General features: G+C 39.7%; 1 protein-coding gene across 3 annotated transcripts; it reads left to right on the forward strand.

The window, feature by feature from the left end:
* The first annotated feature begins 4,095 nt into the window (after window positions 1-4,095).
* On the forward strand, window positions 4,096-29,622 carry UBXN8 (UBX domain protein 8). Of its 3 annotated transcripts, XM_025886255.2 has the most exons (7): window positions 4,096-4,332; window positions 8,158-8,280; window positions 12,119-12,189; window positions 18,308-18,430; window positions 22,276-22,317; window positions 24,598-24,672; window positions 27,884-29,622. In XM_025886255.2, exons 1-7 carry the CDS (start codon window positions 4,245-4,247, stop codon window positions 28,049-28,051), a joined length of 690 nt encoding a protein of 229 aa, XP_025742040.1. In that variant the 5' UTR covers window positions 4,096-4,244; the 3' UTR covers window positions 28,052-29,622. The 3 variants fall into 3 exon arrangements, with proteins under 3 accessions (XP_025742040.1, XP_073758516.1, XP_025742042.1); XM_073902415.1 differs by lacking the exon at window positions 24,598-24,672; XM_025886257.2 differs by lacking the exon at window positions 8,158-8,280.
* Window positions 29,623-51,512: the final 21,890 nt, after the last annotated feature.

Consider the following 51,512-nt stretch of genomic DNA (forward strand, 5'->3'; position numbering starts at 1 on the left):
CAAAATTAATCCAAGATAGAAAAAAAATAAAACAATGGTTATTTTCTGGGCAAAGTTGTCTTGATAGAGATACTGGTGGCACTGGTGTATGCTACTATAAAGAAGACAACAGGCCCCACCCATATGGAGTCACTTGTGCTAAGCACCCCCATCACCAAACTGAGTTTGGCTTTCCCAGAAATGGACTTGCCTGTTCAGCACTCCTGCACTCCTTAGGTAATCTGCTGGATAGACTTTTGTCATCCCCTAAAAGAAAGTAACCTGACAATAACCAACCCATTTTTTTTTTTTTTTTTTTTTTTTTGCCTAGAATAACTTCCTTGTTCCCTCTCCCTCTGGCTATAAAAGTCTTTCATTTTGTATAGCAACTCAGAGCTCCTTTGTATCTGCTGGATTGGATGCTGCCCAATTCAAATAGATTTTCGCTCAAACACTTAAAATTTTCAATATGCCTCAGTTTCTCTCTTAACAATGTTCATATTGGAACTCAAGGAATGATACAGTTTAGATATTTACGTTTCTTTGTAGTTAATGATAGGCATGCCAAAGTATGCATACTACATGAAGTATACATATTCATATGACATAATGATATGCACACAAGTATTTTGGGGGAGGTGTACTAATGTCTGCAATTTTTTTTTGTTTTTTAGATTTTATTATTTTAGAGAGAAAGAGAGCACAAGATGGGGGAAGGGCAGAGTGAGATGCAGACTCCCCACTAAGTAGGGGGAGTAACCCTACCCAGGGTTCGAACCCAGGACCTCAGGATCATGACATGAGCCAAAGACGGACGCTTAACCAACCAAGCCACCCAGGTGCCCACTGTTTATGTTTTAATGTTTAAGTAGATTCCACACCCAGCATGGAGCCCAATGTGGGGCTTGAACTCACGATCCTGAGATCAAACCTGAGCTGAGATCAATGGTCAGAGATTTAACCCACTGAGCCACCAGGAGCCCTTAATGTCTGCAACTTTGAAATGCACCAAAAAAGACAGGTTAAAAAAAAAAAAAGACAGGTTGATAGCTATACTCACTAAATTTTTTTCAACTTTTTTTCTGAAAAATTTCTTTTTTTTTTAAAGTTTTATTGAGTAATCTCTACACCCCACGACCCTGGGGTCAAGAGTCACATGCTCTTCTGACTGAACCAGCCAGGCACCCCTTGTCTGAAAAATTTCTTAATAAAATATTGAAAAAATTAACTAGTTGATTTTTTAATAGTTTTTTTTTTTTAATAATCTCTATACCCCATGTGGGGCTCAAACTCACAACCCCAAGATCAAGAGTTGCATGCTCCACCAACTGAGCCAGGCAGGCACCCCAACTAGTTGATGTTTTTAGTGCAAAATTTCCAACATTAAGTCACAAAAGCAGTTTGGATACACTTAATGTATATAATTCAGGCTACATTATAATAAACATTAGTCTCCTTACCAAATATGATTATATATAATTTTTAAATGTTGACAGTTCTACTTTTTTATACATGAACAGTTTGCATCACTTGTTAAGAGAAATGTGAATTTTGTGTTTTAAGAATGTTAATGGTTTAGGGGCACCTGGGTGGCTCAGTTGGTTAAGTTTCTGCCTTCGGCTCAAGTCACGATCCTGGAGTCGGGGATCAAGCCCCATGTCGGGTTCCCTGCTCAGCGGGGAGTCTGCTTCTCCCTCTCCCTCTACCCCACCTAGTGTTCTCTCTCCCACTTTCTCTCTCTCACAAATAAATAAAATCTTTAAAAAAAATGTTAAGGGTCTAATACAAACTATCTAGATTTTAAAATCCCTTTCTCTTATACTATACTCAAGAATGTTCATAAGATTGTATTGTGGGAACTGAGACATCTGTAGCCCTCAATCACCATAATGACTCTACTGTTTGTTTCAGGAAATTCTTGCCCACAGGTAGGCTGTCAATTAGTACATAGCTTAATTGTTAGCTTTAAATTTTCCTGAAAATCCATTTATTTGAAGAATAGGTTGCTCATCTGGGTAAAAACTTCTCTCTCAGGTACTGAGAAGTTGAACTGATGACTCAACTGGCAAATCACCTTCCTTACCAAAAAACGAAACTAATCGGTTATCAAGTCCCTCATTTTGCTCAGCCCACCAGTCCTTAACTATTATACCAGGCACTATGTCCATTCCCAGGGAGGTATCCACAAAAGAATTGAAAAGGCCACCTTAAACCTCTACAGCCTAAACTCCAAAACCCTATAAAAATCACCCTTGACCTTCTCTCTGAGACACTAATAAGATTTTTGTCAAAATAGTAATCTCCCTTAATGCAGTAAGTGAGAAATTTGGTTTTACTCAAACAGGTTATTTTGGTGGTCTTTTTTCGAGGAGTTAGCAGTAGACAATCACAGTGAAGAGACTTCACCATCGACAAAGTTTGGGAAACGTGTATGACCCCAAGCAAATCTGGAATACTCGCAAGCCTCCACTTTGTCTTGACAGGAATTCACTGGTGCCATCAACAGATGAAATTCGGAATATAGAAAGCCAGGGAATAAAAAAAAAAAACCTAAAGGAGGAAATGATACCAAAATGAAGATGGTAAGAGCTGTAGAACCTTCTTTCCTGTCTTCATGCAGACAACCAATGAGAATCTCTGAATGAGTCAATATATTTAATTATTTAATTGGTATGCCATGTTATAATTTATATTACTTCATCTGGATTGATTTTGAGATTGTGCCCTCCTATTTTGCACTTTCACTTTCTGGGCAAAGTTCTTAGCCTATATAAAAAGCAGAGTGCCCTGTGGGCCTAGCTCCAACCTACCTATACACCTCCATTCAAACTTTAAATTGCAATCTTTTAAACTACTAAATATTTAATATTTAAACTATTTAAACCATTGTATATTTAAACTGGTACTTCCTCTGCATTCAGTTTCCTAAATTTGAAATCCCACTCTTCCTTTGGTGCTCACTGCCCCCCTCAATTCCTGACATTTACAACACAATTTGAAGGCTTTCTCCCAAGCCCTCAGGGTAGGGTTCGCCAGCACCCTGTGTGTATCCCTATCACAGCACTCAGGTGCTGGTTTACGGGGCTAGTACACTGAGTTTCTTGAGGCCAGATTTAGTAACTTACAGTATTTGAATCTCCCGTAGTTCTACAGTACCAGGCAAACTCGAGGTCTAAATAAATGTGTTGGAATCCATCGAAGGGTGAGGTGGGAGGATTGATGCATGGGTCAGAAAACGAAATTTCAAAGCATTAAACTGCGTAAATTGTGGGGACCACCATAGCTTAACTGCGTTGCAGGTGGGCAGAAGCGCCATAGAGGTGAGTCATGGGATGGCAATGAGGTCATAGAACTGTGAGGCCAAGGTAAGTCATTAACAGTTAAGTAAGTCATTTGCCAGCATTTGCTGGCAAAACTGAGGCGCAGAGCAAGGAGTAGCAGGACTCCAGGGTCTCCAGGACCTGGAATTTGGTCCAGGCCCCACTTTTCAAGCATCAACCCGCCCGCCGTAACAAGAGGCTGCAGAAGGGGCCAAGAACCGTTAGGGAGATAAGGAAGGTGTTTCAGAATAGTGCTTAGCGGCTCCGACCCAAAAGCCCACAGTCACCCGCTATGGACACAGGGCTGATCACGAGGCACGAGGCTGCCTCCTGACAGCGTCAACTGCCCCTACACTTTCTCGTCCAGCACATTTTACTCTCGAGAGTTCTTTTCCACAGCTCCCAGAGTCCAACGGCCGAAGAGACGAGCGCTGCAGGCCTTGCCTCCGGGGGAGCTGCCGCTAGCGCCCAAGCTTTGCTTTCACAGGATTTGGCTAGGCGGGCTGCCGGACAGGCCATCTCTCCTGGACATCATGTGACGTGGGGAGTGACCTGCATTTCTTCTGATATAAGGCTACAGATTATGAGTTCAAAAACAGGGGCTATATCGGGCGCCTGGGTGGCTCAGATGGTTAAGCATCTGCCTTCGGCTCAGGTCATGATCCCAGGGTCCTGGGATCGAGTCCCGCATCAGGCTCCCTGCTCGAAAAGGGGTCCGCTTCTTCCTCTCCTTCTGCTGTGCTCTTTCGCTCTCTCTGTCAAATAAATAAATAAAATCTTTAAAAAAAAAAAAAACAGGGGCTATATCAGTCGAACCAACGACCCGGCTTCTGGGCCTCGCTGTCCCCGAAAATCCCACCCTTAGAAAGGGCTCCACACCACGCCGCGAAGGAAGGCGCAACCGGAAGGGGCGGGGGTCCACCCGGACGCGGAGCCTCCAAAACCATGGCTTCCCGTGGGATCGTCGGCCTTTTCCTCCTCTCTGCTCTCCCCCTCTTGTGTCTGGAGCTCCGGCGTGGGATCCCCGACCTAGGTAAGTGTTGGCTTTTTCCTTCTGGCACTCACATCCGCGTAACTTTCCCATGAACGTTGCGTCGAATTCCTGTCTTGCGGCCGCCTCCCCTCTGGGCGGCTTGGACTACAATTCCCAGTCTGTATCGCGCCCGCCTTTCTCTTCCGGCGCCGGGTCCCCCGGGAGCGAGACTCCCGCTGCTTTGGGGGAGGCCGACCGCTTTTGGCGGAGAAGGTGACCCTCCGGTTTTGCGGGCAAGGCGAGAGGCTGGCGGAGAGCACAGGAATAAACATAGACACTACTCCCAGATTGTTTGAACGCTCACAAGGAAATAGGGTGGTGTGATGTAGGCCTTCCGAGGAATTTAAGGAAATGAAACGGAGCCAGAGTCAAAAACATTTCCAGACAAAAGGAATTGTGACATGTTGGAGGAAAAGGATGAAGACCACTGTTGATGGATCAGGGAGACTTAGGGGCAGAGTGGCTCGAGATAACGTTCACGGAGCACCAGTTATAAGCCTAACTCTAAGTGCTGTTATCTCATGCACTCTGTATTATAACTTTGGGGGTGGGTACTATTATAATCCCCATCTTACACTTGAGGAAACTGACGCGGAGGTTAAGCGGGTCCCTGAGGTTTTAGGAGTCACTGGAGGAGCGCCAGGCTAGCTCAGTCAGTGGAGCATGCAACTCCTGATCTCAGGTCGGAGGGATTCCTAGATAGATAGATAGTCAGTCCCTGGATTCTGTGGAGAATGTTTTGGAAGGAGGCTGTAGTGGAAGCAGTGAAGCAAGTGAGGCTCTTGAAGTAGGCAAGTAGTGATGATGGCCTGGACTGGGATGATAACATGAAATGTGCACAGATTTGGAATATTTACAAAGTAGAATCAACAGGATTTGTGGATGGATTAATGGAAAGGAGGGATTCAAGAATCACTCCTACATGTGAAGTTGAACAACCCTGAGTAGTTGATAGGCCAGTGATGAAGGGAAAACTGAGAGGAAAATGGTGGACTTGCGGAGAATCAGTCCATTTTGGGATATGTTAGTCATGGGTTTACATGCATGTCTCCCTCATGTTCACTTTTAAAGTTAGCGACCATGATGAAACCTAGCTTTGTATATTTCCTCTCTCTCTCCCCACCCCCAAGAAGTCAGGTACCTAGAAATGTTGCTGGAAATAAGAACTTAAAATAAAATGCTTTCTAAAAAAAATCTGCAAAGTCCCTCTAGAAACCTCCTACTCACTCAGGCTGTATTGGAATCTAACAAGACCTTTATCCAGATGACATAAGGAAATGTTAAATTCACACTTACCTATTCCAGAATTTACCTGTTCCCTTGCCTTTACAGTATCCACTGTAATTTAGATTCTCTTCTACTTTGCACTAATGTTTGAGTCACTAGTCAATGAGAAAGTGGTTGCAGAGGGTTGGGGGGAATTCTGCTCACATAATAAGCTCTGTCAGGAAAATAACAGTTCTTGAAGGCAGAGCCTACATCTATTTTGTTTTTGTGTTCCCATCACTTATCACAATGTCTAATTTATTTAATCATTTATTTTAATTGTTTTTTTAAGTAGGCTCCACGCCTGGTGTGGGGCTTGAACTCATGACCCTGAGATCAAGAGTCAAATGCTCTACTGACTAAGCCAGCCAGGTGCCCCCAGAGTGCCTCATTTAATAAAGCAGGGCAAAAATTCTAGAAAATGCAGCTGGGCTTCTGGTAGCATCTCCGTCTAGTTGTTGAGTTTTTTCACTTAGTTAACTCCTTTCTCCTAGAAACCTCTGTCAGTTGTGAACTGATGGTTGTTTACTTTGGTTTCTTTTTCTTTTTCTTTAAGTAATCTCTACACCCAGTGTCGTGCTCAAACTACCAGTCTCATGCTCCACCCACTGAGCCAGCCAGGCGCTCCTACTTTGTTTTCTTGATATTCATTCTCCAGATATCCAGTAAGAGTAGTTAAGTCTATTTTACAAATCATATGTCCCAGTGCAATGGCTGCAGGGCTAGTTACATGTGGAACAGTACTTACAGATACTAATACTCTTAGCCAGAGCTGCTAATTGAATTCCTAGTTGGGAAATTAGAAATCCCAGACCTTTTCATTCCCCTGGGTTGTATTTTTGGACAAACACTGAAAAATAATTCCTATCTTTTTCTACTGTGTAAAAGCCTTCATTGCCATTTTTACTTCTACTTACAGCCAAATATATTAATGCAGCTTCCTCACATTTATTATTCTTTGAAATGCCTTGCACATGGGCTCTTAAGTATCAAAAAAATTAATTTAATAAAAAAATTTTTTACTTGAAAGATGTACACACAAATCTAGTTCTTTTATATTCCCATATGACATTTGCAAATTGCTTGCTTGTTAGAACAAAAAGCAATATAATGGAACATAAATCCCATAACTCACTGGTTTCTCTAAATACCAATACCGTAGGTATTAAATTACTTTTGTAATACCCTAGATTTAGTTAGGTGTTGTTTTGAACAACACTTGAATCAACAGCTAATGCTGGCAAAAGTTGGAGGACTTTTGGAAGTTGGAAGACAAGTATTTCTTTCTTTCTTTCTTTTTTTTTTTTTTAAAAGATTTTATTTATTTGAGAGAGAGCGGAGAGCACACCAACAGGGGAAGGGGCAGAGGGAGAGGGAGAAGCAGACTGTCCACTGAGGAAGGAGCCTGATGCAAGACTTAGTCCCAGGACCCTGGGATCATGACCTGAGCCAAAGGCAGATGCTTAACTGACTGAGCTACCCAGGTGCCCCCAAACAAGTATTTCTTTAAACAACTTTAAATTGCTGTTTTTTAAAAGGATAACATATATATCGGTTTTCAGTTAAAAATGAAATATTTATGGGGCATTTGGCTGGCTCAGTCAGAAGAACGTGTCGCTCTTGATCTTGGGGTTATGAGTTTGAGGCCCACACTGAGTATAGAGATTATTTAAATAAAATTTTTTAAAAAATAAATAATTAAAATAAATACAATATCACAAGTATAGTCAATTATACTTCAAGAAAGAAAGTTTATATATATATATATATATATATATATTCTTTCTTTAATCTTTAATTGACTAATTACCAGCCCTGAATGTGATGATTCCTCTATACCTCTGCCTGGTAACTTTTGAGAACTACAAAACTAAAAACTCCTATGGGGTAGAAAGCATTTTTAACCCAACTTTGTATTTGCTTCCTCACCATTTAGCAAATTGTATTACACAAAGTATAGGTACTTGTTACATTTTTGCTCATTTAATTTTCATCTTTATTCCTAAAATAAGACGAAATACTGAGTTTTTACTTTTTTCTAGGTTAAACATGTATGTATATAGTAATTTTATTTGCAAATGACGGAATAAATATTCAAAAATAGAGAAGTACACAGTTCCTTAATTTAACTATGAGAGATATGAATTTCATGTGTCAGAATGACTGTTTTTAAATAGAATGAGAATTTGACAAGATGAGACTGTCACAATTTAATTCCCAGTGGGATAATTTTATTTCCTTCTCTGGGTAGAGGGAAACCAGAATTTATTCATTTTTGATAGTCATAATGTTTATAATATAGCCAGTCACTTGAATTATACCTATATTTCTGAGACAGAAGCTATTCTAAAATTGTTTTCTGAAAACTTGTTCTGGTAATGACAACCATGATGGTTTTAGCTCACAGAGGAGATTGTATGAAAAAAATCATAATCCAGTTGCATAAATTAACTTTTACTGTACCACTAAATAATCTTAATGCCTTACTATTTATTATTAGTATCAAGAAAAGTGTTTTGAATTTTAAATGTAATTTTTTTTTTTTTTAACCTTTATAAGGAGTTAAAGATCTAATTCTGCTGTGTGGTCGGATTTTCTTACTGCTTGCTCTTCTTACTTTAATTATTTCTGTGACTACCTCATGGCTTAATTCATTTAAATCGTCCCAAGTGTATCTGAAAGGTAAGTTTATTATTTATCCTACCCTTTTATAATTTCTACTCAAATTCCTTTCCTTTATTGATTCTAGAACTTTTCATAATAAGAACCATTTCCTGTTATTGGTGATGTACAATTACAACTTTTAACTTGATTTTTAATGGACTATAAATCTCCCAATTTTTTTTAAAGATTGATTTATTTATTTTTAGCGAGAGAGAGAAAGAGAGCACTGCCCGTGTGCATATGCGCGCACATGAGTGGGAGGGGCAGAGGGAAAAAGAGAATCTCAAGCGGACTCCTCCCTGAGCGTGGAGCTCTGCTGGGCTGGATCCCACCACCCCGAGATCACTACCTGAACTGAAACCGAGTCTGACACTCAACCCACCACACCACCCAGGTGCCCCTAAACCCGACATTTTTATGTGAAATTGTACATTATCCTTATATATGCATTTGAAATGATACCATTTCTATGTTGATACATTGCAAATTATCTAATTTTAAATTGTGCAGTTTATTTTTTAATTATTTTATTTTTATTTATTTTTTTAAAGATTTTATTTATTTGTGAGAGAGCGAGAGAGAGAGCACAAGCAAGGGGAGTGGCAGGCAGAGGGAGAAGCAGGCTCCCCACTGAGCAAGGAGCCCGATGCCGGACTCGATCCCAGGACCCAGAGCCGAAGACAGATGCTCAGCCAACTGAGCCACCAAGGCGTCCCACAGTTTATTTGTTTAAAGTTTTTCTTTATGTATTTGAGAGAGAGAGAGAGAGAGAGCACAAGTCGGCGGGGAGGGGCAGAAGGAGAGGGAGAACCAGACAGGGAGTCCAGACTCGAGGCTTAATTCCAGGACCCTGGCTGGGGTCATGACCTGAGCCAAAGGCAGATGTTTAACTGACTGCGCCAGCCAGGCGCCCCTAAATCGTGCAGATTAATTGTTCTTTGGTGTTTTCAGTTTATAAACTATTCAACAAATGGTAATCATCTCTACCATTACTTTGTAAAGGCTTTTCAACCTAATTTATCTTTCATTTTATTTTGGCAGTTTTTCTTTACACACTGCTTACTCTTAACTTTAGGAAACCATGATTGTTCTTACTTTTGATAAGTAAAAAGTTTTACTTTTAATTGTTAAAAGCCCTTAACAGTGTAAAAAGTGTTGGGGCGCCTGGGTGGCTCAGTCATTAACCGTCTGCCTTCGGCTCAGGTCCTGGGATCAAGCCCCGCATTGGCCTCCCTGCTCCGTGGGAAGCCTGTTTCTCCCTCTCCCACTCCCCCTGCTTATGTTCCCTCTCTCACTGTGTCTCTCTCTGTCAAATAAATAAATAAATATTAAAACAAAACAAAAAAACAATGTAAAAAGTGTTAGAAGCCGGGCACCCGGGTGGCTCAGTTAAGTGTCTGTCTTCAGCTCAGGTCATGATCTTGGGGTCCTGGGATCGAGTCCCACATCGGGCTCCCTGCTCCCTGGAAAGCCTGCTTCTCCCTCTCCCCGCTGCTTGTGCTCTCTCTCTTGCTATCTCTCTCTCTCTCTCTCTCAAATAAATAAATAAAATCTTATATATAAAGTGCTTGTCAGATTTTCTTCAAATGAGTAAAAAATCAGCTTGTTTATACACTTTGTCTTCCCTAGTGTCATCAAATACTGAGATTCAAGACTTCAGATTCATCTGCAATTTGAATCCTCCATGTTTTTAAAGATTTGCATGATCAAATGTATCAAAAGCTCAGAAGTAGTCAGTTCTCAGTGACTTTAAGGTTTAAAGTCCCCTTGGGCTCCTGGCCGCTCAGTCAGTAGAGCATGTGAATCTTGATCTTAAGGTCATGAGTTCAAGCCCCACGTTGGGTGTGGAGCCTACTTAAAAAAAAAAGGATTAAAGCCCCTTAATCACCTGTTATTGATTTATTTAGAAGCTATACTCTTTGATTCAGAGTCAGGAGGGAGTCTTAAGATCACCAAGTCTGACTCATCACATAGCAAATTAGTGGCCATACTGGGCCTTCTGATTTCCTGTGTGTTTTGCTGCTGCCCTAATCTTTCCTTAATATAATTTGAGGAAATATTTTTTGCCAGGAGAGAAAGTAGTTGACAGAAAGGAATGTTCCTATTTAAGGAGCCAGGCAGGTTAAGGGATATATTTTCCAAAAAGATGGATAATTCCTCAAGGAAATACGGTTAAATGAAATTAATTTAAATGAAACTTAGTGGGAGCGCCTCGGTGGCTCAGTCGGTTAAGCGGTTAAGCGTTGACTCTTGATATCAGCTCAGGTCTTGATCTCAGGGTTGTGAATTCAAGCCTGTGTTGAGCTCCACACTGGGTGTGGTGGAGCCTACTTAAAATAACTAACTAATTTAACATATCCAGAATGAAAAAGGTCATACAACAGCAAAAATCCTTTCTCTTGCCATTCATTGGCTAATAACCTAATATTGGTTCAATCATGGGAGTTGCCAAACATACCCCAGCTCTGGGGTCTAGGCGTGGTTGCATTTATTTTTTTTTTAATGATTTTATGGGGCACCTGGGTGGCTCAGTCAGTTAAGCATCTGCCTTTGGCTCAGGTCATGATCCCAGGGTCCTGGGATCGAACCCCATGTTGGGCTCCCTGCTCAGTGGGAAGTCTGCTTCTCCCTCTCTGCATACTTGTGCTCTCTCTGTCAAGTAAATAAATAAAATCTTAAAAAAAAATAAAATAAATGATTTTATGATTTTATGTTTTTATTTTTAAGCAATCTCTACATCCAACATGGGGCTCGAACTCACAATCTGGAGATCAAGAGTCACATGCTCCACTCACTGAGACAGCCAGGTGCGCTCAGGCATGTTGCTTTTATTTATGGTCATGTCCAAGGGTGACCAAATGGTACTCATGTCTGCAGTGCAGCGTTCCACACTCAAGTGCAATAATGAGCTTCCATGCCATGTCTTGGAGCTGCTGAAGCCCTACCAAGGGCCTACACTTAAAGCACTTAAAATCCAACTTTTTTAAAATTTAATTTAATTTTATTTTTTTAACTTTTTTTTTTTTGAAGATTTTATCTATTCATTCAAGACACAGAGATAATAGAGAGAGAGAGAGAGTACAAGCAGGGGGAGAGGCAGAGGAGAAGCAGGCTCCCCTCTGAGCCAGGAGCCGAACGTGGGGCTTGATCCCAGGACCCTGGGATCATGACCCGAGCCGAAGGCAGATGCCCAACCATCTGAGCCACCCAGGCGCCCCTAATCCAACTTTTTTTTTTTTTAAGTAAGGTGTGGAACCCAGTGCAGGGCTTGAACTCATAGCCCTGAGATCAAGACCTGAGCCAAGATCAGGAGTTAGATGCTTAACCAACTGAGCCACCCAGGCACTCCCCAACATAATCATTCTAGTATTTTCTTTTTTATAGCAAGATTTTAATTTATTTATTTGACAGAGTGAGAGAGCATGAGGTGGGGAGGGGCAGAGAGAGAGGGGGAGAAGCAGACTCACTGCTGAGTGGGGAGCCCGATGTGGGACTCAATCCCAGGACCCTGAGATCATGACCTGAGCCAAAAGCAGACGCTTAACTGACTGAGCCACCCAGCTGCCCCCCATAATCATTCTTGAAGCCTCCTCTCCAAAACTATAACATACAATATTAGTACATGTCAGAGAACTTTTGTTTCAGAACAGACCTTTTCTTTATAGATTTTACTTGTAGATTTCTTTGTTTGAACTGTCTGCATATATCTCATTTTCATTATTTCAAAAATTATAGTCTGTTTTTTGAAGGCTTGTCTCTCCCAAAATGTTTTATCTGCAGACTATTTTCAGAGAAAAGAGCATTCAGTTTATCATAGTTGGGAATTAAAAAGCACTTTTATGTTTTGCTGTCTTAGAAGAAGAAGAGAACAATGAGAAAAGGCAAAAACTTGTCAGAAAAAAACAACAAGAGGCACAGAGTGAAAAGGTAAAGTATAATTTTTAGAGAGTATATATAGAGAGAGTACAGAATATTTGGAGCATTTAAAATTGAGGTCTATTGCTTTCTGTGTTTGTCCTCAGACTTTTTAATTATTGAGGTCAAGTTCTTTTGGTATATACATAGGAGTGGAATTGCTGGGTCATATAGTAATTCTGTGTTTAACTTTTTGAGGAACCACCAGACTATTTTCTACACCAGCTATACCATTTTATATTCTCACCAGCAATATCTGAGCAGCCCAGTTTCTCCATATCCTCACTGATATTTATTATTCCCATCCCCATCCTTTTAAATACCCATTGTAATGAGTATGAAATGGTATCACATTGTGGTTTGATCTGCATTTCCCTGATGACTAATGATGTTGAGCATCTTTTCATGTGCTTGTTGGAGAAATGTCTACCCTTACATCTTCTCTGCAGAAGTGTCTGTTCAAGTTCTTTGCCCATTTTTGGATTGGGTTGTTTCTTTTTGTTTTTTTATAGGAGTTTTTATGTATTCTGAAAACTAGACTCTTATCAGATACATAATCTCCAAGTATTTTCTCCCATTGTGCAGGTTGCCTTTTCACTCTTTTGATAGTGTCCTTTGATGCACAAAAGTTTTGGTGAAATCCAGTTATTTACTTCTTTCGTTGCTCCTGCTTTCGATGTCCTATTTAAGAATCCATTGTCAGATAGAAAGTCATGAAGATTTACTACTATATATTTTCTTCCAAGAGTTGTAGAGTTTTAGCTTTTATATTTAGGTTGTTAACCCACTTTGAGTTAAGTTTTGTATATGGTGTGAGGTGGAGGTTCAGTTTCTTTTTTTTCAATATTGTTTTGGCTATTTGGGGCTTTTTGCAATTTCATATGAATTTGAGTTGGCTCTTCCATTTCTGCAAAAAAAGCCTTTGGGATTTTGGGAAGGATTACATTGAAATCCATAGATTGCTTTGGGTAGTATTGACAGTTTATAATATTAAGTCTTCCTTGCTTTGCCTAGTATTGACATCTTAATGATACTGTCTTTCAATCCATAAACCTATAATGTCTTTCCATTTATTTATATCTTTAATTTCTTCCAGCAATATTTTATAGTTTTCAGTGCATATAGTTTTCACCCCTTTGGCTAAGTTTATTTCTGCATATTTTATTTTGGATGCTGTTTCAAATGTAATTGTTGTTTTCTTAATTTCCTTTTTTGATTTTTCATTGCTCAGTGTACAGAAATAAAAATGCCTTTTGTGTGTTGATTTTGTACCCTGTCCTTTGTTCATTGTTTATTAGCCCTAGTGGTTGCTGTGTGTGGATTCTTCGGATTTCCTATATACAGGCAAATCTTGTTTTAAACAAGATTTAATTGTGCTTCGTGGATACTTTTTTTTTTTTTTTTTACAAATTGAAGGTTTATGGCAACTCTACATTGAGCAAGTCTCTTGGTTCCATTTTTCCAACAGCATTTGCTAAGTTTGTGTCTCTGTCACATTTCAGTAATTCTTGCAATATTTCAAACTTTTTCATTATTATTATGTTTGTTGTGATGATCTGTGATCCGTGATTACAACTCACTGAAAGCTCAGATAATGGTTAGCATTTTTTAACAATAAGGTATTTTTTTTAAAGATTTTATTTATTTGAGAGAGAGAGCACAAGCAGGGGAAAGGGACAGAGGGAGAAGCAGACTCCCCACTGAGCAGGGAGCCCAGTGCAATGGGGGGCTGGATCCCAGGACCCTAGGATCATGACCTGAGCCCAAGGCAGACACTTAACCGACTGAGCCACCCAGACATCCCAACAATAAAGTATTTTTAGATTAAGGTATGTACTTTTTTGTAGATGTAATGCTATTGCACATTTGGTAGAGTACAGTATAGTATAAATATAACTTTTAAATGCAGTGGGAAACCAGAAAATTAATTTGACTTGCTTTATTATTTACTTTATTGCAAACTGAACCTGCAATATCTCTGATGTATGCCTACATAAGATCATGTCATCTGAGAATAGGGATAGTTTTACTTCTTTCTTTCCAAAATTGGTACTGTTTATTTCTTTTTTTCTTGCCTGTTGCTCTAGCTAAAATTTCTAAACAGTGTTGAGTAGCGGTGGTGAAAGCAGGCATCCTTGTCTTGTTCCTGGTTTTAGAAAGCTTTTAGTCTTCCACCATTGAATGTAATGTTAGCTACGGATTTTTTTCTAGACACTCGTCATGTTGAGCAAGTTCCTTCCTATTCCTAGTTTCTGAGTATTTTTATCATAAAGAGTGTTGAATTTTATCAAATGTTTTTTCTTTATCAATTGAGACGATCATGTGGTTTTATGTTTGTTTTATTAATATGTATTTGTTTTATTAATATGTATTATATTGATTGATTTTCTTTTGTTGAAACATCTTGCATTCTTGGGGTAAGTCACACTTAGCTGGCATATAATCCTTTTAAAATGCTGTTGGATTCAGTTTGCTAAAATTTGTTGAGGATATTTGCATTTGTATTTATAAGGGATTTATATTTTCTTGTAGTGTCTTTGCCTGTCTTTGGTGTCAGGATAATGATGACTTCGCAGAATTAATTAGGAATTGTTCTCGCCTCTTTTATTTTTTTGGAATTTCAACAGGATCAGTGTTAACCCTTTAAAGGTTTGATAGAATTCACCTGTGAACCCATCTGGTCCTACTCTTCTTTATTGGGAGGTTTTTAATTACTGACGCAATATGTTGTTAGGTCTGTTGAGATTTCCTGTTTCTTCTTGAATCAGTTTAGGCAATTTCTAGGAATTTGTCTACTTCATCTTGGTTTTCTGATTTGATGGTCTACAATCGTTCTAAAATTCTTTTTCTAATCCTTTTTATTTCTGTAAGGCTGGTAGTAATATCCTCACATTTCTGATTTTAGTTATTTGTCTTCTCTTTTTCTTCATCAAGTTAAAGGTTTGTCAGTTTTGTTGATCTTTTCAAAGAACCGATTTTGGTTCTGATTGTTTTCCTGTTCTATTTTCTGTTTAGTTTGTGTTTTTTATAGTTTTTTAAGTTGTAAAGTTAACTTACTGATTTAAGATCATTCTTCTTTAATTAGATGTTTACAGCTATAACTTTCCCTCTGAGCATTGCTTTTGCTGTATCTGATTCAAGATTTTGTTTGATAGCTAGGAATTACATTTCCTGTGGATGATTTTCCAACACTTACTTCTTAACGTTGAACTGTCAGCACTCAGGCAGTTGCCAGATTGATGATTAACCTTTGTGAAAGAGGAGACTCCTGTGGACTTTCGCTTAAATATTAAAAACATAAACCTTTTACAAAGGCCTTGGTACAAGGGCATTAATATTTTGAAAGCTATCAACTTGTTTTCAACTTGTTATCAACATGTTTCAACATCTAAACTTGTTCTTCTGGTGAACAAATTATTCCTTTTTAAGTAAACAAGCAAAGGCTGAAAACAAATCACAAGAGTAAAAGCCTATGTATTTGTTGGGAGATGGGAGATTACTACATTTGTAACTACCCTGACCTGAATTTATTTATTTATTTGTTTGTTTGTTTATTTTTAAAAGATTTTTATTTTATTTATTTGACACAGAGAACCTGAGGGAGGGAACACAAGCAGGGGGGAGTGGGAGAGGGAGAAGCAGGCCTTCCGCCAAGCAGGGAGCCCAATGCGGGGCTCGATCCCAGGACCCCAAGATCATGACCCGAGCTGAAGGCAGATGCCCAATGACTGAGCCACCTGGCGCCCCCCTGATCTGAATTTAGAACAATAAAAGTGTTCTTGCAAGATCTTTTGTAAGAAACTCTCTTGTAAATATTTGAACTTCTGAAGCTTAAAGTTAATTCTTGTGGAAGTAACTTAATTGTAAAGCCTTGCCTGATAATTAGTAAATTATAATTACATCTAGATGCCAACTCTCTGCTAACTGGCATCTGTAATTCCTAAGGGTGTGTAAAGTTAGGATTCTTTTGTTTGGCAAAAGTCTTTAACCCATTAAACTTCTCTCTTTGCACAAAAGAAAATTAATCAGTGTCTCAATATAGTCTATGTATGTGCATGGTGACGTGCCCAACTTGTGCAGATATGTACCTGCTGGTAAATAAAATTTTTGAGGTTTGGCATTGTAAAAAGGTGATTTTTCTCTTCTGACGATTGATAGTTTGATTTGGCATAGAATTGCAGATTGAAAATCCCTAGAATTTTGAAATATTGCACCATTAACCTCAAAATTCCAGTGGGGCTTTCCAAATTCCTTTTTCTCTATTAATTATAGTCTCCATTTTTCATGTTGGAGACTTTAATCATGTGGTAATCCTTGGCTCTGTCCTTTCAGCTTTAAGAGAGATGCACTAAGGGGCACCTCGATGGCTCACTTGGTTAAGCAACTGCCTTCAGCTCAAGCAGCATCCCAGAGTCCTGGGATCGAGCCCTGAGTCGGGCTCCCTGCACAGCAGGGCAGTCTGCTTCTCCCCTTTCCTCTCCCTTTGCTCATGCTCTCTCTCTCGCTCACTCTCTTTCAAATAAATAAATGAAATCTTTAAAAAGAAAAAGAGAGAGAGGGCACCTCAGATGGTTAAACATCTGCCTTTGGCTCAGGTCATGATTCCAGGGTCCTGGGATCAAGTCCCACATCGGGCTCCCTGCTCTTTGGGAGCCTACTTCTCCCTCTGCTGCTCTCTCTCCCTCTCTCTGTCTCTCATGAATGAATAAATAAAGTCTTAAAAAAAAAAAAGAAAAAGAGAGAGATACACTAAAAAGTTAATTGATGGAATATGCATTTGTAAAATTGCATCAAGCTTTGGGTTCTTTACTGGTCATAAGTTCTACTTAAACAAAACAGAAAAGGCAAATAAAGCTACTTGGAATTTCTCTGTATGTGGTCAGGGTTTGACGGGTTGTCTGCTGGTGTAGGGTGATGTGATGGAGGAGTAGTTTAGCTTTGTCACTGTCTCTTTGTTCTTTTGTTCTTTTGCAATTCACCGTCTCCAGAGAGGGCACCTCCATTCTCTCCCCTTGGGGGTTAAAGCCAGGCTGCCGGCAGTCTGGGGAAGTCAAGTGAGGAACGTGGCTGGGGAGTCTCACTTGTCAGTGTGTACATCTTCACGTACTAGGTTGTTTGAGTTTGCACTTCTGCTGTCACTAAGACTGGGATCTGGGACTCTGTAGCCTCTCTGGTTCACACTATCTGGTTGAGGCTCAGCGTCCCCCGCCACTCCCCATTTTCAGCGCTGCACCTTACGCCGTGTTCCTGCCGTGGTATATGTGTGTCGTCTTCCTCGGCCCACCTGGGTCTCTGGAGCGCCCTGGCTTGCTTCGTACTGCTGTCCTCCTCTGCACGCACTTTGGCTGCAGGTTTCTCACTTTGTTGAATCAGTTGCCACCTTTTCCGTAGGTCCTTATATACAGTGCGTTTGGTGCTTATAGTATTTCTCTGTTTCACCAGCGATGGAATTTAGCTTTCTCTTTCTTGTTCCCTTGGTCATTTAGAGGTGAGTTTCAGGAGGAGAGGGAGGCAGAAATTTCACTCTGTCATCTTAAAACCAGAATCTCCATTTCTTTTAAGTCCCAAAATATGTTCAGCTTTACTATGATTAAGCTATTCAGTGAACTCTCTTCCAAGTGACTTCATGTGTTGGGCATCAAGCCTTCAACAAACAGCTCTGACTTGAAGCTCCTAGAAGTCAAGGATCACATCCTAGGCATCTTGACATCCCTAGCTCCTAGTAAGTTTTCATTGCACTGAAAACACAGTAAAGGGGCTCCTGCCTGGCTCAGTCAGTGGAGCGCGCAACTCTTGATCTCACAGTCATGAGTTTGAGCCCTACATTGGTGTAGAGATTACTTAAATAAAAGCTTATTTAAAAAAAAAGAAAAAGAGATGAAAACACACTAAAAGTGATAGAGGCAGACTGCCAGATAAGCATAAATACAGAACATTTGTTTTTTTCGGCATTATGTATAAATGCAGATTTTTAGAGAGTGCTATTAGAGTGGAGGATGCTGCTTTTTTGGAAAATTGAGTGAGTGTGAAAACACAATTTCTTCACCTGGTTCCTATTTAACAACTTTATAGACAACGTAAAATCTTAGGAATGTTATAGTAACAACACCTCATTTATTTTTTTGAACAGGCCAGCAGATACATAGAGAACGTTCTAAAACCTCACCAGGAAATGAAGTTGAGAAAACTCGAAGAACGCTTTTATCAGATGACGGGTGAAACCTGGAAGTTGAGCAATGGTCATAAACTTGGGGTTAGAAAATATTCTCACGTTATCTTTTGAATTCTGCTATTACATATATGCAGCAGATGTATATTACACTCATTGTATAAGGACGTATAATGTATAAGTATATCACATATATTGATTTTTTAAAATTTTCAAATGATGTTAAGCCATTAGTACGGTCAGTTTTTTAGGAGTCTTTACTGATCATGATTGTACATAGAGCGTATATGTGTGTTGAAGGGCTGAATGCTTTTGGTGCCTAAAGAGCATATTACTTAGATGCTTGAGAAGCTCTAACATACGGTAGGCTTTGAGAAAACTGTTGACTAATCACCATATTTTATATGAGGAAATTCAGATCTTTTCTTAAGTAAGATCTCCCCGGTACTGTAAGCTCACATTATACTCATTATGTTTGGCTCTGTTTCTGTAAAGCCAAATTAACCTTTGGCTCTTTTTTCCTTTGGCATTGAATCTGAACTTCATCATTTGCTACTGGAAGTTCACAATTCCAAGTTCTGTTACAGAGGAAAAAGGATATTCATAAAGGAATTAAGTTTAGAGTAATTGGCCACAGATTTTATGTATAAGATAATTTCTGTCCCAAACATTTTTGGGGTTTTTTTTTTGCTTTCTGTTTATATTGCACCTTTTACCATCTTGTAAAGAAAATAATCCCGTAAAGGTTAATAGGATTCTTATAGTGAAGCAGAATCAGTTTTTATTCATTTCATAATGGTAAATATGAAATCAAGGCAATCAAGGTTGGGTAATGAAATTACTGCGAAGGATGTGCAACGTGAAATGCACCTGCTCTGGGGAGTCCTTTCACTTCTGAGATGAGTTTGTCTTCTGTTCGGTTTGGTGATGTTGGACATTGACAGCCTGGTTTTAGCCGGCCACATCTTTTTGTGAAATGGTCACAATGTGAATTAGTCGTTCTGCCCCTTGCTTTTAGGCTGTGTCTTCATGGCACTACTAGTTTATATTTTAAACTAGTTGGTGGGGACAAGAAGAAGTCAGGGACAGAGCGGACTGTTGGCAATGTTATGACTTAAGGCCCATAGGACTATCAAGAATGTGAAAACCGGGATGTTAATTGCTGAGAGAAAGTGTAGGCATCAGCTGATGGAGCCCAGTACTTTGCAGTCAGACAGCCTATTTGGCCAGTTAATTGGTGAGCATGAAGGTCTCCTGACTCCCATTGCCCTTGCTCCTTCCAAGTTTTCTTAGGACAGAGGAAGGGGGAAGACAGCCTATGAAAATGCTGGCCATTTGAGTCTGATGAAGAGAACATTTACAAGTCAGTAGATGTGGAAAAAAGGCATTATTGAACTAAATAAGCATGTATCTGAGAATCTGACAATTATTTTGCACAGGAAAAGGTTTTAATGGGTAATATTAATAAAACGTAATCTTTATTATTTCTGGAGTAAAATCCTTTGCCTTCTAAAGTGACTAACTCAAAAAAGGATGAGAGTTTGAATTTGAGAACTTAAACATGTTTATATATAAAAGGATACTGTAGGGCCGCATTCAGCTATGAAAGTATCGCATGGTTACATATACAGACATGTTTGTACATACATCTTCTATTTCCATGGCCTTTTGAGGCATAATTCCTTGCACTGTCTTGCTTCCTTTATTTTTTTTTTAAAGATTTTATTTATTTATTTGACAGAGAGAGACACAGCGAGAGAGGGAACCCAAGCTGTGGGAGCGGGAGAGGGAGAAGCAGGCTTCCTGCTGAGCGGGGAGCCCGATGCAGGGCTCGATCCCAGGACCCTGGGATCATGACCTGCGCCGAAGGCAGATGCTAAATGACTGAGCCACCCAGGCGCCCCTGTCTTGCTTCCTTTAAAGAAAGGAGAAAAGGATATCATTCAGGTTTTCTTTCCTCCATCCTAACTGATCCTATCAGTTAGAATGGAACGATCCGTCTCAGCCTTGTATCTGTCAGAGGGAGCCCTGGAGCTGGATAAGGGTAGTTTCTACAAGATGTTAGCTCCGTGTTTTCTTGTCTAAGGAGATAATACTTTACGTTTCTGGGCCTAATAATGACTAAATTCTTTTTTTTTTTTTTTTAGTAGGCTCCACGCCCAACGTGGGGCTTGAAATCACGACCCTGAGATTGAGTCACATGTTCTACTGACTGAGCCAGCCAGGCAGCCTGACTAAGTTCTATTTTTTACTGAAATGCCATCAGGGTAAAAGAAATAACCACTGTGATAGAATAAAGTTGGTAATAGCATTTAGAAATTGTCTGTTGTTTTTGACCAGGGTGACGAAGATTTGGTGCTTGAAAATGAGAGTCAGACATCTTTTAAAACATCAAACAGAGAAGCAGCAAAGAGATGAAACTTGCCTAAGCCTTTAAGCAAAATTTCACCATCTGCTGAGCAGCCCACGCAGAAGGAGTTTCATTTCTAAATGCCTACTCATGTAATTGTATCAGTTTGTGGTAGGAATCTTGCTCTCTGGGCCAGGTGGTATACTGAGTGAAGATTAGGACTGGCTTTTAATCCAGATGGTATCTTCCCACTGCCTCACGAAGGGGTCAGCTTCATTGAGAATCACTTCTCCTATTTGGTATTAATGTTCTGAACGCCACATAGAAGGAAGCTATGAAAAAAATGCTAATAGGTTTTGAAAATACTCAGTTCTTTTTGAGGAAGGAATTCAATTATGTAGAAATGAAAAATATAATGTTTATTAATGGAAACATTCCTACAGGTAGCTAAGACATGATTAACCCATATTTAGTGAGTGTCAGTTTTTCTTAGTGGCCTTGCTAGGAAATGGGTTAGCAACCATTCACTTTGGAACAGTGCTCAGATTTATTATTCCTTCTGTTCTTTCAAATCTTCGATCCCCAAGTTGACTCTCATTTGGAGGTGGCAAAGGTTGGAAATAGGTCTCTTTGCACTAACTCTGAGGGAAAGCTGAGAGGCTGTATTTTCCCTGAAAATAGTTTCTAATGTGTTGCTGAAGTTTCTTGGGCCCTTAATGGGGCTTGAAGGTGGCAATCAGGTCACTGAACTATTTCTAGCATTTTAAAAAGATCTAATGAACTATATGGACTAATTTAAAATTCAGGATTCTTTACCTTTTGTTAATAACAAGAGTCGTCTCAAGTTGATGGTCAGTTTTGGTTGACTGTCACCTATGCTTTTGAAACCAAAGGAAAACAAATGGTTTCTTTGATAAGATGCAATTAATGTTAGTTAGATAAAGTGCTATAAAACATGAGTCTGTGGTATTATAAAACAGAAGGCATCCCTGAAGGTGAAATTGTTGGCAACAGTGTTTAATGAGAGAAAATGGTCTGAACACCTGGTTTTGTAATGGATAAATCAAAATAGGGAAACCGGAGTAAATCATGAGGACAACCAAAATGAATGGTGGTTATCTAGTCCCCTAGCAGTGCCAATGAAGGAAAATATGCACTTAAAATATGTGTGTGTGTGTGTGTGTGTATGTGTATGTATATACACACATATATATATATATGAACCTAAGTAATTTTGGGGTCTATTGAACTTAATATTTATCCTTGGTTTCTTTAAATCTATTTTATGTAGTATCTTGGAATATCATAAAAATAAGATTCTTACGTGAACATAGATGGGTAGCTGTCACCTCACCTCCTGTTATTATCATCTGTTTAGCACAAAGTTGCTCCCCCCAAAAATGTTTATTAATTGAGTTCTTTCATATTATAAATTTTTTATAAATGTCTATTAAAAGATTTCATTAAACTTAGATATGCCTAAACTCTATATTAAAAGGAACCCTTCTCGCTGAGATTGTTATTTTTTTTCTTCTTCAAAATGTTTACATTCCTCTTACAAATCCTCATTTATCTTTAGGTTCTTGGTCTCCCTGAAGAACCTCCTGAAACAGCTGAAGAAGTAAGCTTATTTTTTTCCTTTGGAAATTAAATATATTTTCTGTTTTCTTTAACATCAAGTGAGTACATCTTCTCTTGGTTTGGGTTTAGAAAGAGAAGAGAGCACTGTAATTAGGTCTGTTTTGAATGTGGTATGATCTCAAACCCCTTAGCTCTAGTCCTGTTTTGGAGCCGGCTCTCTGCTGAGGTCGGGGGTGGGGGATGTTTAGAGCGCTCCCACTTCATCGGGCAGAGAAATGATTACGTGGGCTTTTCCAAACTTGAGGTCAGCAAAGGAGTTAGTTATTTTTTTTAAGATTTTATTTCTTTATTTAGCAGAGAGAGAGAGTGAGAGCGCATGAGCACAGTAGGCAGGCAGAGGGAGAGGGAGAAGCAGGCTTCTTGCTGACCAAGGAGCCCGATGCGGGGCTCGATCCCCACACCCCGAGATCACAACCTGAGCCGGAGGCAGATGCTTAACCGACTGAGCCACCCAGGCGCCCCAGGAACTACTTATGAAAACAGAATCAGTATAGGCAGATGACTTCAAATTGTAGTTTTCCTACTAAAATAGAGGAGCTGAAGAATACAGGTACTGTGTAGATGTTTGAGTTGAAAGATGGTTTGGGGTTTTGGGGTGCGGGGTCTGACGGAACCTCCACTCTCTGTTGAGCTGCCCTCTGCCCGGCTGCGCGTCTTTAAAGCCCTGAAGTCCTTCAGGCAAAGGAAAGCCCTGATGCTTTTCCCCCGTCTAGGGCTCAGCAACTGTTGGACTCCTTGAAAACTGGTTTTGAGGCCGCCGGGATAGCCCCTGGCAGGGTCTCATTTGTATCAACACATTCGCAAACATTTCAGTTGAGGACGTAGGACGTCTGAGGAAAATCCAAAAGTCAGACAATGAAGGGTGCAATCCCGACACGGAACCTCCAGGAGAAACACAAAAAAAGAAGAACAACTTCTAATCCCTTTCTGTTATACCCAGCAAATTCAAGTCTGTGATGACGTCTGTCCTGACCCACACACTCGACATTCTCACTTCTCATCAAGCGCTGGGTTGGTATCCACAACAGCTGTTTATCATACAGAAGTAATTAAATATAGCTCTGTTTGACAGGGAACACCTTTTATGAATTTCCTCTGGCTTCAAAACACATGACCTCATTGCTACAGGACAGACTGGGTGGAGCTTTCACTATATATGTATGTATATGTGGTAGCTGTGACTATGATAAGGAGCCATTAGAAAATTCCCATTCTAGCCGAAGCCTGCTTGCCTTTCGGAGCAGACTAATAGATGAGCCAACTAATGACTCCATGCATTTCTGATAGGAGAGGGAGGGACTCCATGCATAATTAATGCAATTCCTACTTAAGCAGTACACTTTTGATTCTTTTAGTGCCTGTTATGTATTTAGTATTAGAACCATCCAGAGTTCTAAATAATACAGTAAGAATTTAAAAAATGAGAGGAGGGGCGCCTGGGTGGTTCAGCGCATCTGCCTTCAGCTCAGGTCATGATCCCCGGGTCCTGGGATCCAGCGCCAGTTTGGGCTCCCTGCTCAGCGGGGAGTCTGCTTCTCCCTCTGCCCCTCCCCCCTGCTTGCGCTTGTTCTCTCTCACCGTCTCGCAAAAAATAAATAAAATATTTTTAAAAAGAGTTTCCTGACAGTTACTATTTAATAAACATCAGAAAAAAATTACTTCCTCGTCTTTTTTGTTTTTTGAATGTCTTTTGATATTAACTAGCAGTTGCCAAGCTCTTGGAAAGAGCTTAGAAAGAGCTATGTAACTGTTTAATCAGGGAGAAATGATGGGGAAACCCAATAGGTAAAGGAGATGGAGCAGGAGCTCTATCTCAGCAGCTAGGACCAGCTCCTCTGGGCACAGCCTACAAGGACAGAGTAAGTTGGGAAACTTTGTTTCCTTCCAATGCAGTGTTCTTCTCCTCCATAGACTCTGAGGTGGCACTGGAACTTCTTGGTTTGGTAGATGAATTTTGAAGCCCACATGCAACCTTGATATTATCTGGAAAGACAGAAGCATCTAGTTTCTGGTGTCCTCTCCGGAAGGCTTGGTCACTGATCTCGATCAATAGGAAGATGTTCTTCCGTTTCAGAAGGCATTTTTATATTTAGAGTGAATTTTATCTAGACCTTTATGTTGGCCTACTACTCTCAGAGCTCAGTGCCTACAAAACCCCACACTAGCTGTGTAGAATTACAGAAGTTTCATAGGAGTAGCGGTTTTGGAATTGCGAAGAGCAGCGGATTGGAATTCTTACTTGATCATTTTTATTCCTCAGATAGTTACTGTTGCTCTCCGATGTCCAAGTGGGAGTGTCCTGAGGCGAAGATTTCTTAAGTCTTGCAGTTCACGGGTGAGGAAATTCATATTTTGAGAAATAATTTTTGTTGAATTTGACAATAGTTTACTCCCATGCCGTGGGGGAGGTATTACCACTCTCTTGTCTGGGTCTCCCTTCAGGGGTGGTAAAGGGCATTTATGTGTACTCGGTGTTCCAGAAATTTGGATAATTAAGCATGCTAGATCTTTTTGAACTGTGATTTCTGCTTTTTTTTTTTTTTCAGTTCTTTTCCTATTTTTTATTTGTACCTTGGGGTACCTGAGTGGCTCAGTTGGTTAAGCATCTGCCTTCGGCTCAAGGAATGATCCCAGGGTCCTGGGATCGAGTTCCGCATCGGGCTCCCTGCTCAGCAGGGAGTCTGCTTGTCCCTCTGCCTGCTGCTTTCCCTGCTTGTGCTCTCTCTCTCTATGACAAATAAATAAATAATCTTAAAAAAAATAAAATACAGAGGGGCACGTGGGTGGCTCAGTTGGCTAAGCATCCGACTCTTGATTGCAGCTCAGGTCATAATCTCATGGTCATGAGATCGAGCCCCGAGTTGGGCTCCTCACTGAGTGTGGAGCCTGCTTGGGATTCTCTCTCACCCTCTCCCACTCCTACCCCCTTGCCTGTGCTCTCTCTAAAAAAGTAAACTAACTCTCTTAAGCCTTTTTTTTAATCTTTTTTTTTTTAATTTATTTTTCAACAGAGAGAGAGACAGCGAGACAGGGAACACAAGCAGGGGGAGTGGGAGAGGGAGAAGCAGGCTTCCTGCTGAGCAGGGAGCCCGATGTGGGGCTCGATCCCAGGACCCTGGGATCATGACCTGAGCCGAAGGCAGACGCTTAACGACTGAGCCACCCAGGTGCCCTCTCTTAAGCCTTTAAAGATGATCTTATCAGAGACCCCAGAGGCCTGCATGAGATTATAAGGAAAAGATTTCAGGGCAGGTCACCACTCAGTGAAAGTCAAGCTTCCATATAACTGTAAAGCATCAGATTTTGATGGCCGGGATGCACTAACTGTAAAATGTATTCTTACATAGTTGACCAAATTGAACTACTGATGGTTTTTATTTAGTTTTGGTATAATCCATTGAGTTGTTTCAGAAAATACGAGTGACCATTTTCAACAGTTCAAGTCTCTTAGTTTAATGAATAATGGTATCGTCAGCAGAGATGAGGATATTTGACTTCTTTGATTTATACTTGGATGACATGCAGGCAGTTTACTAAAGTGTTTCACATCATTCAGATGGAAATGGAAATGAGCATGAATGGAAACAGGCAATAATACAGCTGTTTTACATTGTTTCAGATCCTAAGACTTCATCTGCACAGTCCCCTTGAAACAGTGATAGTATGAAACCAGCATATATACCTACCAATTTACAACCGGTTAGGTAGACAGTGTGTTCTCTAGGTGGTCCCTCTTTGTAAAGTCCCAAAAAGCTGATGAGTAATCTGCAGAAAATTTTTCAGACAGATCAAAAACTTTAGCTGCTCCTTATATAAAGAACGGGATTGAGAGACCTAGTCCTGCAATTGTTTGAAAGTAAAACTAACACAGGGACGCCTGGGTGGCTCAGTTGGCTAAGCGACTGACTGCCTTCGGCTCAGGTCATGATCCTGGAGTCGCAGGATCAAGTCCTGCATCGGGCTCCCTGCTCAGCAGAAGTCTGCTTCTCCCTCTGACTCTCCCCCGTCTCATGCTCTCTCTCATTCTCTCTCTCACAAATAAATAAAATCTTTAAAAAAAAAAATGTTTGGCCTTATTAGAGTCAAAGAAGTGCAGATTAAAATGGGACAGAATTTTCTACCTATCAGGTTGTCAGAGATGAAAAAGAAGAGTACACAGTTTTGACCAGTGTGTGGAGAAAACAGTGATTCTCATTAATTGTTCCTGTGAATATAAATTGGGCCACGGTTCCTATAGAATAATTTACTCATATTATCTTTTTTTTAAGACTTTATTTGAGAGAGAAAGAGAGGGAGGGAGTGGCAGAGGGAGAGGCAGAAGCGGGCTCCCCACTGAGCAGGGAGCCCCATGTGGGGCTCGATCCCAGGACCCTGGCATCACGACCTGAGCCGAAGGCCGACGCTTAACCAGCTGAGCCACCCAGGCGCCCCTCATATAATCTTTAACATAAGCAATAGCAGGGAGGACCATAGGGGAAGGGAGGGAAATCTGAAGGGGGAGAAATCAGAGAGGGAGATGAACCATGAGAGACTATGGACCCTGGCAAACAAACTGAGGGTTTCAGAGGGGAGGTGGGTGGGGGGATGGGATAACAGGGTGGTGGGTATTAAGGAGGGCATGTGTTATGATGAGCACTGGGTGTTATGCTCAACTAATGAATTGTTGAACACTACATTGAAAACTAATGATGTACTATACAGTGGCTAACTGAACATAATAAAAAAATAAAATATATCTTTTGGTAATTAATTTCATTGATGCGAATTTATTCTATGGCAGTGAGACAAATGATCAAAGGTATAAGTGTTTATGTGGAGATTGGTTAAATTAAGGCGTATCCAAATATTGGAAAATTATGAAGCTTTATGACCTAGATGTTTATTACATGGAGTATCGGTAGGTTCTTGGATGGTAGGTGGTAGGAGAAGTCAGAGATTATCTATAATTGATACTCCACCTTCCCCCAAGAACATTCTAGTACCCAGCTTTCTTCCTAAAGCAGCAAACAGTCCTTTGGCAGGCATTTTTAGGCAGTAGGAAATGGAAGTTTTGACAATTACTGTGGAAATCTTCATAACAGGAAATGTTCTCAATTTATAGGAAATAGCCCATTGGAAATTGGGCTATCATAAGGCAGAGTTACTGGGGCCTGGATATGTCTCTGGTGACAGTGTTCCTGAGTGATTTTGACTAGTGGCTTCGATTTTTATCTAAATTTTTTTCCCATATGCTAACCTTTTGTTCATAACTTTTTAATTGAATAACCTTTCCATTTCCTAGGGTTGGGGCTTTGCTATTTGTTAAATGCCCCTGCTGTCTGTAGGTGCCTTCAGTTCCTAGGCCTTCTCTGAAATTTCGTAAAGGTATTCAAGGTTATTTGCATCTCACCAATTCTTGGCATGCTATTTTCCTTTAAACGCTAGAAGGTTCTGTGTCATTACTCGTAGGGGCATGATTTAACAGTGAAAGAATTGTAAAATATCATGGTGACCTAGAGGGATACAACTGTGCCCAGTATCTGATAGCTAAACTTTTTATCTGTTAGGTCTTACTTGACTGGATGATGAAAATCGGGTACCACACATCTCGATACAGCCTTTCTACTTCCTTTCCCAGACGGCCTCTGGAAGTGGAGGGGGGCTGGTCACTGCAGGACACAGGAATAACTATGGATACTGTACTCATTGTGGAAGAGAAAGAGCAGAGCAACTAATTAAGAAATGAGAACTACCTTTTCTCCATAAAATCAGGGATGCCATGACCTTACAGGACAATAAAGGATTCACATGAAAATTACACCATTCCTTGACTGAGCTCAAGGAGGTAAACATTTTAATGTTGATATCCTTGGGAACGTGTGGACATAAAGGATTGGAAAAGGATTGCTCTCTGCATATAATAGTTTTTGGAATTTGCTGTCTTATAATGTCCCAAATGAAAACTAGATAAAAATGTATACAGTAAGGCACTCAATGATTTGTATTTTTCCTGGCTGACATCATTTATCACTGTGTTGAAGGACAAAGTCATACAACTCTCTTTTCTGCCTCTGCAGTCCACCTTGCCACACTGAAGATTTCACAGTTCAAACTCTCTAAAATTGTTTAAGTAGGAATGTTTGTTCTGCTGTATTTCTAGAAATTAAACTTTAAAGACATTTTAAAGGTCTTTAATGCTTTAAAGTTCTTTTTGATACCTGATAAAGGGTTAGTATCAAAAGTGTGTAAAGAACTTATAAAACTCAACACCCAGAAAAAAAATAATCCAATTAAAAATGGGCAGAAGACATGAACAGACATTTCTCCAGAGAAGACACAGATGGCCAACAGACACATGAAAAGATGCTCAACAACACTGATCATCAGGGAAGTAGAAATCGAAACTACAGTGGGCTATTACCTCATACCTATCAAAATGGCTAGAATCAACAACACAGGAAACAACAGGTGTTGGCAAGAAGGTGGAGAAAAAGGAACTCTCTTGCACCGTTGGTGGGAATGCAAACTGCCACAGCCGCTATAGAAGACAGTATGGAGGTTCTTCAAAACGTTAAAAATAGAACCACCCTACGATTCAGTAATTGCACTACTAGGTATTTACCCAAAGAATACAAGAACACGGCGCCTGGGTGGCTCAGTTGGTTAAGCGGCTGCCTTCGGCTCGGGTCATGATCCTGGAGTCCTGGGATCGAGTCCCGCATCAGGCTCCCTGCTCAGCGGGGAGTCTGGTTCTCCCTCTGACCCTCTTCCCTCTCGTGCTCTCTATCTCTCATTCTCTCTCTCTCAAATGAATAAATAAAATCTTTAAAAAAAAAAAGAATACAAGAACACTAATTCAAAGGGATACATGCACCCCTGTGTTTATAGCAGCACTATTTACAATAGCCAAGATATGGAAGCAGCCCAAGTGTCCCATCAGTTGATGAATGGATAAAGAAGGGATGGTACACACACACACACAACACACACACACACACACACACACACACACCACAATGGAATATTATTCAGCCATAAAAAGAACGCAATTTGCCATTTGCAGTGACATGGATGGAGCAAGAGAGTATAATGCTAAGCGAAATCAAAGAAAGACAAATACCATATGATTTCATTCATGTGGAATTTAAGAAACAAAGGAAAAAAGACAAACCAAGAAACAGACTCCTTTATAGAGAACAAACTGATGGTTGAACTAGGTGATGGGGATTAAGGAGGGCACTTGTCATGAGCACCAGGTGATTAAAATAAAAACTTAAATAAAAAATAAAGTTTGTTTTAATAAAGATCTTTTTGAAAGATATGTATTGTTTACTGAATTAATGTCAAGATTTATTTGATTTCACCTTGCATTAAATTGGAACATTTACAAGTTCTGGGATCAGTATTTTAAAAATAAAACAAAACATTAAAATATAGGTGAATTTTTTTAATATATATCTCTGGTCATTTCATTTTCCTGCAGTGTTATAGTCATGTACTTTTAATACCAAGTTCAACTCACAAGTGTGGGATATAAAAAGATCTTTGTTGTGGTCACTCCCTTTTTCTTTTCCTATGAGTGTTAAGAGTCAGTTAAGTTGACTCCTCTTTGTGTTGGCCTCTCTTTAATGCTCCTTTTACCTCTTGTGTGGAATTTATTACACTGTATTATCGCTGTGTTTTTGTTTTCCCAAATACATAATTCCTTAAAAGCAAGGATTGTATCTTTTTTTTTCCCTCCAGAAGTACCTAGTATATAGTAGATGCTTAATACATGTTCGAAAATAATAAGTCGTCTCAACGTCTTTGTTTTTTGGCTCTGGAATATCCCACATTGAAAAAAATGAAGACTCATATTTTATTTTATTTTATTTTTTAAAGATTTTATTTATTTATTTGAGAGAGAGAATGAGATAGAGAGAGAGAGCATGAGAGGGAGGAGGGCCCGAGGGAGAAGCAGACTCCCTGCTGAGCAGGGAGCCAGATGCGGGACTCGATCCCGGGACTCCAGGATCATGATCTGAGCGAAGGCAGTCGCTTAACCAACTGAGCCACCCAGGCGCCCGAAGACTCATATTTTAAATTAATCATAAAAGGGTTTCAATTTTTCCCTTCCTACTACCTTCTCTTTTTTTTTAACATACAATGTATTATTTGTTTCAGAGGTACAGGAGGGTTCTAGAGGGGAGGGGGGTGAGGGAGGGGTTAGCCTGGTGAAGGATATTAAGGAGAGCACATATTGAGTGGAGCACTGGGTGTTATATGCAAACAATGAGTCATGGAACACTACATCAAAAACTAATGTGTGGTGACTAACATTAACAATAAAATAAAATTTAAAAAGGGTTTCAAAACTACAGTTATAAAGATTTTTTTTAATTTTTATTTATTTTTTTGACAGCGAGAGAGGGTACACAAGCAGGGGGAGTGGGAGAGGAAGAAGCAGTCTTCCCGCGGAGCAGGGAGCCCGAGGTGGGGCTCGATCCCAGGATCCCGGGATCATGATTTGAGCTGAAGGCAGACGCTTAACGACTGAGCCACCCAGGCGCCCCCAGTGTATATATTTTTGTGTCTGTCCAGTATTCTTTGAAATAGACTCAAATGCAGATAGAAATACAAAAGAAGATGAACACACGCTTCCATATTTACCCGTTCTGATCACAAACTTTCATAGGCTCTATTTTCAGTTGTCTTTTCACATCCATGTCCAAGGATACAGACTGGAAAATGATTAAAGAAAAATATGGGACACCTGGGTGGCTCAGTTAAGCCTCCGGCTCTTGATTTCAGCTTGGGTCATGATCTCAGGGTTGTGAGATTGAGCCCTGCGTTGGGCTCCACGCTCAGCAGGGAATCTGCTTGAGATTCTCTCTCCCTCTCCCTCTGCCCCTCCTACCCTAAAATAAGATCTTTTTAAGTATTTTTTTTTTGAAAGATTTTATTTATTTGACAGAGTGAGAGAGCACAACCAGGGGGAGAGGCAGAGGGAGAGGGAGAAGCAGACTCCCTGCTGATCAGGGACCCCAACTTGGGGCTCGATCCCAGGACCCTGGGATCATGACCCCAGCTGAAGGCAGACACTTAACCAACTGAGCCACCTAGGCACCCCTAAAATAAATCTTTTAAAAAATCTTTGTTCTTGTTTAAAAAGCCAAATTTTAGTAATTAACAAATGGTCCTTAAAATTTGTGGAATAGTTTCCTCCTGTCCCCCCAATTTCTAACACAAAAATCATTAGGGCCATTTCTTTATGTGGTGATACAGTTTTCTTTTCTGTAAACAAAGAAAAAACACTATGTTGCATGGATAGCTAAAGGGCTAATGATAGATGCTTGTTTCCTTGGTTACAAAAGCTAATTCTTCTGGGTATAGGGAAGGGAATTATAGATGCCTTAAATCTTTAGATTCTTGGTTAATAATATTCTTTTATACCATAGTCTCTTGCAATGAGTTGGAAAAATTATAGACATCATTAAGGAATTATTATTTTTAGGTGTGTGATTGGCATTGTGGTTAGGTGAGAAAAATATCTGTAAAGATACATGCTACAATAGATAGGACTTATGGTAAAATTTTGCTTCAAAATGGGGAGAGGACAGTAGGTGGGGATATTGCTGAATAAATATTAAACATAAGTAAAAGATACATTGGGTTACCTTATACTCTTCTTTCTAATTTTGTATAATTTTTCATTATATCAACAGGCTTCAGATTTTTTAAAAAGGACAGACCTGTAAGTTTGTCAAGTGATATATGAGAAAGCTGTGACTAATAGTTTAGATTTAAAAAAAAGAATAGCCCGAGGGAACACTAACTTGAATCCTATTTCGACTTGGCCTGCTTATTATTGTTTTTAATAATATACTTCAGTGGAAGACTGAAATTGAAAAATTTAAAAGACCTACATCTTTTTTTAAGTTCTCCCCCATTTTCTTCCTTTTTAAAAAAATTTTTTATTGTTATGTTAATCACCATACATTACATCATTAGTTCTTGACGTAGTGTTCCATGATTCATTGTTTGTGCATGACACCCAGTGCTCCACACAGAACGTGCCCTCTTTAATACCCATCACCAGGCTAACCCATCCCCCCACCCCCTCCCCTCTAGAACCCTCAGTTTGTTTTTCAGAGTCCATCGCCTCTCCTGGTTCGTCTCCCCCTCCGATTTACTCCCCTTCATTCTTCCCCTCCTGCTATCTTCTTCTTCTTCTTAACATACATTGCATTATTTGTTTCAGAAGTACAGATCTGTGATCCAACAGTCTTGCACAATTCACAGCACTCACCATAGCACATACCCTCCCCAATGTCTATCACCCAGTCACCCCATCCCCCCCCACCCCTCCAGCAACCCTCAGTTTGTTTCCTGAGATTAAGAGTTCCTCATATCAGTGAGGTCATATGATACATGTCTTTCTCTGATTGACTTATTTAAAAGACCTACATCTTAACATACACTAAAGAATATTCTAACTATTTAAACATGCCATAATTTTGTTATTCTTCATCTCTGTTCATGCTTCACTTTTTTTTTTAAAGATTTTATTTATTTGAGAGAATGAGAGAGAGAGAACATGAGAGGGGGGAGGGTCAGAAGGCGAAGCAGACTCCCTGCCGAGCAGGGAGCCCGATGTGGGACTCAATCCTGGGACTCCAGGATCATGACCCGAGCCGAAGGCAGTCGCTTAACCAACTGAGCCACCCAGGCACCCCCCTTTTTTTTCTTTTTTAAAGATTTATAATTATAAAAAATATCTTATTTGTCAGAGAGATCGGAGCGCACAAGCAGTGGGAACTGCAGGCAGAGGGAGAAAGCAGGCTCCCCAGCAAGCAGGGATCCCAATGGGGGACTCCATCCCCGGACCCTGGGATCATGACCTTAGCCGAAGGCAGACACTTAACTGACTGAGCCACCCAGGCGTCTCTAAGATTTATTTATTTGAGAGAGAGAGGGAGAGTGGGGGGGTTGCAGAGGGAGAAAAATCTCAAGCAGACTGCCCCCCTGAGTGTGGAGTCTGACTGGGGGCTCAAGCTCCCAACCCGGAGATCATGCCCTGAGCAGAAACCAAGTCAGACGCTCAGCCGACTGAGCCACGCAGGTGTCCCATGCTTCACTTTGTAGTGGACCGATGCTGCACATAACTCATTTGAGTTTGATAATACAATAGTTACCTGTTACCAAAAAACAACATAAATATCACTTTAGGTTTCCCAACTATTATGCCTATGATACTAAGGGCTATTTTGTCATGGGAGAAAATAAAAAAAAAAACATAATGCAATCTTTTTCTAAAGGGGAAAAAAAAAACCCAAACCCTTTCTAAAGGGAAAAAATTTTTTTCTAAAGGATTTTTTTTTTTTTTTAATGTGACATTCTCCTTTAAAGGCGGGGAGGCGGGGAACTAGTCTTCATCAGTTAATTGTTCTGCCAGCTGAAACAGATCCTAAAAATAAGTTCTAAACCATCCAGCAGTTTGGGACTTCTACTCAGGATAAAGAAAGCTGCAAAGAATGCTTCTCTCACTCCAACAAGAAACAGCTGGATGATACACACAATCGTAACATTTTTTGAGCCTCGGATCGCTGAGCCTGCAAAGAATTCACGGAACCTGAATTCCAAAGAGGGGTAATCCACTACGAGGAGAGCCAGGACACACGGACCGTTTACCTCTGGCAGAACATGGCAGCATTGTGCGTGTTCCACAAACAGATAAAAACCCAGCTAAGATTTTAAACGTTTTTAAAGGCCAGGCGTGGGCCACTGTTATCACTTTGGAGCGGGACTGCCTACTTAATTTGCGGGCCTTAGTGCCAAAGGAAAGTGTGGGAAACCTTGCTGAAAAAAGAAGAATTCAAGATGGTGACAGCAGAGCATTAAACCGAGCCTAAGGACCTTCTCAGTGTGGGTCTGTGGCTGATTGCGCAGGGCACACGCCATGAAGCCAGTCCTGCCCCGGGGCCTCGGACGCAAAGGGAGTTTGCACTGAGCGGAAAGCTCTTCCCCACCAGCCTTCACCAGGTGCTCATGGCCAGGAACAGGAGCGACGCAGGAGACCAGGGGAAGCCAACCCGGCTGCAAATGAGGGGCCCGGTTGGCTGCGGAGGACCAAGCTCAGAGCTCCGCTAGCTTGCGGGGAGCCTTCTCCCCAAAGTCTTAATCCACCACAGGCGGTTCGCCCAGTGACCACAGGACACTGGCAAAGATTGTTTGGGGAGAAGTAGTAAAAGCGAAATCCATCGGCCGCTCTTGAGACACAGGGAAAGATTTATTGCTACTGGGGGAAGAGAAGCAAAAACATTCTGTTCCCGGAGGAGGGGCAGATGCAGGAGGAGGGGCAGATAGGTAACAGGTGTTTGCCATTGCTGGGGGTGGCGCAGGAAACAAGCACCCTGGACCCACCCCAGGGAGAAAGCAGAGTTTGGCGGCCGCAGGTGGGAGGAGCGGGAATACTAAGAAAACCTCACCTCCACAGCCGAAGCCCAAAGGGCCTGTCTGAGATGGAGGCTGATTTGGGGCGATAGGGCGTCTCTCCCGCTCCTGCCGTGAGCTTGGTGCCGACCCCAGGCAACGGCAGGCTGCAGCTAGACATACAGGGAGAGAGCATGGAGGAAGACCCCCCTCCCTGATACAGGTATGCGGGTCCAACGGAAAACTGAGGGGGCAGCAGGCACACAGAAAACCCTAGCACTCCAAGCCCTACCCTGAGCTCAAGGTAATAGCAGACCCCCCCCCAACGTTAGTGGAACTGGGGGCTATGGGCTATGAGTCTGGGGAGTGATAGAATTCTATACCTACTGGAAATATGTTTCAAAATGGAACACGTAAGACATACAAACGCTGAAGGAATTCATCACCAGCAGACTTGCTCCGTAAGAAATATTCAGGGGCGCCTGGGTGACTCAGTCGGTTAAGCGTCTGCCTTCAGCTCGGTCATGATCCCAGGCTCCTGGGATCGAGTCCCGCATCGGGCTCCCCGCTCAGCGGGGAGTCTGCTTCCCCCTCTCTCCCTCACTCCATTTGTGCTCTCTTTCCCAAATAAATAAAATCTAAAAAAAAAAGGGAGAGGAAATATTCAAGTAAGTCTTTAAGGCAGAAGAAAATTATACTACATGAAGTATGAATTTACACAAAGGAATAAAGAGCATTGGAAATAGTATCCATTTACATGAGTGAATACAGCAGAGGTTTTCCTTGTATAAATCCCTTTTAAGTGATCATCTATTTAAACAAAAGTAATAAAGTTAGATGGGATTTTTAATACTTGTAAAAGAAAGATGTATGACACAGCACAAAGCGTGAGGGGATAAAGGGAAGTATTCTAGTAAAAGGTTCTTACTCTATACGTACAGTGGTGTAATATCACTTGAAGGGAGACTTAAAGATGTATACCACCAATCTTGAAGCCACCAGTCCTAAAGTAACAAACCCAAGAAGTATCACTAGTAAGACACTAAGGAGATACGTGGAATAAAATATATTTAATCCAAAAGAATTATGAAAGAAAAGGAATGTATGGGACAAATAGAAAACAAATAGTAAGATGACAGATTTAAACCTAACTATACCAATAATCTCATTAAATTTAAATTGTTTAAATACCTCAGTTAAAGACAGAGTGCTTGACTGGATTAAAAAATAATGCCCAACTAGATGCTGTCTAAAAGAAATAGCGGTAATAGATAAATAAATACCTCCTCCCCCCAAACCTACAGCTAACATGAAATCCTGGTTGTCTTACCTAATGCAATATGAAACACATAAGAAAAGTCATAGGAGTGCCCGGTGGGCTCCGCCTGTAGAGGGGTTGTGAGTTTGAGCCCCATGTTGGGGGTAGAGTTTACTTAAAAAATTAAAGTTTTAAAAAGTCATAAAGAGGGCGCCTGGGTGGCTCAGATGGTTAAGCGTCTGCCTTCAGCTCAGGTTATGATCCCAGGGTCCTGGGATCGAGTCCCGCATCAGGCTCCCTGCTCGGCGGGAAGCCTGCTTCTCCCTCTGCCTCTGCCTCTCTCTCTCTCTCTGACTCTCATGAATAAATAAATAAAACATTTAAAAATAATAAAAATAAAAAGTCATAAAGATCAGGAAGGGAAAAAAAGCTTTGTATTCACAGAAACATGATTTTGTAACAACAAAAAACTCAAAGTAATTTTTTAGAGAAGGGGAAAGAGAGAACAGGTGAAGGGGCAGGGCAGAGACAGGGAGAATCTCAAGCAAACTCCCCACTGAGCACAGAGCCCCATGACCCTGAGATCATGACCTGAGCCAAAATCAAGAGTCCTGAGCCGCCCAGGTGCCCCCAAAATAATTTTTGATAAGTATAAGAATTAAGTGCCTCTGGTATGTCTACTGGATACAGGCACAATATTTTTTAAAAATCAACTTATTTCTATTTATTATCAAACAATTGGAAAGTAAAATGGAAAGAAAGTGGTCATTGACAACATTTTAAAATCAAATATATGGCAGGGACGCCTGTGTGGCTCAGTCGGTTAAGTGTCTGCCCTTCAGCTCAGGTCGTGATCTCAGGGTCCTAACGCAGGGTCCTCAAGGCCTAAGCCCTGAGTTGGGCTCCCTGCTCAGCGGGGAGTCTGCTTGTCCCTCCGCCTGGGAGCCCAGTTCATGCCCTCCCTCCCTCTCTCTCTCTCTCTCAAGTCAATAAATAAAAATCTCAAAAAAACAAAAACCAAATATATGGTAAGAATTCACCAAATATTAGTACATTGTTGAGAGAAATTAAGGACCTAAAGGAGGTATATGTCATCTTCATAGACTGGTAGACACAATGTGAAAAATGTCTATTCTCCCCAAAGTAATAGAGAGTCAATACGATCCTGGTGAAAAGCCCACTAGGTTTTTGTTTTTTTTTTTTCTCCATGTGTGAATATAGCAATATGATTCTAAATTGTCTTATTGTAAAATATAACAAAATTTACCATTTTAACCTTTTGAAAGTATTCATTTCAGTGGCATAAAGTATATTCACAATATTCTGCAACCATCACCACTATTTCCAGAACTTTTTCATCATCCCAAAACTCTGTACCCATTAAATGACTCCCCATTGCTGCCGCCTCCTTTTCCCCCAGGCCTAGTAATCTCTGTTCTATTTTGTGTCTGTATGAATTTGCCTATTTTAGGTATCTCATGTAAGTGGAATTATATTTGTCCTTTTGTGTCTAGTTCATTGCACTTAGCATGTTTTTAAGGTTCATCCATGTTGTAAAATGAATCAATTTCCTTTTTATGGCTGAATAATACTGCACTGGATGTATATACCACATTTTGTTTATCCATTCATCTGTTGTTGGACATTTTGGTTGTTTCCACCTTTTGGCTATTGTGAGTAATGCTGCTATGAACATTGGTACTTAGTGTATTCTTTATAACGTTTAAATGAGTGATTCAACTACTTTAATGTGAGATAAGTATTTAGACTGCATTTATTTTTGAATCCGTTCGATAAGGTCAAAATACTCTAGTAATTTGCTCATTGCTTCTGTTTTCAATTTATTGGCAAATATTATTCATAGACCCTCTTAATTTTTTCCCCTTATGTATCTTTTTTTCTCCTTCTGTATCTTTTATTCTACAAATTTATGCTTTTATTTGTGCCTTCCTCTCCTTTATGTTTTATTCATCTTCAGGGACCAACTTTTGTTCTTTTCTTTGGAAACTTTTATTTCTTTTGATAATTGCTGTAATTTTTTTTTTTACCTTTTATGGAGTAGTAAACACTTGGCTCATAATTCCCAGCTTTTCCTTTATTACAATACAAGCATTCAGTTATAAATTTCCCTTTAAAGACTAGTTTGGTTACATTGCACAAGTTTTATTTTGTTCTGTAAACAGTTTTACTAAACGAAAATTTTCCCATTTCAAGGGTACAATAAGAGATTTTTGGCTGGCTCAGTCGGTAGAGCACATGACTCTTGATCTCGAGGGCTCTGGGTTTGAGCCCCATGTTAAGTAAGAAATTACTTAAAATCTTAAGAAAAAAAGATTTTTAGGGAATGTAGCCATTCTGGAAAATAGTATGGAGGTTCCTCAAAAAGTTGAAAATAGGGCACTTGGGTGATTTAGTAGGTTAGGCGCCTGCCTTTGGCTCAGGTCATGATCCCAGGGGATTGTGCTTCTCCCTCTCTCCCTGCCCCTGCTCCTGTGCTTGCTTGCTCTCTCTCACTCACTCTGTCTCTGAAATAAATAAAAAATCTAAAAAAAAAAAAAAAAGTTGAAAATAGAGATACCCTACGACCCAGCAATTGCACTACCAGGTATTTACCCCAAAGATACAAATGTAGGGATCCGAAGGGGTACGTGCCCCCCAATGTTTATAGCAGCAATGTCCACAATAGCCAAACTGTGGAAAGAGCCAAGATGTCCATTGACAGATGAATGGATAAAGAAGATGTGGTGTATATATACAATGGAATATTATGCAGCCATCAAAAGGAATGAGATCTTGCCATTTGCAATGACGTGGATGGAACTGGAGGGTGTTATGCTGAGTGAAATAAGTCAGTCAGAGAAAGACAATTATATGATCCTACTCTTATGTGGAATTTAAGAAACAAAACAGGATCATAGGGGAAGGGAGGGGAAAATAAAACAAGACGAAATCAGAGAGGTAGACAAACTACAAGAGACATTTTTAAAAAGATTTTATTTATTTATTTGAGAGAGATTGAGAGGGAGAGGGAGAAGGAGAAGCAGGCTTCCCGCTGAGCAGGGAGCCCGATGTGGGGCTCGATCCCAGGACCCTGAGATCATGACCTGAGCTGAAGGCAGATGCTTAACTGACTGAGCCACCTGGGCGCCCAGAGACTCTTATCATAGGAAATAAACTGAGGGTTGCTGGAGGGGAGTGGGGAAGGGGTAACTGGGTGATGGGCATTAAGGAAGGCATGTGATGGGGCGCCTGGGTGGCTCAGTCGGTTAAGCGACTGCCTTCGGCTCAGGTCATGATCCTGGGGTCCTGGGATCGAGCCCCATATCAGGCTCCCTGCTCAGCAGGGAGTCTGCTTCTCCCTCTGACCCTCCCCGCTTTCATGTGCTCTCTCTCTCTCATTCTCTCTCTTTTCAAATAAAAAAAAAAATCTTTAAAAAATAAAAAGGAAGGCATGGGATGTAGTGAGCACTGGGTGTTATATAAGACTGAATCACTGACCGCTACCTCTGAAACTCATACACTGTATGTTAATTAATTGAATTTAAATTAAGAAAAAGTAAAAAATTAAATTAAAAATTAAAGATTTTTAGTAAGTTTACCAAATGAAACGACCATGACCATAAATCACGTTTAGAACATTTTCATTGTTCCGATAAGATCCCTCATGCCTAGGTAGTTACTTCCCATCCCCACTGGCCAGCCCAAGGCAACCACTAATCTACTTCTGTCCCTGAATTTATCTTTTCTGGACAGTTTCTATAAGTGGAATCATGTAGTTTCTCATGTCACCAGCATGTTGTGAAGTTCATCCATGTTGTAATATGTTTCCTACTAAAGGTACTTTACCCTTGTATGAATACAATTTTTCTGTCTATCCCCTTAGCAGTTGATGGACATTTAGATTGTCTCCAGTTTTTTTTTGTCCATTACAGTTAATGTTGCTAAATATTTGCATAGTTGTCTTTGTGTGAACATGTGTTTTAGTTTCTCTTGGGTACATATGTAGGCGTGGAATTGTTGTGTCATAAGGTAATTTTACGCTTAAGCTGCCCAGTTTCCTAAAGGGGCTGCATCAGCTTACATTTTTTTATAGCTGCATAAGAGGGCTCCAATTTCTCTACATTCTCACCAACATTTGTTATTTTTTGTTCAAGTATAATTAACGTACAGTGTTATATTAGTTTCAGGTGTACAATAGAGTGATTCAACAGTTCCATTAGTTACTCAGTGCTCATCAAGATAAGTGTACTCTTAATCCCCTTTACCTGTTTCACCCATCCCCCTAACCCACCTCCCTTCTGGCAACCACTAGTCTGTTCTCTGTAAATAAGAGTCTGGCTTTTTGTTTGTTTCTTTTTTTTGTTTCTTCATTTGTTTCTTAAAATCCACATATGAGTGACATCATATGGTATTTGTCTTTCTCTGACCCACTTATTTCACTTAGCATTATACCCTCTGATCCATCCACATTGTTGCAAATGGCAAGATTTCCTTCTTTTTGATGGCCAAGTAATATTCCATTGCATATTACCACATCTTCTTTATCCATTCATCTACCAATGGGTATTTGGTTTGCTTCCATGTCTTGGCTTTTATAAATAATGCTGCAGTAAACATAGGGGTGCACATATCTTTTCAAATTAGTGTTTTCACTTTCTTTGGGTAAATACCCAGTAGTGGAATTATTAGATCAAATGGTAATTCTGTTTTTAGTTTTTTGAGGAATTTCCATACTGTTTTCCATAATGACCGCACCAGCTTGCATTCCCATCAGTTCCTTTCTCTTCACATCCTTGCCAACACTTGTTACTTATTGTGTTTTTTAATTTAGCCATTCTGACAGGTTTAAGGTTTAAGACAGGTACCTCATTGTAGTTTTGATTTGCATTTCAGTGATGGTAAGTGATGATTGAATATCTTTTCATGTGTCGGCCATCTGTGTATCTTTCTTGGAAAAATGTCCATTCATATTCTCTGCTCATTTTTAATTTGATTTTTTTTTGTAATGAGTTAAGTTCTTTATATATTTTGGATATTAACCCCTTGTCAGATATATCATTAGCAAATATCTTCTGCCATTCAGTAGGTTGTCTTTTGGCTTTGTTGATGGTTTCCTTCACTGTGCAAAAGATTTTTATTTTGGTGTAGTCCCAATAGTTTTTTTGGTTTTGTTTCCCTAGCCAAAGGAGACCTATCTAGAAAAATGTCTCTATGGCTGATGTCAAAAAGTTATTACTGCCTATGTTTTCTTCTAGGAATTTTATGGTTTCAGGTCTCACGTTAGGTCTTTAATCCATTTTGAATTTATCTTTGTGTACACTGTAAGAAAGTGGTCCAATTTAATTCTTTTGTATGTAGCTGTCCAGTTTTCCCAGTACCATTTGTTGAAGAGACTGACTTTTTCCTGTTGTATATTCTTGCCTCTTCTGTCATAGGTTAATTGATTATAGAAGCAGGGGTTTATTTCTGGGCTCTCTATTCTATTCTATTGATCTGTGTGTCTGTCTTTGTGCCAGTACCGTCCTATTTTGATTAGTATATCTTTGAAATCTTGAATTATGATACTTGCAGTTTTGTGCTGCATTTTTAAAAAATTTTATTATGTTATGTTAATCACCATACATTACACCATTAGTTTCTGATGTAGTGTTCCATGATTCATTGTTTGCATGTAACACCCAATGCTTCATTCAATACGTGCCCTCTTGCTGCTTTTTTAAGATTGATTTGCCTATGTGGGTCTTTTGTGGTTTCAGACAAATTTTATGGTAGTTTGTTTGAGTTCTGTGAAAAATGCTCTTGGTAGTTTAATAGGGATTACGTTAAATTTGTAGATTGCTTTGAGTAGTAGGGACATTTTAACAATATTGGTTCTCCTAATCCATGAGCATAGATAATTTTCCATTTGTTTGTGTCATGTTCAATTTCTTTCATCAGTGTTTTACAGTTTTTGGAATACAGGCCTTTAACCTCCTTGGTTAAGTTTAGTAAGTATTTAAAAATTTTTTTTTAATTTAAATTCAATTAAATAACATATAGTGTAGTATTATTTTCAGACGTAGAGGTCAGTGTATTTTATTCCTTTTGATGCAATTGTAAATGGGATTGTTTTCTTAATTTCTCTTTCTGCTACTTCATTATTAGTGTATAGAAAAGCAGTAGATTTCTTTCCTTTTTTTTTTTTTAAGTAGGCTCCGTACCCAGCACAGAGCCTGACACAGGGCTTGAACTCACAACCCTGAGCTCAAGACCTGAGGTAAGATCAAGAGTCAGATGCTTAACCAACTGAGCCACCCAGGTGCCCCTGCAGTGCATTTCTGTATATTAACACTGTATCCTGTGACCTTACTGAATTCATGTATCAGTTCCAGTAGTTTTTTGGTGGAGTCTCTAGGGTTTTCTATATACAATATCATGTCATCTGCATATAGTGGAAGTTTGACTTCTTCCTTACCAATTTGGATGCCTTTTCTTTGATTGTTGTGACTAGGACTTCCAGTACTATATTGAATAAAAGTGGTGAGAGTGGACATCCTTGTCTCGTTTCTGATCTTAGAGGATCTTGTTTTTCCCTCTTGAGTATGATGTTAGCTGTGGGATTTTCACATATGGCCTTTTTATGTTAAGGTATATTTCCTTTAAACCTATTTTGTTGAGAGTTTTTATCATAAATGGATGTTGTATTTTGTTGAATGCTTTTTCTGCATTTATTGTAATGCTCCTATGGTTTTTATCCTTTCTCTTGTTGATATAATGTATCATGTTGATTGATTTGTGAATATTGAGCCACCCTTGCATCCCTGTATTGATAAATTCCACTTGTTTGTGGTGGATGATTTTTTTTAATGTATTGTTGGATTCAGTTTGCTAACATTTTTTTGAGGATTTTTGCATCTATGTTCATGAGAGATACTGGCCCGTAGTTCTCTCTCTCTCTCTCTCTCTTTTTTTTTGGTTAGGTCTTTATCTGGTTTTGGTATCTAGGTAATGGTGGCCTCAGAATTTGGAAGGCTTCCTTCCTCTAGTATATTTTGGAATAGTTTGAGAAGAGGTATTAAGTCTTCTTTAGGTGTTGGTAGAATTCACCTGTGAAGCCATCTGGTCCTGGACTTTTGTTTGTTGGGAGTTTTTTGATTACTGAGTCAATTTTATTGCTAGGGAATCAGTCCAAATTTTCTCTTTCTTCCTGATTCCTTTTTGGAAGGTTTTATTTTTCTAGGAATTTATTCATTTCCTCTAGATTGTCTAATTTGTTGACACAAACTTTTCATAATTTTCTCTTATAATCCTTTGTATCTCTGTGGTGTCGATTGCTATTTCTCCTCTTTCATTTCTGATTTGATTTATTTGAGTTCGCTCACATTTTTTTATGGATCTCATTAAAGGTTATCAATATTGTTGATCTTTTCAAAGAACTAGCTCCCAGTTTCATTGACCTGTTTTATTGTGTTTTTAGTCTCTATTTCATTTATTTCTGCTCTAGTCTTTATTATTTTTTTCCTTCTACTGGCTTTGGCTTTGTTCTTTTTCTAGCTGCTTTAGGTGTTAAGGTTAGTTTGTTTACTTAAGATATTTTTTGCTTCTTGAGGTAGGCCCATATTGCTATAAACTTCCCTCTTATAACTGCCTTTGCTGCATCCCAAAGATTTTAGACCATTGTGCTTTCACAGTGTTACTTGTTTTAAGGTTGTTCCTTTCTCCTTTTTGCTCTCTTCCCTTGTGGTTTGATGGCTTTCTTTAGTGATATGCTTGGATTCCTTTCTCTTTCTTTTTTGCATATCTATCATAGATTTTTGATTTGTGGTTACCATTAGGTTTATACATAATATCCTATGCATATAGCAGTCTATATAAATTTGATGGTTGTTTAAGTTTGAATCCATTTTAAATGGACTAAAGTTTGGAGCGCCTGGGTGGCTCAGTTGTTAAGCATCTGTCTGCCTTTGGCTCAGGTCATGATCCCAGGGTCCTGGAATCGAGCCCCACGTCAGGCTCCCTGCTCTGCGGGAAGCCTGCTTCTCCCTCCCACTCCCCCTGCTTGTGTTCCCTCTCTTGCTGTGTCTCTCTCTGTCAAATAAATAAATAAAATCTTGAAAAAAAATGGACTAAATTTTTACCCTTTCCCAAAATTTTATGTATATGATGTCATACTTTTATTTCCTGAGTCTCTTGACTGATTTTTATAGATATAATTGATTTTACTGCTTTTGTGCTTTAACCTCTGTACTGGTTGTATAAGTGATTAATCTACTACTTTTATTATGTTTGTATTTACATGTGAAATGTTTTTCCTTCCTAATTTTCTTACTCCTGATAAAGGCCTTTCTTTCAACTCAAAGAATTCCCTCTAACATTTCTTGTAAGTCTGGTTTAGTGGTAATGAATTCCTTTACCTTTTGTCTGGGAAACTTTATCTCCCCTTCCGTTCGGAATGATAGCCTTGACAAACAGACTATTTCTGTTTGCAGGTTTGTTTTTGTTTTTTTTTTAAGATTTTATTTATTTATTTGTCACAGAGAGTGCAAAAGCAGGAAACGCAGCAGGCAGAGGGAAAAGCAGCTTCCGCACCGAGCAAGGAGCCCGATGTGGGACTCAATCCCAGGACCCTGAGATCATGAACTGAGCCAAAGGCAGATGGTTAACTGACTGAGTCACCCAGGTGTCCCTGTTTGCAGGTTTTTTTCCTTTCAGCACTTTGAATATATTATGCCACTCTCTTATGGTTTGCAAAGTTTCTTCTGAAAAATCAGCTGATAGCCTTATGGGGTTTCCCTTGTATGTAATGGTTTCCTCTTGTTGCTTTAAAAAATCTCTCATCACTGCTCTTTGTCATTTTAATTATTGTGTGTCTTGGTGAGGACCTTCTTGGGATTGATTTTGTTGGGGGCTCTCTGTGCATCCTAGATCTGAACATCTATTTCCTTCCTCAAATTAGGGAAATTTTCAGCTATTGTTTCTTCAAATAAATTTTCTACCCCCTTTATCTATCTTCTTCTGGGATCTCGATAATGTGAATGTCATTACACTTAAGGATATCACTGAGTTCTCTTAACCTAGTCTCATTTCTTATTATCCTTTTTAATTTTCCCAGTTGCTGTCTGTTGCTTTCCAATAACCAACCTTCCAGATCACTGATCCATTCTTCCACTTCTAGTCTACTATTTATTATATCCAGTGTATTTTTAATTTCATTTATTAAGTTCATCTGTGATTAGTTCTCTTTTATGTTTTCTATCTCTTTGTTAAGGGTCTCACTGAGATTCTCCACTCTTTTCTCAAGTCCAGTAAGTATCTTTATGACCATTACTTTGAATTCTCTATCAGGCATTATTGCTTATCTCCATTTCATTTAGCTCTTTTGCAGTGATTTTTTTCCTGTTGTTTTTTTTTTTTTAATTTGGGTCATATACTTTTTCTCTTCATTTTTTCTAACTTTGTGTCCGTTTCTGTGTGCTAGAGTCAGCTATGTCTCCTGCTTTTGAAAGTTATGGCCTTATGAAGCAGAGGTCTTGTAGTACTCTGCAGTGCAGTGTCCCGTTCACCAGAAACTGGTGCTTCATGGGTGTCTCCTATGTGTATTGCACCCACCCTATTGTGGTTGAGCCACATTTGCCTTTAGTCCAAATGTTGCAATAGCACTCTTTGTCTTTTGTGGGCAGAGTTTGTTTCCTGTATTGTTAAGGGGCCAGTATGGGACCACCTTGGGTTTGCATTTGGGTGGTGTCAGCAAACAGACCAGATGCCTGCCCTCAGCTTGTTTGCTGGGACTGCAGTTGCACCTAACTGGAGGGTGGGCTCCCTGCATCGTTCCCTGAGAGGTTATCATTGATGTGTGGGACCTGCAGTCAGGCCAGATGTCTGTCCCCAATCCACTGCTGGTGCTGCATTGGAGCTGGTATGTGTGGTTATCTTCTCCACTCTCCAGGGCAAGACTCACTTTGGAATCGTGTTGGCTACTATGGGGGTTGTTTGCAGAAAGAGACATGTCAGCTACTCTGGAGGGACTCCTGCCAAGTGGGGTAGGTTGGGTGGGGCAGGGGCTGGAGAACTTGGGGACAGGGTGCACGTTGTTAACAAGTTAGGTGGCGAGTTGTCATGCTGGTTCCTACAGGTGTATGTCTAGGCTGGGTGTGGGAGAGGGAAATGGTGCCCATCAGCTCTTTTGTTCTTGGAGCAGTCTCCTAAAGATCTTTTCCCCTCCAATACACATTCTGAGATTAGTAAATAAATTGTCTTCCCATTTACTCCAGGTATTTTTCAAACTCCTGCTTCTATGCTATATCTCAGCAGGATTGTTTGTTATTACTGTCTCTTTAAGGGCAGGCACTCAGTTTCCTATTCCCTCCAGCTTTCCCCTGCTGATTTTTAAAGTTCCCAGTGTTAAGCCCCACTAATTGTAAGAACTAACAAAGTTAATCCCCTCTGGTTTTCAAAGCCAAATGTTACGGGGAGTCATCTTCCCAGTGCAGGTCCCCTGTGCCTGGGGTGTATGGTGTGGACCTACCTCTCCCTTTTTCGTGCTTACGATGTCCCTCCCATTTGTGGTTGATCTCACTGGTTAGTTTTTTCCCTCCCTGCTGGTTAGTTTGATTCCCATCTGGGACTCCACCTTTCCTACCATTTTTTTTTCCATGGGGTCTCCTCTCTATGATTAACTATGGAGAGTCTGTTCTGCCAGTCTTTGGATTGTTTTTTGGGTTAGTTGCACTGATGTGGCTGTTATCTAGGTGTATCTGTGGGACGAGGTGAACTTAGGATCTTCCTACTTTGCCATCTTCCCAGGCTTTCTTTCTTGGCAACATTTGTTATTAATAAATAAGGGCATATTTGTTATAGCCTTTCTAATGGGTGGGAAATACCTCAATTGTGCTTTTAGTTAACATTTCCTTAATGACTAATGATGTTGATCTTTCATTTATGTACTTATTAGCCATTAGTATAGTATGTCTTCTTTGGTGAAATGTCTATTCATATTTTCTGCCCATGTTCTGATTGGGTTGTCTTATTAATGAGTTTATCAGTTCTTTGGATTTCTAGATACAAATCCTTTATTAGATATGTGTTTTGAAAATATTTTCTTGCAGTCTATTGTCTTTTCATTCAGTTCTGTCTATTTAAGCACAAGTGTTTATTTCCTAGGTCTAGTTTATCAATTTAAAAATTTTATGAACCTTTCTTTTGATATCACACCTAACAAATCATTGCCTAACCCAAGGTCTCAAAGGGGTTCTGTGTTTTCTTTTTTCTTAAGATTTTATTTTTAAGTAATCTCTGCACCCAACATGGGGCTCGAACACCTGACCCCGAGATCAAGAGTCACATGCTCTTCTGCTTGAGCCAGCCAGGCACCCCAGGGTTCTGTGTTTTCTTAAGTTTGTTTCAGCTCTTATGTTTAGGTCTGATCTGTTGTTAGTGAGTTTTTGTTTATAGTATGAGGTATGCATCTACATTTGTCCTTTTGTAGCATGTGGACGTCGAGTTGTCCTAACACCATTTGTTGAACAATCCTTCCGTCAATGAACTGCCTTACCACTTTCTCAAAAGAAAATTAACTATAAATGAAAGGCTTTATTTCTGGACTCTTAATTTTGTTCATTGATCTATGTATCTGCATATACCTATACTACACTGTCTTGAAAATTATAATTTTATAGTAAGTTCTGACATAGGAAAGTGAATGTATTTGTTCTTGTTTTTCCCAATTGTTTTGGCTAGTGCAGATATTTTGTCCACACATTTAAAATTTCATTTTTCATAACCGGTTTTTCTAAATTCTATTTTATGGAATTTAAAAGTTCCTTTATTTTATCTTTGACCTTAATTCTTTAAATTTCAAAAAGAATAGGTACTTCTGAAAATTTTTGCCTTTTTTATAGTTTCAAGTTTTTATTTAAATTCTAGTTAACATATAGTGTAATATTTGTTTCAGTAGAGTGATTCATCACCTACATATAGCGCTCAGTGCTCATCACCATGAGTGCCCTCCTTACTACCCATCACCCATTTACCACATCCCACCACTCACCTCCCCAGTAACCCTTGGTTTGTTCTCTAGAGTTAAGGATATGTTTTATGGTTTGCATCTCTTTTTTTCCCCCCATGTTCATCTGTTTTGTCTCTTAAATTACACGACTGAAATCATGTAGTATTTGTCTTTCTCTGATTTATTTCGTTTAGCATATACTCCATCCATGTCATTGCAAATGGCAAGATTTCATTCTTTTTTATGGCTGAATAATATTCCATGATATATATTCCATATATGTATATTCCACATCATAGATATGATTATATATATATATATATAATCACTTTTTTATTTTTTTAAAGGAAGGCTCCATGCTGTGTTTGAGATCAAGAACTGAGCTGAGATCATGAATTGGATACTTAACCAACTTAGCCATCCAGGTGCCCCGTATACCGCCTCTTCTTTATCCATTCATCAGTCAGTGGACACTTGGGCTCTTTCCATAATTTGGCTATTGTTGATAATGCTGCTATAAACATTGGGGTGCATGTGTCCCTTTGGATCAGTATTTTTGTATCCTTTGGGTAAAAATCTAGTAGTGCAATTGCTGGATCATAGGGTAGTTCTAGTTTTAACTTTTTGAGGAACCTCCATACTGTTTTCCAGAGTGGCTGTATCATTTTGCATTCTCACCAACAGTGTAAGGTTTCCCTTTCTCCACATCCTTGCCAACATGTGTTGTTCCCTGTGTTATTAATATTAGCCATTCTGATTGGTGTGGGGTGATATCTCATTGTAGTTTTGTATTTCCCTGATTTTAAGCATCTTTTCATGTGTCTGTTGGCCGTGTGTACATCTTCTTTGGGAAAATGTCTATTCATGTCTTCTGCCCATTTCTTAACTGAATTATTTTTTGGGGTGTTGTGTAAGTACTTTTTTTTTTTTTTAAGATTTTTATTTATTTGACAGAGAGAGAGACACAGTGAGAGAGGGAACACAAGCAGGGGGAGTGGGAGAGGGAGAAGCAGGCTTCCCGCTGAGCAGGGAGCCTGATGTGGGGCTCGATCCCAGGAGCCTGGGATCATGACCTGAGCCCAAGGCAGACGCTTAACGACTGAGCCACCCAGCCGCCCCAAATTGTGTAAGGTCTTTATAAATTTTGGATACTAACCCTTTATCAGACATATATCATTTGCAAATATCTTCTCCCCTTCCAAATGCTGCCTTTTAATTTTGTTGTTTCCTTCTCTGTGCAGAAGCTTTTTATTTTGATGAAGTCCTGATAGTTAATTTTAACTTTTGTTTCCCTTGCCCCCCTTGCCCCGGAGTTGTCTAGTAAGTTGCTACAGCTGATGTCAAAGAGGTTGTTGCCTGTGTTCTCTAGGATTTTGATGGTTTCTGGTTTCATATTTAGGTCTTTCATCCATTTTCAATTTATTTTTGTATATGGTATTAAGTGGTCCAGTTTCATTCTTTTACATGTTGTCCAGTTTTCCCAACATCATTTCCTGAAGAGACTGTCTTTTTCTCATTGGATATTCTTTCCTTTGTCAAAGACTAGTTGACCATATAGTTGTGTGTCCATTTCTGGGTTTTCTAGTCTGTTTCATTGATCTATGTGTATTTGTGCCAGTACCATACTGTCTTGATCACTACAGCTTTGTAATACAACGTAAAGTCTGGAATTGTGATGCCACCAGCTTTGGTTTTCCTTTTCAACATTCCTTTGGCTATTCAGGGTCTTCTGTGGTTCCATACAAATTTTAGAATTGTTTGTTCTAGCTCTGTGAAAAATGCTGGTGGTATTTTGATAGGGACTGCATGAAATTACATGTGTAGATTGCTTTGGGTAATATAAATATTTTAACTATTTTTCTTCCAATCCATGAACATGTATTATTTTTCCATTTCTTTGTGTCCTCTTCAATTTCTTTCAAAAGTGTTCTATAGTTTTCAGAGTACATATCTTTTACCTCTTTGGTTAGGTTTATTCGTATCTTACGGTTTTTGGTGGAATTAAAGTGGTATTGATTTCTTTCTGCTGCTTCATTATTGGTGTATATAAATGCAATGATTTCTGCACATTGATTTTGTATCCTGCAACTTTACTGAATTCATGCATCAGTTCTAGCACTTTTTTGGTGGCATCTTCTAAATTGCATTGTAGTTAGAATTTGGTGTCCTACTAATTTTTTGAAACTTGCCTTAGAGCCTAATAATTGCCAATTTTTATAAATGTCCTGTATAAACTGGGCAAGAATGTGTGTGTATTGTTAGGGCACAGAGATCTACCTATGTCTATTTTATATATATATATATTTTTTTTTTTGAGCGAGTGCATGAGAATGGGGAGTGGCAGAGGGAGAGGGAGAGAGCATGGAGACTGACATGGGGCTTGATCTCACTGAGCCACCTAGGGGCCCCCCTATTATATCAATCTTATTAAAATGTGTTATTAAATACTCTACATCTTTGACTTAATAATAAAAGTTCTTTTAAATGAGTTGAATTCTGCCACTGAGATGAAAACTTGTCAACCTGATTTCTCAGGATTTTTGCTTTTAACATAGGCTATTTTGGTATGTGCATACAAGTTTAGAGTTGTGTTATTTGTATTCATCTATTCTTAAATTTTGTCTCAAAGTCCATTTTATCTTATTTTTTTAAAGATTTTATTTTTTTAACAGAGGGACAGCGAGAGAGGGAACACAAACGGGGGAGTGGGAGAGGAAGCAGGCTCCCCGCAGAGCAGGGAGCCCGATGTGGGGCTCAATCCCAGGACCCTGAGATCATGACCTGAGCCGAAGGCAGACGCTTAACGACTGAGCCCCCCAGGCGCCCCTCAAAGTCTATTTTAATATTAATATAGATATAGCTATTTCAGGTTCCCTTTGATTAGTATCTTCTTGGGTCTATTCCATCTTCTTATTTTCAACATATCTGACTTTGCTTTTGGCATGTGCCTTGTAACCAGGGATTTAAAAAAAAATCAGATTTGATCCTCTTTTACTAGAGAACTCTGTCCATTGTTATTGAGATATTCTACCATCTTTTCTTCTACAAAGACTTAAAAAATTTTTCTCTCGTGTCTTCCACCCTCCCACACTCACCCTTAACACTGACTTCTGTATTTCCCTCCTCTACTTGGAATTTATGTTAATTAGTAATGGTGCTATTACTATACTATTTCTACTAAACTCTTTTTTGGGGATTATTTCTAGAGCAATGGATAAAGATAAAATATATTTTGTCTTTTAAAAGATTCTTCCTAGCTATAGAATGTCCTACAGTTTTAGCATACACTCCATACTTGAATACATTAATACAAACTACCTAGTAAAAGCACACACAAAGAACACTACACTTAAATTATCTCAACACGGGCGCCTGAGTGGCTCAGATGGTTAGGCGTCTGCCTTCGGCTCAGGTCATGATCCCGGGGTCCTGGGATCGAGTCCCGCATCGGGCTCCCTGCTCAGCAGGGAGCCTGCTTCTCCCTCTGCTTCTCTCTCTCTCTCTCTCTCTCTCTGTCTCTCATGAATAAATAAAAAAAAAAAAA

Source organism: Callorhinus ursinus, unplaced genomic scaffold, assembly GCF_003265705.2.
Source record: "Callorhinus ursinus isolate GAN/ISIS: 27379988/994484 unplaced genomic scaffold, GSC_fseal_2.0 scaffold17, whole genome shotgun sequence".
Classification (NCBI taxonomy): domain Eukaryota; kingdom Metazoa; phylum Chordata; class Mammalia; order Carnivora; family Otariidae; genus Callorhinus; species Callorhinus ursinus.

Coding starts and splice junctions, on each gene's coding strand:
- UBXN8 (XM_025886255.2), top strand. CDS start 4,245: ATGGCTTCCCGTGGGATCGTCGGCCTTTTCCTCCTCTCTGCTCTCCCC. Junction 18,431..22,275: donor GCAATGGTCATAAACTTGGG/GTTAGAAAATAT, acceptor ATTTATCTTTAG/GTTCTTGGTCTCCCTGAAGA. Junction 22,318..24,597: donor CTCCTGAAACAGCTGAAGAA/GTAAGCTTATTT, acceptor TTTATTCCTCAG/ATAGTTACTGTTGCTCTCCG.